This window comes from Taudactylus pleione, unplaced genomic scaffold (genome assembly GCF_031769625.1).
Source record: "Taudactylus pleione unplaced genomic scaffold, aTauple2 ptg000155l, whole genome shotgun sequence".
Taxonomy (NCBI): domain Eukaryota; kingdom Metazoa; phylum Chordata; class Amphibia; order Anura; family Myobatrachidae; genus Taudactylus; species Taudactylus pleione.
Genome location: NW_028284557.1, coordinates 6,578,722 through 6,650,810, shown reverse-complemented (window position 1 = coordinate 6,650,810; position 72,089 = coordinate 6,578,722). Strand labels below are relative to the sequence as shown.

Below are 72,089 nucleotides of genomic sequence, written 5' to 3'. Positions count from 1 at the left end.
CATGCACACGCAGTTAGGGCCACAAAGACAAACATGAAAACCACAGTCCCTAAAACTTACTTTCTGCGATCTGCATGCGAAAGCATGCCAGCAAGCGGGGCGTCCGCCGTTGCAGGTCCGACCACCTGCGCTCCAGCTGCCCGATCTGGCGGCGTGAGCCGAAGGAGCGCAGGCGGGCCTGTACCTCCGCATATGCGGAACGCTTTTCGCGGTTGGTGATGGGTGGAGGCTGGCTGGTGATCCGCCTATCCATCACCTCCGTTAGCACCAGCAGCTCGCGCCTGGTGAATGCGGAGGCTCTCATGATGGCAATGGTGTATTTGTGAAAAATCATTTTTAATAAAGTGCCCAAAAATTTTTTGATTGGCTAATGTATTTGGGAAATTAACAGGACCAATTCTATTGGTTAGTGTATGAGTCATGTTTTCGACAGGGCCAGAAATCTCTTGAGAGTTATGATAGGCTTGATGCAGTGACATGCGTAAGCAAATTTAAATAAAGAAATGAACTCCGGGAAATATGCGGGTAGAAAAACAAATAGAACAATTGTTTAATTGGGGCTAACATGTATTTTGACAATTAAAAGCGAATGTTTAAGCCGTACGTATTCCGCGGGTAAACACAAACACGGACAAGAATAAAGTTTATTGCATTGTGTTAAAAAAAACAAAAAAAAACAATTAAGCTAATTGATATATTGATTGGCATGATACAATTGAGGGAGGTAGGCAGAATAAACGAGCAGATAATCGAAATCTGACAGTCCCACTTCCGGGTAGTACTTGTGCGTGCGTTCCCTTCAAGCCACTTCGGGGATGTACGCTCGCTATTTGGCACGCTCGTTAGTTAGAGGAGGGGTCGCTTGAGTTTGGGGAGGATGTTTGGCTGCGATCGAAAATACGAGCGAGTGCTTGAATTTAAATATTTTTTTACGTACGCCGAACGTACGAACGGCCACTTGCGTCCGGGTCTGAATGAGCGCCTAAATCGGGCTCTCATCGCCAATCCTCAAGCACCACCAACAGGTCTAATTTATTGAATTTCTTTAGTCATGCACAGGCTAATCTATTTTGTTGTAATTATCCCCCAGTTTCTACAAACAGAAATCCTGAAAACATAATCTGCGTACTTGAGGAATGGAGTTGAGAACCCCTGGTCTAATTCATATTTGCCTACTCTCCCAGAAGAGGGCATAGTCATGATTAAGCAAATCGCATTGTCACACCTCTATACATGTCCTTTAGACCTCTCCTTCGTGATCTCCCAGAGGGGAGGGTCAAAAAATAGGTAAGTATGGTTTAAATGCACCTAGAAATGTGCTTCCTGTACACAGGGGTGCCGAGAGAGGGGAGGCGGTTGCTACCAGGGCCGCAACTAGGAAGGAGGGCTAAGGGGGTACGTGACCCAGGTGCCGGACTTGAGGGGGTGTTGGGGAGAGGCTCACAGGAGGCTAGGTTGCTGCTCTTGTGGGTTTGGAGCCGCATTCCGGCCTTGAGAGGCACAGAAACACCGTCATTCTAATGTGGTGTCGGTCGCAAGCCAAGCAGTGCTTGCAGGCCGGCAGCCAATTAGAAGAGGCTGCGTGTCCGTGAGCTTCAATTAGTTTGCGTGTCGGCGCCACATTACAATGACAGCAGTACTGACAGTTCCCCAGAGTGTGGCAGCTCCGTCCCACACCACCCAGAGCTCGCCCACTGCACGGCCCTGGCAGGTAAGAGAAGGGAGATGGGGCCTTACTGTGGCTTAATGTAAAAGAGACCTTACTGTGACATGTGTATGGGGCCTTACTGTGGCATAATGTAAAGTGGGCCTTAATGTGGCACAATGTATATGGGGCATTACTGTGACATAAATGTATAAGGGGCATTACTGTGGCATAATGTATAAGAGGCATTACTGTGGCTTAATGAATAAGGGGCATTACTGTGGTATAATGTATAAGGTGCATTACTGTGGCTTAATGAATAAGGGGCATCACTTTGGCTTAATGAATAAGGGGCATTACTGTAGCATAATGTGTTGTAAGGGGCATTACTGTGTGGCATAATGTGTTATAAGGGGCATAGCTGTGTCACAAAACCACACACCCTTTTCGTCCTCTGTATTGTATTTTTGGGTGGTGCGCCAAATTATGGACTTGCCCCAGGTGACAAAAGTCATAGTTTCGGCCCTGGTACTACTTACCCCTGCCCGAGCAGAGTGGAGGGCCCCGGGTCAGCGACCACCTCCACTGCTGTGCCCACTACTACTGGCCGCACCTGTACTGCCCAATGTGCCGCTGAGTCTGCTCTGCTATACAGACGTGGCCTGTGGTAGCGAGCAGAGAGAAGTGTTACAGGTGGGGGGTGGTCACACTGATCATCCCCCATCCCCTGGAGCTGCCTTGCTGTGCTGATTGGCGCCACGCATAATAGATCCTTACGTTTGTTAGGGAGAGGGTACATGGCCACGTCTCTCGGATTTGGCCACACCCTCACCCCAGTACCAAGGCCAGTCAGAGCTCTCAATTGCCCTGGTTGTACAAAGTGAACCTGAGGAGTGCAAAACTTATTACATTGAAAGTATAGGTCTATGTCAGGGTTCAGCCTAGGATCGGCCTCTCTCACCTCCTTGCCGGCTTCCCCTGACTTCCTTGCGGTCAGACGTCTGGTGCAGTGATGGATGTGGGGCTGAGTATTCTGCCTTAGGTGCTTTTTGCGAGCTTCCATGGTCGGCTGTGTGTGCTGGGGATCGGAGTTCCCATCATGGGTGCCGCCATGACAGTTCCTCTCATGTGACAGTACTCCTAACCTATGGTAGCATGATTTCAGCCAGCTGATGCTGTGCTCCAGTAATCTGCTACCCCTGGGTATAAATCCACCTCCAGAACTCCAGGAAGTTGCTGTTCAACTTCGTTATTCCAAGCGCCTGTGTTACTCCCACTGTTGCTCTCTGCTAAATCCTTCAGCGTGTTGCTTCAGCCTGCTCACAGTTTCCCAGTTTCCTGTATTAGCTTCCATGCTAAACCTTACTCTGAGACTTTAGCTTTCTCACAGTACTTCAGTGTTTCATGTCCCTTCCCTGTGTGTCTTTGTATATGTGCTGCTAATTCTATTGCAGCTTTCCTGTGGCTATTACCCTGTATCACTGAAGTGTCAGATTACATGCTGGTATTAATTAGCTCACAGATGGACCCCCCAGCACATGTCTGTGTCAATCTGCTCTGTGTCTTGTCAGTGCAAATCTGCACTTGCAGTTAGCACTCTCCCAGTGTATGCCTATCTTCTCTATATGTCTTGTCTGTGCAATCTGCACCTGCATATATAATTATTCCCAGTATTTGCCTTTGCCCAGTACCAGCATTTCTAGCTCTCCCAGTATTTGGCCTTTGTCCAGTACCACATTTCTAGCATTCCCAATATATTCCTTGAGTCCACTCTACTCTTGTATGTGCAATCCCCAGTATATGTTTGTGCTTTCCTGCATATTTAGCAAACTCCAGTACCTGCCTGTGTCCACATCTCCCTGAGCTGCTGAGCTAGTCAGCTCCTGGATTTCTTAGTGATTCTCAGTACATTCTCAGTAATCTCATGCAAGCCGGTGATCAGGATTTCTAATTGTGTTCCAATGTATCTCCAGTGTTCTAGCAATAACTTAACGTAATATAGTTTCCGGTCTTCTGCCATTCCCAGGTACCTGTCCAGAGGGCCGCGACCTGCTCACTTGGTGCAGCGGAAAACCAAATCCCAATTGGAGGGGTCACTGGAGAAAACCACCAAGTGAGTTAGACTCCGCGCCTCTGGGCAGGTCTAGCCAAACCTGGGTTCGGCCGCAAATAGGAGACCTAGCGACAGTCACTCCGATAGTCACCTGAACCCTCTGGCTCAGCGTCCTCCACAGAGGATCACTTTCACCGGATTGTGACAGTCTACTTCTAGTTTCCATCATATCGGAGTACAGTATGTGTATAATAAAGCCCCTTTTTATGAGAAAAATGCTATGTGCAGCTCTCTCCCAGCTTCACCTACTTGGATCCCGCTCCATTTCCTTGTTAAGTGGGCAAGACAGGGCATTGATAATGCCATCAGTGTCTGGCGTTTTGACAAATCATGGGATAATAACAGTGGCAGACACATGGGATGTAGTTATGAGACTGGCGACCGTGATGCCGCCGGTCTCAGTACTGACAGGGGAATCCCGACAAGGGGTTTAAGATAGGCGTTGAAATACCAACGCCTATCTTAATCCCACTGGGGGAGGTTAGGGATTGGCACTAAGGGGGGAGGGTTAAGTTTAGGCACGAAGGTGGGGGGACTTAGGTTTAGGCACTAACAGTGAGGGTTAGGGTTAGGGTGGGGAGGGTTAGGTTACAATAAGTAATGGTTAGGGTTAGGGGGAGAAGGGGGGAGAGTAAGTATACTTACCCTACCTCTGTCGCGATACCAACCATCGAAATGCTGCTGTCGGTATTCTGAGAGGAGGCATCCCGACAGCCGGCATTACATATCCATACCCAGACACATACAGTATGTGCCACTTTTTCTCAGTGTTTGGGGTGTCTTGATACTTCCTCTGTCCATCATTAGGGCTCAGGTGCTAGGTATGTACTCATCAATAATTTGAGTGCTTGACTCATTGATAACTGGAGCATTTATAAGGCTGTCAGAGGTATCTACTAGTTACCAGTAATAGCTTTTCATACTGTAGTCCACGATGTGGATTATTCTGCATTTGCAATCAGCAAGGAAAACTTCTGTATAGGGCTTTTTAATAATAGGTTAAAACAGGAGATATCACGGATCATGCTGTAACTAAACTGCCACTAAGTACCACCGTCTCAATAATTTTCTATGGGGATGGCAAACTGCAGTACTTTAATTGGCTTGGAAATTTTTACTTTTTTAGATGTGTCAGCCATTGTGCACAGCAGCCCGTCGGATCTGAATATGCAAATTTGTGCCATCAGGGCCTGCATCAGGATACTTTATGACATAACCTGCATCCATGAACAGTGGCAGCTGGCCTTACGGAATGGATATGAAATACCGCCGGCCGCATTCGATTCCCGTCAGCGCAGACATGAGCAGAGTTCGGAGCAGCGGAAGCCCAACAGCGCTGGAAATCCCGATCGTGGATAGGTGAGTATCTACTAACCTAACCTAACCCCCCTAACCCTCCTTAGGGGTGCCTAACCCTAACTTCCCCCCCAAGTGCCTAACCCTAATCCCCCCTCTAAGTGCCTAACCCTAACCACCCCCTTCCCCGCTGTCTATACCTAAGTCCCCCGGGGGGGTGCCTAACCCTAAGTCCCCCCCCCGCGGGTGCCTAACTCTAACCCTCCCTCCCCCTAGCCTGACCCTAACCCTCCCGGGGGGGTGCCTAACCCTAAGTCCCCCCCGGGAGCCCTAAACCTAACCCTCCCCCCCCCGGCTATCCGCTCGCGGCGCCCGACATCACTACGATCAGGATGCCGGGCGCCGGTCTCCCGGCGTCGGGGAAATGCGGGCGTCTACATCTAGATGCCCGGCATTTCACCCTTGTCGGGATATGACAGTCGGGAAGCCGGCTCCAGGTATTTAGGCAGTCGGCTTCCCGATTGCATACCGGCCTTACTATGATGTTTGCCACAAGTCTTCTAATAAACCTATAGAACATGTGTCTGTAAACTTACACGGTTTACATTCTTTTGTATGGCACTACAGAACCCTTGCGGTGACTTATAAGTAATAATTATAATAACATACTACTTGTCTTCTTTCCCTTTGGGCCTTCACCACAAAACATCTTGGATGGGTGCAGGGGCGTAGAGAGCCACGCGGGGCCCCGGTAAAGAGGGTGTGTGTGGCCTAATTGCAGAAGGCGTGGCCACGCCCCCTTGAAAAAAAGTTGTGTTTTGCAGTGCCACGAAGCGGCGGGGAGGGGGAGCTGTGAGCCCCTCAGCCCGGCGCAAAGCCAGTGGGGGGCGCGATCAGTGTGATCGCTCCCCTCTTCAGGCATAGGAGATTGCTGTGGCTGCTGCTTAGCAGCCGCAAGCAATCTCCCACTGCAGCCCAGCACACGCTGTGTGCTGGGCTGCTGCAGAGGGAGGGAGGAAGTGAGGGGGGGGCGGCGCCAGACCCGGGCCCCCGCCGGGCCCCTCTGGAAGCCCGGGTAAACTGTACCCGCTCCCCCCCCCTCTCGGCGCCCCTGGATGGGTGGTCCAAAAAGTAGGCAAGTAGCAAGATATCCTTGTCACAAATCTTCAAAACATTATTTATTGCAATTAGGTCATTCACGTGGATTTCCAGCTGTTCATCGTATCATTATGTATATTATTATAGATGATAGATGGAACTTCATAAGTATTTTATTGGTTGCCACCTTTACAATACAGGTTGAGACTCCCATATCCAAAATGCTTGGGACCAGGGTTATTTTGGATATCGGAATATTCCGTATTTTGGAATATGTGCATATCATAATGAGATATCTTGGGAACGGGACGCAAGTCTAAACACAGAATGTATTTGTTTTATATACACCTTATACACACAGCCTGAAGGTCATTTTATACAATATTTTTAATAATTGTGTGGATCAAACAAAGTTTGTGTACATAAATAAAAATTAGGTCATGTTTCATATACACCTTATACACGTAGCCTGAAGTTAATTTTATACAATATTTTTCATAATTTTATGCATAAACAAAGTTTGTGTACATTGAAGCATCAGAAATCAAAGGCGTCACTATCTTAGGCACGCTCAAAAAATTCCGTATTTCGGAATATTTGTACATGGGAGACTCAATCTATAATTCAAAATTGCTAATTAATGAGCGCTTGCATACATAAACTTAGCGTTGCTTTGTCTGAAATAGAGGTGCTGCTGTAGCAGCAAAATTCTGTGCAAATCAGTTTTTTTAATGGTGCAGGCAATTTTGCAGAGGTATTGTCTGATGAAGCGCGTCACTCTGAGAATTGGTCCCAGATCATTATAACCTGATAACTAGTGGACAACACTGCTCAATTTATTCCTGACGTTTGAAAGTGCATCTCATTTGAATGAATTTTTTAAGAAAATGTTCATGTGATCTATATCCCTATTTTCTCCTGTAGCACACCATACACAGTGGCAAACGCAGGATTTCTAGAGGGGGGTTTCCAAATGCTTGATTTTAGAGTGAGTGCGGCCAATCCAGAAAGAGGGCATAATTAGTACTTATCCAGCTTTGATATGCATCATACACAGTGTATTGTGTGTCATAATTCCATCATATACAGGACCAGCAATCACAGTAACCCATTATATGCCTCATACTTAGTGTATTGTGTGTCATAATTCCAGCATATACAGGACCAGTGATCACAGTAACCCATTATATGCCTCATACATAGTGTATTGTGTGTCATAATTCCAGCATATACAGGACCAGCGATCACAGTAACCCATTATATGCCTCATACATAGTGTATTGTGTGTCATAATTCCATCATATACAGGACCAGCAATCACAGTAACCCATTATATGCCTCATACATAGTGTATTGTGTGTCATAATTCCAGCATATACAGGACCAGTGATCACAGTAATCCATTATATGCCTCATACATAGTGTATTGTGTGTCATAATTCCAGCATATACAGGACCAGCAATCACAGTAACCCATTATATGCCTCATACTTAGTGTATTGTGTGTCATAATTCAAGCATATACAGGACAAGCGATCACAGTAACCCATTATATGCCTCATACATAGTGTATTGTGTGTCATAATTCCAGCATATACAGGACCAGTGATCACAGTAACCCATTATATGCCTCATACATAGTGTATTGTGTGTCATAATTCCAGCATATACAGGACCAGTGATCACAGTAATCCATTATATGCCTCATACATAGTGTATTGTGTGTCATAATTCCAGCATATACAGGACAAGCGATCACAGCAACCCATTATATGCCTCATACATAGTGTATTGTGTGTCATAATTCCAGCATATACAGGACCAGTGATCACAGTAACCCATTATATGCCTCATACACAGTGTATTGTGTGTCATAATTCCATCATATACAGGACCAGCGATCACAGTAATCCATTCTATGCCTCATACATAGTGTATTGTGTGTCATAATTCCAGCATATACAGGACCAGCGATCACAGTAACCCATTATATGCCTCATACATAGTGTATTGTGTGTCATAATTCCATCATATACAGGACAAGCGATCACAGTAACCCATTATATGCCTCATACATAGTGTATTGTGTGTCATAATTCCAGCATATACAGGACCAGCGATCACAGTTAGCCATTAGATTCGGCAGTAGGTCCATCCTGTCTAAGCTGAATGTTTTTATTTTAGCTGTGGGCACTGTTCCAAGAACATGCAGCACTAGTAAAATTGTATCATATTACTACTTCTATTGTGGTAATGGTGTGGGCTGGGGAGGGGAGTTTCCAGGCAGACGGAAACCCCCCCCGTGTTTGCCTATAATACACCCCTCTTATGCATACTTGTAACAAGACAGTGAACCAGTATTCAGCAAATTCTGTTCAGTGTGCCTCATGCCTCAGTGATGCCAGTAGTTCCTAGAGAATTTATAGGCAGCATTCTGGTAAGTGATGTTTTAGCCCACAAAATGGCTGCCTCATCGCCATGTCTAAAATAATGCAAATTCTATTCTCCTTTATGACTCAGCTTATCTATACATCATATCCATATTACCAATATACCTTACAGTGAAATGTGCTACTGCCAGCAGTGGAAGATAATAGAGCATATAATATTACACTATGAACTCTCACGTAACATAACATGCCCTGCTTTGAATACTGGTAGGCTGACTGTGAATACTAATGACTTAGTCATGTAGCCCACTAGCTGTAGACGGGAGTGAATTATCCCAAAGGAGGACAGAGGTCTTAGTAAGATGTGATCATGTACTTTAAATGAAGTGTCTATGAGCTCACACTGAGAGTGTCAGCTGTGATCACACATTGACACTCCCGCCCAGGACTGAAGCGAGTGTTTATTACATTGCCAATGGCTATTCCATACACTCACGAAAACTCCTAAAAGTACCATTTTACTGAAATCTTTTATGTGGACGTGACCTACATTTTATATTCCTGTAACAAATGTCACTCCTGCACACCATTACACAGTCTCCAGAATGTTACTATTACTAGGGTAATCTGTAGAGATGTGCGCCGACCCCCGTGGTTTGGTTTTGGATCTGGATCCCCCCTTGTTTTGAATCTGGATTGGTTTTGCCAAAACCTCACCTCCATGTTTTGTTTTCATGTTTTGGTTTTGGATCTGGATTTTTTCTTAAAAAATCATAAAAACAGCTAAAATCACATAAAATGGGCCTGTTTTTGTTCCTACAGTATAATTAACCTCAATAACATTTATTTCCAGTAATTTCCAATCAATTTTGACCACCTCAAAATATTATTTGCTTCATCTAGTTAAGGCCAAAAGGTTACATCCAGCTAGCTGGCTGACTAAGCTAAGTGACACAGTGGGCGGCACTAACATGTGGCAGTTCAGCTTCTAATTTCCAACACGGTGTGTTATACAGTGTGGTTTGGATACACCAATAGTGCACTTACTGTGACAGCAGTGTCGGCAGAGCGGGGTTGCTGACGTGTCCTCAGTACATGGAATGGCAGTGCTGCGTTGCTGGCAGTGTCCTCGATGAAGGGTACCGGTGATGTCGGCAGTGCGGGGGTGCTAGCAGTGTCTTTAGTGCAGGTTTGCTGGCTGTGTCGGCAGTGCGGGGTTACCAGCGGTGCTGGCAGTGTCCTCAATGAAGGGTACCGGTGATGTCGGCAGTGTGGGGGTGCTAGCAATGTCTTTAGTGCAGGTTTGCTGGCTGTGTCGGCAGTGCGGGGGTGCCAGCGGTGTCTTTAGTGCAGGTTTGCTGGCTGTGTCGGCAGTGTAGGGGTTGCTGGCGGTGTCCCCAGTACATGGAATGGCAGTGCTGCAGTGCTGGCAGTGTTCTCAGTGAAGGGTACTAGCAGTGTCCTCAGTGCAGGTTTGCTGACTGTGTCGGCAGTGCAGGGGTGTTCTCAATGCAGGGTGTCGGCAGTGTCAGCAGAGCGGGGGTGCCAGCGGTGTCCTCAGTGCATGTGTGCTGACAGTGTCGGCAGTGCAGGGGTGCTGGTGGTGTCCTTAGTGTGGGAGTGTTGGCAGTGTCGGCAGTGTGGGGGTCGCTGACGGTGTCCTCAGTACGTGTGGCAGCAGTACAGGGGTGCCGGGCAGTGTCAGATGCGGCACCATCTTCTTTTTCTTTTGTGTGCATTTTCAATGGTCTTAACGCTGATTGGCTGAGAGCCGTGACAGACGGCTCTCTCAGCCAATCAGCGTTAAGCCTGCTCAATACGGGTGAGGGATCCGGGGCAGGCAGGGAGATCCGAGCTTTGCTCGGATCACCCCAGATCCCCAAAATTCGGGTGGGTTCGGATCTCTGAGATCCAAACCCGCTCATCTCTAATCTATATAGCTTGCAAACTATTATTAAATGTAATCCATGTATCAAAGGACATAGGTGCTGATTCAGAGTTGTACACTATGCTGATGTTTTCGCAGTTGAACGATTATCAGTCGTCTGCACTTGCGTCTGAGTCGCACTGCTCATGCGTCATGGTACATTACCTTAGTCTCTCTCAACGGCTATTTATTTACAGTGTGATTGACAGTCAGGAATCGTTTGGGGGTGGTAATGCAGATGTCTCGCGATCGTTTCGGGGGTGTGTCACATCCTGCTTCTGCGATCCCATTTGCAACAAATATGGCTCCAGTGTCTCAGGGCCTGATTCAGAGCCGCTCGTAAGCGGCCGCTTGTTCGCTCCGAGCGACGTTCGCACATCTGCGCATGCGTATGGGTCGTAATGCGCATGCGCCAACCAGTCATTGTGGTCGGAAATCGAGCGCTCGCAAAATAGCGAGTGCCTGCTAATCTGAGTGACAGGATGAGGCATTTGTGGGTGGTAACAGGGGAAGGTGCTTGAAAACGGGGAGTGGTGATCCGAACACAGGCGTGCCAAAAGGTCAAAACGGGCGTTTTAAGGGTGTGCATAATTAACAAAGCAGCATCATCGACCACGTCACTTGGTTGTTTCTTAGCCTGAACTGTTCGCATGATTGCGGTAGGAAAATCCTACCACAAGCACTGCGAGCAGTTCAGATGCCTGTCGATGTACTCGATTAATCTAATAAATAGCGGAGATGACGTAGGATGCGAGCGGCCTGGGGGCGTCTTTACAAAATAGCGAGCGCATGTTTCGTTCGCTCGCTCAGACATAGAGGCGTCAACAGACCGCAAAGAATGAGCGCTCAATTGAAATAGCCGGCCCCTTTTTCTGAACGAGCGAGCGCAAATAGCGTCCGGCTCTGAATCAGGCCCTCAGTTCCCACAGCGATTCTGCATGACCATAGAGTTACTCAGGACTGCTTATCTTGAATGATCTGTAACCAGTGGAGGCTCCAGGGGTGCACTCCCCCGCGCTGGCTGATAAGATGTTAATACATCTGATCATTAGTGCTTCCTGCTTTGCCTTGGTAAAGAGCCAAAGTAGGAAGTGTTATAACGGCACGTTGAGTGCCGCTATAATACATCTCCCCCACTGTGTCTTTGTGTGCAGATGCTTGGATTTACAAAGATGCTGGTGGCTGTCTGAATACATCTTTCATACAGCAGCTGTGTACGGGATTGTAGCTGCTGGGGCAATAGCGTACAACTCTGAATCTGGACATAGGCATCATACACTCTGATCTTTATAAGAAGACTTATACATAATACTAGGGGTGTGCACCGGCCACTTTTCGTGTTTTGTGTTTTGGTTTTGGATCTGGATCTTTCTTCGTGTTTTGGATCTGGATTGGTTTTGCCAAAACCACCCTTCCGTGTTTTGGGTTCTGGGTTTTGTGTTTTGGATCTGTATTTTTTTGAAAAAAAGCATAAAAACAGCTAAAATCACAGAATTTGTAGGTTTTTCTGCTCCTATGCTATTATTAACCTCAATAACCTTAATTTCCACTCATTTCCAGTCTATTCTGAATACCTCACACCTCACAATAGTGTTTTTATGTCCAAAACGTTGCACCGAGGTGGCTGGATGACTATGCTAAGCGACACGAGTGGGCGGCACAAACACGTGACCCATCTAGGCGTGACACTGCAGTGGCAGACAGGATGGCAGTTTGAAAAACTAGGCCCCAAACTGTACATAATGCAAAGAAAAAAAAGAGGTGCAAGATGGAATTGTCCTTGGGCCCTCCCACCCACCCTTATGTTGTATAAACAGGACATGCACACTTTAACAAACCAATCATTTCAGCGCCAGGGTCTGCCACACAACTGTGGCTGAAATGATTGGTTCGTTTGGGCCCCCACAAAACAAGCTGGCAATTAATCTGTCCCTGCACAAACTGGCTCTACGGAGGCAAGAAGTCGTCCTCATCCTCCTCATCCACAGATTCCTCACCCTCTTCAGTGTTATGTACATCCTCATCCTCACAGAGTATTAATTCGTCCCTGCTGGAACCACAGGTCCCTCTGTACGTTCTGGAGGCTGGTCTCCCTGGAAGAGTTGATCATTCATTTTATGAACATCATCTTCTCCACATTTTGTGGAAGCAACCTCCTACGCCTTTCGCTAACAAGGTTCCCGGCTGCACTAAACACTCTTTCGGAGTACACACTGGAGGGGGGGCAACTCAGGTAAAATAGAGCCAGTTTGTACAGGGACCTCCAAATTGCTTCTTTTTCCTGCCAGTACAGGTACGGACTGTCTGACATGCCTACTTGGATGCTGTCACCGATGTAATCCTTTAACAGACAGACGCACGCTTGTCGCTGCTGCTTTGAGGATTCAAGTGCGGCTACAGCCCACACAATTCACAAAGACAGAAAAAAAAAAAGAATATTTTTATTGTTTGTGGAGCACACTTTGAGGGTTACACCACCCTCTAACAGACAGACGCACGCTTGTCGCTGCTGCTTTGAGGATGCAAGTGCGGCTACAGCCCACACAATTCACAAAGACAGAAAAAAGAAGAAGAATATTTTTATTCTTTGTGTAGCACACTTTGAGGGTGTCACCACCCTTTAACAGACAGACGCACGCTTGTCGCTGCTGCTTTAAGGATGCAGGTGCGGCTACAGCCCACACATTTCACAAAGACCGAAAAAAAAAGAACAATATTTTAATTGTTTGTGTAGCACACTTTGAGGGTGTCACCACCCTTTAACAGACAGATGCACGCTTGTCGCTGCTGCTTTAAGGATGCAGGTGCGGCTACAGCCCACACAATTCACAAAGACAGAAAAAAGAAGAATATTTTTATTGTTTGTGTAGCACACTTTGAGGGTGTCACCACCCTTTAACAGACAGACGCACGCTTGTCGCTGCTGCTTTAAGGATGCAAGTGCGGCTACATCGCACACAAGTCACAAACACATAAAAAAAATAGTTTTTTATTTTTTGGAGCACTTTGAGAGTTACACCACCCTTTACCAGACAGACGCACGCTTGTCGCTGCTGCTTTAAGGATGCAGGTGCGGCTACAGCCCACACATTTCACAAAGACAGAAAAAAAAAGAACAATATTTTAATTGTTTGTGTAGCACACTTTGAGGGTGTCACCACCCTTTAACAGACAGACGCACGCTTGTCGCTGCTGCTTTGAGGATGCAGGTGGAATCTAGACGGGATTTGGAACCGAGGACACACTACCTCCATCAATTGTCTAAATCCCACTGCACTATTGTCGGATACCGGACGCACGTCTAACACCAACATAGCAGTCAAGGCCTCAGTTATACGTTTTGCTTCAGGATGACTGCTGTCGTACTTCATCCTCATCGCTAGGGACTGTTGGAGGGTCAATTGTTTAGTAAAAGTAGTGATGTTCCTACTTCCTCTCTGGGATGATGAACAACTCCCAGCAGCAGCAACAGCACTAGTAGGAAGTGGTTCTTGATCTTTCCCTATTTTATTTTTATCAGAGAAAGTTTGGTCCTCCATTTATGTTATATTGATATATATACGTGCGGCTAAAGCGCACACAAACACAGAAAATATTTTTTTATTTTTGCTGGAGAGTAGTGCACTTTGTGGGTTACACCACCCTTTAAGAAATGAGCCAGCCGGCTCTTTACTTATGGGACACAGGCGCACGCTTGGCGCTGCTCCTTTGTTGATGCACGTGCAGCCACAGTGCACACAAGTCACAAACACAGAAAATATATATTTTTTTGGTTTGGAGTGTACTTTGGGGGTTACAGAACCCTTTAACGGTCAAGCCAGCCGGCCCTTTACTTATGACACAGGCGCACGCTTGGCACTACTTTGTTGATGCACGTGCGGCTACTGCGCACACAATTCACAAACACAGAAAATAATTTTTTTTTTGGTTTGGACTGGAGTGTACTTTCGGGGGTTACAGCACCCTTAACGGTCAAGCCAGCCGGCCCTTTACTTATGACACAGGCGCACTCTTGGCACTACTTTGTTGATGCACGTGCGGCTACTGCGCACACAATTCACAAACACAGAAAATAATTTTTTTTTGGTTAGGACTGGAGTGTACTTTCGGGGGTTACAGCACCCTTTAACGGTCAAGCCAGCCGGCCCTTTACTTATGACACAGGCGCACGCTTGGCACTACTTTGTTGATGCACGTGCGGCTACTGCGCACACAATTCACAAACACAGAAAATAATTTTTTTTTTGGTTTGGACTGGAGTGTACTTTGGGGGTTACAGCACCCTTTAACGGTCAAGCCAGCCGGCCCTTTACTTATGACACAGGCGCACGCTTGGCACTACTTTGTTGATGCACGTGCGACTACTGCGCACACAATTCACAAACACAGAAAATAATATTTTTTTTGGTTTGGACTGGAGTGTACTTTCGGGGGTTACAGCACCCTTAACGGTCAAGCCAGCCGGCCCTTTACTTATGACACAGGCGCACGCTTGGCACTACTTTGTTGATGCACGTGCGGCTACTGCGCACACAATTCACAAACACAGAAAATAATTTTTTTTTTGGTTTGGACTGGAGTGTACTTTCGGGGGTTACAGCACCCTTAACGGTCAAGCCAGCCGGCCCTTTACTTATGACACAGGCGCACGCTTGGCACTACTTTGTTGATGCACGTGCGGCTACTGCGCACACAATTCACAAACACAGAAAATAATTTTTTTTTGGTTTGGACTGGAGTGTACTTTCGGGGGTTACAGCACCCTTAACGGTCAAGCCAGCCGGCCCTTTACTTATGACACAGGCGCACGCTTGGCACTACTTTGTTGATGCACGTGCGGCTACTGCGCACACAATTCACAAACACAGAAAATAATTTTTTTTTTGGTTTGGACTAGAGTGTACTTTCGGGGGTTACAGCACCCTTAACGGTCAAGCCAGCCGGCCCTTTACTTATGACACAGGCGCACTCTTGGCACTACTTTGTTGATGCACGTGCGGCTACTGCGCACACAATTCACAAACACAGAAAATAATTTTTTTTTGGTTAGGACTGGAGTGTACTTTCGGGGGTTACAGCACCCTTTAACGGTCAAGCCAGCCGGCCCTTTACTTATGACACAGGCGCACGCTTGGCACTACTTTGTTGATGCACGTGCGGCTACTGCGCACACAATTCACAAACACAGAAAATAATTTTTTTTTTGGTTTGGACTGGAGTGTACTTTGGGGGTTACAGCACCCTTTAACGGTCAAGCCAGCCGGCCCTTTACTTATGACACAGGCGCACGCTTGGCACTACTTTGTTGATGCACGTGCGACTACTGCGCACACAATTCACAAACACAGAAAATAATATTTTTTTTGGTTTGGACTGGAGTGTACTTTCGGGGGTTACAGCACCCTTAACGGTCAAGCCAGCCGGCCCTTTACTTATGACACAGGCGCACGCTTGGCACTACTTTGTTGATGCACGTGCGGCTACTGCGCACACAATTCACAAACACAGAAAATAATTTTTTTTTTGGTTTGGACTGGAGTGTACTTTCGGGGGTTACAGCACCCTTAACGGTCAAGCCAGCCGGCCCTTTACTTATGACACAGGCGCACGCTTGGCACTACTTTGTTGATGCACGTGCGGCTACTGCGCACACAATTCACAAACACAGAAAATAATTTTTTTTTGGTTTGGACTGGAGTGTACTTTCGGGGGTTACAGCACCCTTAACGGTCAAGCCAGCCGGCCCTTTACTTATGACACAGGCGCACGCTTGGCACTACTTTGTTGATGCACGTGCGGCTACTGCGCACACAATTCACAAACACAGAAAATATATTATTTTTTTAGCACTTGGGGGGAGCACCCCTGATGGACAGAGCACCCCCTGGACAACACTACAGCACTCCTTTAGGACTGGGACACTGCACAGGACTTTGGAGTGGACACAGCCCCTATGGAGAACTGACTGCACAACACAGTCCAGCCAGCCCCTATGGACTTTGAAGTAGTGGACACAGCCCCTATTAACAACAGCAGCACAGCACAACACAGCCAGCCCCTATGGACTTTGAAGTAGTGGACAACAGCAGCACTACACTACACTACACTACACAGCCCTAACTCCCACCCTCCCTCTTCACTGTCCACAGCCGAGTGAGAAAATGGCGCCGACGTGTGTACCTTATATAGGATCCAAAACCCGCGAGACTCGGAAGGCGGGAAGATGACGTTTTGCCTCGATTTCAGATCCGAGTCAGGCGGGAAAAGTCGAGCCTGACTCGGATCGGACTCGGATCGGGGGGGCTCGGGGGGGTTCGGATTTCAGAAATCCGAACCCGCTCACCCCTACATAATACTTATAAGTATAACAGCTGTATGTAGTAGAGATCCGAGACGAGAACAGAGCTAGGCTTGGGTTTTCCCGCATGACTAGGATCTCAAAATGAGGCAAAACGTCATTCTCCCGCTGTCGGATTCTCGCAGGTTTTGGATTCTATAAAGGTCCCGGTGATCGGCGCCATTTTCACTCTGGGAGTCGATGGTGAACTGAACAGACGTGTTGCTATCACTGTCTGTGTCAGTGTATTGACCAACCTGTCTTGTCGGGGTCTGCGGCTGAAGGCCAGGGGCGTAGAGAGCCACGCGGGACCCCGGTAAAGAGGGGGTGTGGCCTAATTTCAGAAGGCGTGGCCACGCCCCCTTGAGAAAAAAAAGTGTTTTGCAGCGCCGTGTGCCGGGGAGGGGGCGCTGTGAGCCCCTCAGCCCGGCGCAAAGCCAGTGGGGGGCGCGATCAGTGTGATCGCTCCCCCCTTCAGGCATAGGAGATTGCTGTGGCTGCTACTTAGCAGCCACAAGCAATCTCCCGCTGCAGCTGCTGCAGAGGGAGGGAGGGAGAGAGGAAGTGAGGGGGGGCGGCGCCAGACCCGGGCCCCCGCCGGGCCCCTCTGGAAGCCCGGGCCCGGGTAAACTGTACCCGCTCCCCCCCTCTCGGCACCCCTGCTGAAGGCTGCTGCTGTGTTTTCCATAAAGGGGCTGCAGTATATAAAGGGGGGCTTCAGTGGGTGCTGCAGCTGCTGTGTCACTTGTCCTGTCAATCAAGGGGCTGCTGCTGTGTTATTATACATAAGGGCTGCTGTTGTTGTCCTGTCCATCAAGGGGCTAGGGCTGCAGTCCATAAAGGGGTGCTGTGTTGTCCAGGGGGGGGGTGCTCTGTCAATCAGGGGTGCTCTTCCCCAGTGTAACAAAAATAAGTGCTTTTTTTTTGTGCGTTAGCAACTTAGCTGCACTATTATTGTTTGGTGACACCGCAGTTTATTGTCCATGTATTTGTGACTCTGCAGGTGGTCTGTCCGCACTCGGTATGGGTGCTTTGCTGTCTATAAAAAAGGCGTGCTGTCTGTGTTGTTCATCAAAAATCGCTAAGGCACATGAACCAACTGCATGCTCAGAAAAGTAACAGATCCCCAAGGAGAATCCAAGTGTGTCCGCGGTTGCCATGTGTGAGCCTGACCTTTCTAATACTGTACTTGAAGGGGATCCTCCTTCCACCATATGTGTGTTCTCTGCAAATGTGGGGATGAGCAGCACAAGTCAACAAGCTGATGTAGAAATCAAGGATGCTTCTGTGGAATTGCACCAGGAGGATGAGGAGGATATTTATGTAGTTGGCACTAACAAGGATGCTGAGGATGAGGATGTTGATGCCGAGGATCTTGCTTTTGTAAATCAGGTAACAGTTGTTGCCCATGGTATGAAAAAGCCCATTGTTGTCATGCTGGGGCAAAAGACACAAAAAACCACTTCTCATGTGTGGAATTATTTCCACCCAAATCTGGACAACAGTTGTCAAGCCATCTGTAACATTTGCTAAGCAAGAATGAGTAGAGGTAAGGACCTTAACCATCTAGGAACTTCCTCCCTGTTATGTCACTTGCAGCGTATTCATCAAATTCCAAAGTGTTTGCAAAATTCTGAAACTTTGGCTAAAAACGTAACAATAAGTCTAGCGTCACCTAGCAGCTCCCTTCTCTCTGTTAGATCCAAGCGCCAGCAATCTCCACCACCAACACCTGCATCATCAACATCCTCAATCGTGATCGGAAGTAGTCTTGCTGCATCCAATTTCATAAGCATTACTGACTCTTCTCCTATCCATGATTCCTCAGAAGAATCCGTGAGTGCTACGCCTGTTGTTGTTGTTGCTGCTGCTACTGAGGGTGGATCTTCATCCCAGAAAGGGACCAAGAAGGCTACTACTAGCAGTAATTAAAAAAAAAAAACAATTGACTGTTAAACAAGCCTTTGATAGAGGAAGTAAGTATAACAGCTGTCACCCAGTTGCACAGAGGATCACTGGCGCCATGACGGCTGTGCTAGTATTAGATGGTGAAATAACAGAAAATCAGGATGATAGTGTGGAGGAAGTGCAAAAACAGTTGTGAAGGCATCTGCTCATTTGTAAAGCCAAAGTTAGCAGAGGAAGGGACGTTAACCATCTAGGCACCGTCTCCCTGTTACGTTACGTTCATGCAATTTGTTTAACAAAATTATAATTTGTAAATTAATTACAAGCAGTTCAGTATCAGCTACCAGCAGTTTGAACCAGCACATGCAATCTCTACCACCAACACCCTCATCATCATGGGCAGAACTATGGGAGACAATGGAGGCGCCTGCCGCCGGGCTCCAACTCTGAAGGGGCACCTCATCCATTGTTCACAACATATTCACCCCACTTAGGGGTGTAACTATGTACCCGGAGTGTACCATCACAGCCGCACAATACATGGCATCCCTTCCCAGCGGCTGTGACGGGTGGGTGGCACCAATTTATAACTTGCCTCCAGGCGTCTGGGATGAATACGCCACTGCTCATCATCAACCGCCTCCTTAATAATTGAAGGTAGTCCTTCTGAAAAATGTTTTGTGAAGGCCCAAACAAACCAAGTACTTCAGCCACAAAGTGTCAGTCCTTGTCGCTAAAGTGTTTGGTTTGTTAAACTGTGCATGGCCTTTTTAATATCCCACATAAGAGTGTGTGGGAGGGCCCAATGACAATTCCATCTTGCACCTCTTTTCTTTACATTTTGCACAATTTGGGGCATTGCGGATTGACATTATTATAGTTTATTAAACTGCCATCCTGTCTGCCACTGCTGTGTGGCAATGTTTCATAGATGTCCTATATTTTTCTAAGCTGCCTTGCGTTTGTGCCACTGCTCTGTCGCTTACTTTAGCCAGCCAGCTCGCTACAGCCTTTGGCCTGTATTGGTGAAAAATAGTGAATTCAATATTGTGACCTGTGAGGTGGTTAAAAATGCCTGGAAATGCCTGAAAATTATTGTTATTAAGGTTACTATTACTGTAGGAACAAAAACAGGCCCAACTTATATGGTTTTAGCTGTTTATATAATTTTTTAGAGAACAAAATATAGATCCAAAACCAAAACATGCACAGGTGGTTTTGTAAAACCCAATCCAGATCCAAAACCTTGAAGGAGATACAGATCCAAAACCAAAAACCGGTGGTCAGTGCACATCCCTAGTAATCTGTCAGAGTATGTATTATATTATTTTATTTCCACAAGGTTGCACAATTCAGTAACATAGGCACAAAAAGATCTTATTAAACCTCTTGAAGTGCATCAGTTGTCAATATGCAGTAGAGACAGTCATTTTGAGGACTAAAACGATATTCATGGGGGTATAGCTATAGCCTTCATCAATTCACATACTGTCTCATGCATCACTGATCAGTCAAATCTGTGTTACTCTATGACAAATATACCATACAGGACTACACAGCACAGAGGTGTCATAGCCAATCAAGGGACAAGCTCAGTCAGAAGAGGATGCACCATGGGAAACCTAGAGCCTACCTCTTTCCCATCGCAAATTGATCTCTATCCATCCAGACAGCGAATATCCTCCAAAGAAAATACAATCTAGAAATCAGAGACTGTGGGGCCTATTCATCAACACTAAAATAACGTTTTTAAGGACATTTTCCTTAAATAATGTTATTTTGGTTTTCATGAACAGACTTAGCACAGGAGATATCACAGATATCTCCTTGCTAAGTTCCCCTGCGTTCATTTCCACACATTAGTATGGGGATGTGGAAATTGTGGTATTCATCAAATTCCGAAAATTATAAATTTTCGGAATTTGATGCAGTTACTATTTGCCACTGTGAGGTGGCAAATAGCAGAATCCACTTACCTGTATCAGCGTGTGCAGGTCCCCCGACGAGTCCCTCCGGCGCTCTGCTCCGTCCTCAGGCTCCGGAGGCTGGTCTGTCATGTGTGCTCCCCGGCAGAGCACAAGAAAGTTTAGAATAAGAAAAAAAAATTTTTTTTTTTTGTCTAATCTGTCATGTGGTCTGCAGGGAAACCACATGACAGACCAGCAGGACGGAGCCAGAGGCTGCTGCGCGGACAGGTAAGTCGGGGGGGGGGAATGGGAGGTGAGCGGAGGGGGGAGGGGGGGTACGAAACTTAACGCATCTGTAGGCAGTGCTGCGCATGCGCTGGTTTTACAGATGTAACAGCACATGCGCAGCACTGTTTCCAGATGCGATAAGGTAGTGTAGGCAGGGAAAAGTATCTATCTCCCAAAAAGCTGTCATCGCAAAAATGACAGCTTTTCGGAATAGATACTTATGGAGAGGTGGAATGATGAATTCCACCTATAATTAGCTAGAACTCCATGAGAGTTCTAAAGCTAATTATCTCCATTGAATTTTTGCGTTTAATGAATAGGCCCCCGTATGTAGTCATTAACTCCCCGACTCACAAGCTAGACAGCACTAAAATACAGACACTGCATCAAAAGTAAGACACAAACACATACTGCACTGGACACATACACTGCACAAAAACACACACATCACTAAAACACAAACAGATACTGCACTACTAAATATATATTCTGCACTAAACCACGGTTAAAGAAGACACACTATGGTAAATAAACTATGGTAAATAAATACATATGTTGTACTAAAAAGCAAGGAGACAGTTTATGAAACTATTATTCTCTGATATTCATAAAGAACTCACAATTATGTAGGAGAGCTATTTAACACAGGACACAGTGGCAAACGCAGGATTTCTAGAGGGGGGTTTCCAAATGCTTGATTTTAAAGCAAGTGTGGCCAGTCCATGAAGAGGACATAATAAGCACTTAACCAGCTATAATATACATCATACGAAGTATAGTGTAAGTAATAATTCTGACATATACAGGACCAACAATCACAGTATTCCATTAGATGCGGAAGAAGGGCCATCCTGTCTGAGCTGAATGTTTTTATTTCAGATGTGGGCTCCATTCCAGATCATTTCAGCAAGTTCAGGAATCTCGGGGGCAGCAAAAGAACCTTGCACTGCCCTGGACATATACAGTATGTACAGATTGGTCTCAGGGGCGTATCTATAATGGGTGCAGGGTGTGCGGGGAACACGGGCCAACACTGCGCCCACAGAATTAATTACCTCTCTGGAGTCCCACGTCGGCGCAGGGGTCCAGCGCTGTAAAAACGAATGGAAAATGGCTGCCACGGCCATTTTCCCGGTGACCAGTGCATCCCTCTATAGACTCTGGGCGCACTCTAGTGCCCAGAGTCTATAACTCTGGCGCTGGCCGTGCACAGCTCAGTGCGCTGCCGGCCGCCGTACAGAGAGGAGGGGACCCATGTCAGAGACTGCACACGGGCCCCCTCCTCTCTAGAAACGCCCCTGATTGGTCTCCTTATGTACTGGCTACTTTATTATTATACATTACTACTAATTAACCCTATGGGTGGTCTATATCAGTGCACCCCTAACAGTGCATGTTTTCCAGATCTCCTAGTTGGTGCACAAGTGCATTCATTACTGGCTCACACATTTTAAAAGATCAACAGGTGGTGCTAATTATTTCATTTTTGACACTGAGGGGATCTTAAAAACATACAACTTTAGTATTATATGCTATTTCTATTGTGGTCATCATGGTGTGGGCTGGGGAGGGGGGTTTCCAGGCAAACGGAACCCCCTCCCCCCTGCATTTACCTATGAAAATATTGCATAATCATGATTTAAAGCCATGTACAACTGAATACCACAGTTCCCATAGTCCTGTATGGGCACAGCATTACTCTCCAATTCGAAAATCTCTGCTTGTCTCTGATAGCTAATGCCATCTTCAGATGTTAACAGCTCTTTAGATCCCTCTACTCTTTCTGAACTCTTTTGAGTGCATGCACAAGAACGCTGCTGGGAGAAGACACAGCAGTGTAATCTTTATAAGCTACCACCAGCAGCAAAAGAACAGATATTACCATTTTCCGGGCCAGGTGCACCTTGGAATCAGCTGTCCCAGCATGAAAAAACATGGTAAATATCCCCCGATACTACATCCCTTATCGCAGCAAATAGCAGCCAATTAAATTATATTTATTGGGCAAATTTCCAAAGGCTGTTGAATAGACCCCATAAAGAATTAATTAATTCACTGAACTAACAAACACACATTAGCTAAACATAGTGCCTTAATTACAAACAATGCACTAAATACAGCAATAATACAGTTAAACATACCAAAATACAAACAAAACATCACAATTATTTTATTATCTCACAACGAATTTGCACCTGTGCAGAAAGAATAGAGCTAATTCCAAACTTTATTGTTATCAACAATTCACATGCATGAACAACAAAATTACATGTGCAGTCAACAGAATCATAAAAAAACATAAGAAAATTATCACCTACAAACCTCCTCAAGTACCAAGAGTACAATTTAACATATTTATCGTTGTCATGAAAAAACTAGTTGACTAGTACGACAGAAAATAGATCTGCATAGTTTATTTAATAGCAACATAGCAAACACTCCTTGATTCGGATGAGACAAGTCTGCAAATTTTTTTGGTCTATTTATAAAGCAGTGAGAAGTCCCGTTTAGCTGAAAACAGGGCTTTTCACTGCTTTCGGCGATTCATAGAGGGGGTTACCGTGAAGAAGGGTATTCCTTCTCCAGCGGCGCACCCACTTCGTGTATGAAACACATCACAATACTTTGGTATGGTGAGTGCAATTCATAAAGGATGGCATAGGGCCACATTCAATTTGAGGCGAAAAGTCAGAGGTCGGACTTTTCGCCATCATCACCGTTTTTGGAGGGGATAAAGTATCGGGCGCGTGCCCGCTTATCCCCGTATTCAATTAGGAATCAGCGAAACGGGACCCGGCGGAAAGGTAAATATTGTAAAGTCCTGTCACTTTAGGGGAAATCAGCCTGTCATCCCTCAAAAGATGGTCTGACATTGGGGATTACTATGTGTACCCCCGATTTGGTAATCAGGGTTTTTAAGTAGCCACGGCAGGTGCATAAATGCGCCTGTGAAGAAGTGGTGAAGAATAGCATTTCTCTTTTTTTTTTTTGTTTAAAAACTAGTCCCATCAAATTTGGGGTACATGAAAATGGGTGCAATTATATTTTTAAGTCCCTAAAGTGATTTTTTAAAATGCTTCAAAAATCTACCAGCCACATTCTAGAAAACTCCTGCCGCATACTTGGGAACCCCCCCGGAGTCGATTTAGCTAGTTTAGAAGTTTGTCCCCCAATATTTATTTTTTTTGCCCCCAAAAAGAAAGTACCTTTTTTGGGGTGTCCTGAGAAATTTTTTACATTTATTTTTACACAGATTAATTTAAGGGGACATTACAAAGGCTGCAGGCTATTTTTTTATTATTCTGCACCCCAAAACCCCAATTCTGCACTTTTTTTCGCCACCTAAACAGTGGTGAAAACTTATCCCCATTTTTTTTACAAAGACTTTCCGCACCTGTGAAAAGTCTTTGTAATTGAATATGGGGATAAGTGAAACTGGCGATAATGACATCATCGGCAATAAATTATCGCCGATAACGGACTTTTAGCCTCTAATTGAATATAGCCCATAGTCTGTACCGCACGCTGAACAGAGCAGGGAAGCTGCATATTTTCCAAGGACAGTGCAAGGTTTTTCAGCACCCTATTCAACCTAGCGCCTCCTACCCCCAGTCCTCTCACCCTCAGTAAAATTACCAGCTATAGACTATAGTATTGGTTCAATTTTTTTTAATGTCCTGCAGAGTGCTGCAGCATACACCAGCAGACTCCTCTACTGGTGGTATATAGTGGTCTTGTTGTGTGCAACAATAATTATTTACACTTGTTGTCAATATATATAATATACAGTTTATTATATATATATATATGTATACATATATATATATATATAATAACAAGCAATGTATGTTGTGTTGTGTGTCAGTAAGTGTAATGGTGCTGTAGACAGTATATAATACACTTACACATTACACTTACTGACACACATACACAACATACATTGCTTGTTAATAAATATAAAATATACTACATGCATCCTGATTATAGACAGTCCACGGCAGGCAGCCCTCACTGAGGTACCGCTCCTTCACTCTCAGAGAACAAAAGGGGAAGTAGTATACAGAATTAGGGGGTGGGCGATTGGCTGGCTTGCTTTCACAAACAAGTGAAAGCAACCACTGCGGCCACAGGTGGCACGTTATGTCAGCGGCATCGCTGATGACCGCTGACACTACTGTGACAAAGCAGGCAGCCTGTCCTGAACCCGAAAGATGCTGCGGGGGCCGGGGAGTGAGGAGACAGTGCACTGACGCTACAGTCACACTGTCTCAGTCACTGACATAGTGGTGGCCACGGTTGGCTTTACAAGTGCCGCGGTCACTGCTCGTATTTTACACACGGGCCATTATAGTTAGTGCACTGTCACTAACACAACAGGGCAGCGAGCGGCGCCCTCCAGGGGCCGGCACCCCTAGGCAGCTGCCTAATGGTGGCGCCGGCCCTGATACTTCTCTGCTCTCTGCCCGACACTGGCTCCGCCCCCTTTTCCTTGCATCCATTGCAGCAGGTCTGACATGACCTGCTGCTCTCAAACGCTGGTGCATGTGCAGTGAGGATCAGGCATATCAAGCTCCCAATATGCCTGTATTGTCACTGCATCCAGGGATCGAGGAGAGACCAGACTCCACCCGTAGACGTCAGACAGGTAAGTGTAAATCAATGTGATGCGATATATAGTGATATTTTTCAGTAGCCACTTCATGTTCTACATGAATAGACCCCATATTTTGTACGTTATAAAAAAGCCTTTTCTCATATACTTCCTATATACAAGGTAAGTATAAGCTAATAACTTTACCCACTGACTTACACTGAACTGCTGTGCAGTTACCAAACCACACAACCACACAACAATTCCATAAGTTAAAACACTTTCAATAATACAGGAATAAAAATTCACAAACATTTCCCTACACATTCCTGAGACACACATTTTCCTTACAGAAACAACTGCTGCTGGGCCTTTTAACTACAACTTGAGTATGAACACTCCAGGACAAATCCTTTGTAATATTAATACCTGGAAATTTTAAAGAATTCACCACCTGCACATTCTGGGTCTCATTCAGACCCGGTCGCAAGCGCTGAGCGCTCGCAACCGGGTCGATGTTGACCCACTGGGCATGCGCACGTCAGAGCCGGCTCCGACGTGTGCATGTGCGAGACCCGACTAGCGACGGGCGCTCCGTCACTACGGCTTTGCAACCAAAGGGGGCAAGCTGTCGATGTTGAATGACAGCTAGCACCGTTTGGGAGGCGGGCAGCCGGCCAAACGGAGGCGTTCCCGATGGAACGCTTGCCATTTGGGGGCGGCCCTACTGACATCTGCAATGATGTCAGTGGGGAGCTTCCTGCTCGATCAGAGCAGGGAGCTCCCTGGGGCTTGCGCTTGCGCTTGCCGAGACCCAACCTTAGGGTCTCGTCGCAAGCCCCGATGGTCACCCTGGTCGGTCGCTAAGCTGTGGGTGGTAACCCACAGCTTAGCTAGCGACCAGGAGGCTGCACTTCAAGATGCAAGCGGCTGCCCTCATTCAGAGCGACCGCTTGCATCTTAAGACCGACTCTGAATGAGGGTCTCATTCCTTTCAGACTAACAGGCAATGTACCTGCTTGTTCAATTTCCTAAAATGTACTATCATTTCTTTATTTTATTTTCAATTTCAAAATTAATTGACTGCCATAGCTCCATTTTTCCAACCTAGAAACCTCAAATCTATATTAAGTCTTATCATTATTCCTAATTTTACCAATAACAGCTAGGAATGAATGTGAGGCATTCAGTCATCGTGGCGACATTTAGAATATTAATATTTAGAATGTCGACAGAATGTCAACATGATCTGAATGTCAACATTCAGACTACTGACATATTCAGAATGTCAACATTTACATAATGATGACATTGCCAGAGTGTCTACACATGATTTAAGAGTTAGGATTAGGCTGCAATTAGTGTTAGATTTACATTTAAAACCCATTGTCTGCATTCTAACTGTCGACGTTCACAATATCGACATTATGTCAGTGTCAACATTTTGAATATTGACATATTAAATGAAACATTGTGAATGCGGATATAACATACCACACCCGGACACGTGCTTCCTTCAGTACTTGATGGCTAAGAGTAAAGTGGCTGAGACAGATGGTTTGCTTAAGGAAGTGACTTGTGTTAGCAAATTTGACGGCTACAAAAAAACATGCTGTAAATGGAATATTAGCAAACATTAATGGTCATTAAACTGCAATTTAATGTGATTTAAATCAGTAATGGATAACCTTCAGTACCATAGCTATCTGCTGGGCTACATATCTCGTGCTGCTTGGCCTGCAGTTAAAATTTGAGATGGTCAATCTTTGGCTGACTAAGCATATGGGGTGATGTAGATCAGCAATAACTGAGTATTGAGTCAAGTCAGTTACAGTATGTCATACAAAGTCCCTTATGGCTTTATATTCTCAAATAATATACTGTATAGTTACTAAAACCAGTGACATACTTTAAATTAGCTCTTGCCTTGCATGCCTCTAATATCTCTTCTTGTACACATCTATCCAGTCACTTTTGTTTCATCTCTCGCCTAGAACATCTTTTTTCTATCTCTCTTCACCTTTCTGTTCTCCTTCCCCCATACTCCTATCCAGTGTCTCCTGTCTTCTCTCCTTATCCACCTCTCTCCCTCCCTCCTTCCTTCTCTCACATCAGGCGGAGTTTCCAATCCCCAGCTGAGAGACCTCATTCTCATGCAGGAAAACACACACAGAGCTTGTTAGGAAGAGGTGAGGATGGTCCACAGCTGAGAGATCTGTGACTTCCCCTCAGCACTTTAATAATCCCAGCAGGACCTGGGAGAAACAGGCAAGCTTCTGTTCTCATGCCATCTCCATGACTAAGCCTGACGGATGCTCCCTTATCGTTACACCAACTTTCTGTCTGTTGGAGGCTTGTACCTTATAAGACGCCTGTTGCCTATGAATGAATTGTATCTCTGGGTGATCTGTTTTGAGGACCCTCAGTTTAAATCTGCCTCACAAGTCTGTCGTGATTATACAAAGCAGGATCAAAATCACAAGAAAAGATGCAGGTAATGTTTATTTTCCTAGTGTGTTCTTATTGTTCCTTGTATAAAATAGGATTTTGTATAATTAGTATATTAAATGTTGCTATGGACAGTTTTCATTGTTTTTCTAATGCTTCCCATGAAGCAGGTTTCCTTTTCTCTGCTGAACCCTTTATGGACACTCCTAATAAGTGATCCTAGAAGAGGGAACTCCCTTAGGGATTGCTCCAATACTCCTGAGTCGTGACTTGCCTTTGAGAGGTTAAACTGACTCCCAGTATTATAGCTGAATGTGATAGTAATTTCTCCCTCTGTACTGACACAAACTATTTTTCCTCAAGTCTTGTTGTACAGTCAGGGTGTGCCCTCCAGCCTGTGAATATACACATTTTCCATCCTTTGTAAAAGAAACACAAGCAAATTAATGAGGGTTCTTTCTATGGACATTTAAATCAGTCTGCTTTACTACAGTATGTATGTAGTACGTACAGCACTGGACCGATGGCATAAAGGACAGACAGGGTTAATCCTAAATCCTAGTCAAGAAAACAGCAGCCATCAAACCACTAAATATCCAATTATACATTAATGAATATCCATCAATCTGTCAGTGTCTCATGACTATTACAAATCACAACTATGGACTATAGCAGTAAGATTATTCTCTGATATAAAAAGAAAATATCCAAACATATGAAAGTATGATTTAACCCTTATTTCTGGTATTCCTCCCCAAACTGCTGAATAGAATACCTCCACCAACTGTTTATTATAATTCCTCCCCAAACTGCAAAATAGAACACCTCCACTAACTATTCATTATAACCCCCCCAAAACTGCTCAAAAGAATACCTCCACTAACTGTTCATTATAACCCCCCCAAAACTGCTCAATAGAATACCTCCACTAACTGTTCATTATAATTCCTCCCCAAACTGCAAAATAGAATACCTCCACCAACTGTTCATTATAATTCCTCCCCAAACTGCTGAATAGAATACCTCCACCAACTGTTTATTATAATTCCTCCCCAAACTGCAAAATAGAACACCTCCACTAACTATTCATTATAACCCCCCCAAAACTGCTCAATAGAATACCTCCACTAACTATTCATTATAACCCCCCCAAAACTGCTCAATAGAATACCTCCACTAACTGTTCATTATAATTCCTCCCCAAACTGCTCAATAGAACACCTCCACTAACTGTTCATTATAATTCCTCCCCAAACTGCTGAATAGAACACCTCCACCAACTGTTTATTATAATTCCTCCCCAAACTGCAAAATAGAACACCTCCACTAACTATTCATTATAACCCCCCCAAAACTGCTCAATAGAATACCTCCACTAACTATTCATTATAACCCCCCCAAAACTGCTCAATAGAATACCTCCACTAACTGTTCATTATAATTCCTCCCCAAACTGCACAATAGAACACCTCCACTACTTGTTCATTTTAATTCCTCCCCAAACTGCTCAATAGAATACATCCACTAACTGTCCATTATAATTCCCCCCAAAACTGCTCAATAGAACACCTCCACTAACTGTTCATTATAATTCCCCCCAAAACTGCTCAATAGAACACCTCCACTAACTGTTCATTATAATTCATCCCCAAACTGCTCACAAGAACACCTCCACTAACTGTTCATTATAATTCATCCCCAAACTGCTCACAAGAATACATCCACTAACTGTCCATTATAAGTCCTCCCCAAATTGCTCAACAGAACACCTCCACTAACTGTCCATTATAAGTCCTCCCAATACAAAGAATCCACTCACTGAACCTTACAATTCCTTCCCAAACTGCTCAGTACAGCACCTCCTCTAACTGAACCCTACAATAACTCCCCAATCTGCTCAGTACACCTCCACTAACTGAACCCTACAATTCCTTCCCAACCTGCTCAGTACAACACCTCCTCTAACTGAACCCGACAATACCTCCCCAACCTGCTCAGTACAACACCTCCTCTAACTGAACCCGACAATACCTCCCCAACCTGCTCAGTACACCTCCACTAACTGAACCCTACAATTCCTTCCCAACCGCTCAGTACACCTCCACTAACTGAACCTTACAATTCCTCCGTGAACTGCTTAAAAGAACGCTTCAACTCATTAAACTTTACAATTCCTCCCTAAACTACTCAATACAACACCTATACTAATAAAACTATGCAATTCCTCCATAAACTGCTATTACAACATCTCCACTTACTGTTCCTAACAAGCTCATCCCAGACTGCTCAGTGCTATGCTTCCAATAACAGGATCAGGAACCAATGTAGTTACACACGTGGCCGTATGGACTATGATAGTAAATTACTAATTATTAATAATTCAGTATAGTAAGAAATGTAATGTGCTTTTTCATATAACATGTATTTCATTGAATGAATTGTAACACATTTAATTTAGTGAAAGTTAGTTGTCAATATAGAATTAAACTTTTAGTAAGTAGCTTGACTACAAGTGATATTGGCAGAATGGATAGAATAGCTTGCAAGCTAATTACTAGTGAATGGCTAAACACCCGTGTTAGTGAACAGATGGTCTATTACTATGTATGGATGGAACAGAGAACTACAACATTTATATCTCATATTTGTAAATATGTTGATTCAAATCTCATGTGAAGAGAATTATTTGAATTGTGTGAAGACTTATTGCAGTGCTACAGATGTGTCCTCTTACATCCTTGCTGATCACGCTACAAACGTGCGCACGCATAGTTCCATGTGATTACACGCAGTAGCGTATGCTACGCTACGCTATGGGGCGCACTGCGATCGCTCCATGCAATCCTATGGAGTCGTGGGTGCGAATGCAGTGCACGTATCCGCTCGCGGGCGCACACTTCACACCATGCGTGGCGCGATTTGCCGCATACACAGAAAAGATGTAGCAGGACACATCTGAACATATAGGAATAATTTGTCCTTTTTACCAAGAGGTTAAGGGGCTGATTCTGAGATGGGAGTAAAACAAAAAAGCAAGTAACTTTGCGTCTCGAACAAGCCATGCTGCAATGCAAGGGGTTTTAAATATATTTAATTATTTGGGTAAATACTGGCTGCTTTTGCATGTAGCCCACAAATACTGGACAGCTTTATTTTTAAACTGCGATTTGAGATTGTACACGTCCCTCTCAAATCAAATCTCCCTGCACATTTTAAATCTGCCCCCCCCCCCTGCACTGCAACATGGTTTTACCAAGGTGCAAAATTGCTTGCTCTTTTTTCTTTGTTCCCAGTCAGCCCCTATGTGTCATGTACAATATATGTTTTGCCTCTACATGTGGATGAATTACCATTCTTTATACATCGATGAGCCATAACACTGAAACCACCTGGCTAATGTTGTGTAAGTCCCCCTCGTACTCCCAAAACAGCTGTGACCCGGTGAGGAATGGAATCCACAAGACCTGTGGTATCTGGCACCAAGACGTTAGCAGCAGGTCCTTTAAGTCCTGTCAGTTGTGAGGTGGGGTCTCCATGGCTCGGACCTTTTTTTCTAGCACATCGAACAGATACTCAATTGGATTGAGATTTTGGGAATCTGGAGGCCAAGTTAGCACCTTGAATTCTTTGTCATGTTCCTCAAACCATTTCTGAACAATTTTTGCAGTGTGGCCTGCATTATTCCTGCTGAATGAGTCCACTGCCATCAGTGACTACCATTGCAATGAAGGGGTGTACTTGGTCTGAAAAAATGTTTAGGTAGTTGGTACGTGCCAGTGCAACATCCACATAAATGGCAGGGCCCAAGGTTTCCCAGCAGTACATTACCCAGAGCATCACTTTGCCTTCACTGCCTTGCCTTCTTCCCACAGTGCATCCTGGTGCCATCTCTTCCCCAGGTAAACAACGCATGTGCACCCAGCCATCCACATGAAGTAAAAGAAAACGTGATGCCACCATCTTTCATTGCTCCATGGTCCAGTTCTGAAGATCACATGCCCATGATAGGCCCTTTCGACTGAGGGCAGGGGTCAGCAGGGGTACTCTGACTAGTCTGCGGGTACGCAGTAAGATGCAATGTACTGTACTTGCTGACACCTTTCTGTCATACGGGGAAGAAAAGAAAAGAAAAAGGACTCTTTTTGGGGGGGGCACACTTGTAGGTTTACAAGAATTAGCTAATTTAGTTTGCCATAAAACTTAACTTTTTATATTTTTAATAAAGAAGGGGGCGAGCAAAATAAAAACAAATATACACACATATTTATTCAAAAATTATTTTGCTAAATTGAAAAAAAAAAGCTATGCAAAATATTATCAATCAATTTGGGGTAATAGTGTACATATACCACCAATTATAACAATCGCCGACTCATTGGCAGTCAAAGCATCATATGTTATTTGATTTTTTTATCACCAGAGAGAGCACATTTTAACACCATTGACTTATTTATCAATAAAAATAATATACAAATGACATGAACCACACTTATGATAAAGAATATATATTCTCACATCTCTCAGTTGTTACTATTGTAATAATTCACTAGGTGCTGATAACAGCAATTTAGCATGAGTGTCTTGTGCTAATCAAACAAATGAAAGAGATGTGTAAGAAAATAAATATCAATTTCCCTTTACCAGAAATGGTTTTCCTGCTTCTAATGTTGCCAGTAAAGCACTATGTTTATAGGCTAAAAGTGAGAGCATGGAGCCAACAATGGAACATAATGATAGAAAGGGAATGTATCAAGCTGTAAGGGTTCGTGGCCGTCTGCCCTGGTGCGCTAGGCAGTGCAGGGGGTATGTACCACTTACCTGTTCCAGTGATACGAATCCGAAGTTGGAGATAAGTGTGGCAGTCAGTGTAGTGGGTGTATGCTGCTGCGTGATGCCTGAGAGTCTGGGTCACGTGTGCACATCACATGACCCAGATACATCTGACGTGTGTTTCGCAGATAAGGGCTTGTTCACAGTCCCAGGGGTCTATTTACTAAGCAGTGTTAGGAGACAGAGTTAAAAGTGATAAGAAAGTGATAAGGTGCCAGCCAATCAGCTCCCAACTGTCATTTTTCAAACACAGCCTGTGAGATGACAGTTAGGAGCTGATTGGCTGGCACCTTATCACTTTCTTATCACTTTTAACTCTGTCTCCTAACACTGCTTAGTAAATAGACCCCCACAGCCTGATAGGCCCATGTTAGGCCCTTTTGGCTGAGGGCAGGGGTCAGCAGGGGTACTCTGAATAGTCTGCTGGTACGCAGCCCCATATGCAGCAAGATGCAATGCACTGTATTCACTGACACCTTTCTATCATGGCCAGCATTAACATTTTCATCAAATTCTGATACAGTAGCTCTTCTGTGGGATAGGGCCAGACGGGCTAGCCTTCGCTTACCATGCACATCAATGAGCCTTGCGAGCACATGACCCTGTCGCCGAATCACCGCTTGTCGTTCCTTTGTACTAACCACTGCATATTGGGAACACCCCACAAGACCTGCCGTATTGGGGATGCTCTGACCAGTCGTCTAGCCCTTACAATTTGGCCTTTGTCAAAGTCACTGAGATCCTTACATTTCCCCATTTTTCCTGCTTCCAGCACATTAACTTCAGTAACTGAGTCTTCATTTGCTGCCTAATATATCCCACCACATCACAGGTGCCATTGTAAAAGGATATTCAATGTAACAAAATAATCACTTCGCCTGTCAGTGGTATTAATGTTATGGCTGATTGGTGTAAGATTCAATGATACTGAAACTGTATAAACAAACTGTTAAGAAAAAATAAACCAGATTTGGGGGAGTTGTACTCAGCTCTGGAAAGTGATAAATTGGAGAGTGATAAACTACCAGTCACTCAGCTCCTAACAGTCATGTTACAGGCTGTGTTTGAAAAATGACAGTTAAGAGCTGATTGGTTGGTAGTTTATCACTCTCCAATGTATCACTTTCCAGAGCTTAGTACAGCCGCCCCTAAGATTCCATTCTAAGCCTGTACATTACATTATTCCACAACTTTGCTGTCAACTGACTGTAAGGAAATGCTAAAAGGGATAACATCATGTTTTCCAATCACTTCATTGGAGACGATACATTGGGGTCCAGGTTTCCAACAGATGACATTTAGCCATTTTACCTGTTAGGTTAAGAGGCCAGATCACTTTTGGCAATACCATAAACTGTTAATGTAAGATTAACATACTGCATATGTATAGTAGTCATTGTTCAGCTTAATTTACCAACTTGTTTAATAATGTAATTTCAGCATACAGCTTGATTAATTGTTCCTTATAATTCCTTCCCAAACTGCTCAATACTATGCTCACCCTAAGAGTCCCTTGATCCTTCCCCAAACTACTATTTACAGCCCCAAACCAAGCTGTTGCTTTTTAACCTTTCCCAACCTTAACCGTTCCTTACAGGTTCAATAAAACTATGCTTATAACTACTCCTCAAACTGCTAATTAAAAAACCACCATTAAATGCTCCCTGCTTCCCTAAGTCTTCCCTATAACATTGCCACCAGTAGTTAATTACAACTCCTCCCCTAACTACTTCTGAAATGATCAGCACTTCCCCCAAACAGCTTCTTGCTCCACTAGATGTTCGCTACTATGCCTCCCCTAACTGCTCCTTACAACCCCCCCCCCACCCTTACACTTACATTTCTCCCACTGGTCTTTACAACACATCCATTTATGTCATCAAATTCTATTACATTATATAACACAGTCATTGCTTTAACTATGTTTGACTTTTGTGTATCTGATATTTATCTGATTGAACTTCTACTTATTTATGTAGTAATTATTGTAGTCTCAAAACCAAACTCTACATATATATGCATCCTTATACTGTAACTCTTCCTTATCAGCTCTAAAACCATTTTGTAGACCTTTTAATCTCCTTGTTGCCTGTGAATGCAGCTCCCCTGTCTGCCCTATATTGCCCTCATGTTGTTATGCCTCCATTCTGCCCACTTCTTTCATAGATTACTCCATTTGCCAGATGCCAGTTACGTATACAGCTTCTCTGCTCCGCCACGTGATGCCTAAATGAAAGAAAGCTGCGATTGTATAAGTCAAACTAATTTCATGTCACGTACAGTAGATATCTCGGTTTTCTGTCTCAGACATCAGAGCAGTATATTAGATGTTTGTTAATAGGCGACATTAAGATTTCTCTTTGGATATGTGCTTAATTCTAGGTGTCTTGAAAGTAAACTTTTTTAAACTTCTGGATTATACCACTTGAAGATCCTGTTATCCATGTGACAAGAGCACAGGTTAGTGTTAATATGTGTGTCCTGCTGCATTTCTGTGACATGAGTGTGACATGTCTGCAGGGCTGAGATAGATACTGACATATCTGTTGCTTCATTACAAGTGTGACCACAGAAACCGGAGACTAATTATTTTGTGAACAAGGGTGTCTAATTATCTTTCTAGCATTGTTTCAGGTGCATCATACTTGCCTACTTTTGAAAACTAGTTTCCGTCGTAGTGCCGCACTGTGCGCCGCGCGCTGTGCTGCTGAGAGGTGTGCCATGCTCCACCCAAAGGAGTGTCTAGCTGCAATAAGGTGTGCACCGCTGGAGGGGCGTGTCTAGCACCTCCTATAGGTGTCTTGTAACACCCATGGCATGTCTTTAATCCCCGTTCTCATAATGTTCCACCCAATAAATTTAGGGGTCTATTACCACTCTGTGTTAGGAGATAGAGTGAACGGTGATAAAGTACCAGCCAATCAGCTCCTAACTGCCGTATTTCAAATACAGCCTGTGACATGGCAGTTAGGAGCTGATTGGCTGGTACCTTATTACCGTTCACTTTATCTCCTAACACAGCTTAGTAAATAGATGACTAAGTATCCTTCAAAAGTTTACCCAATCTATCCAGATATCATCATATCCCCAATCCCCAGGGGCGCCGAGAGGGAGGGGGGAGCGGGCTTGCTGCAGGGGCCCGGTGAGGGCCCGGGTCCGGCACCGCTCCCCCTCCTTCTTAAGTCACAGCAGCCCAGCACACGCTGCTGTGTGCTGGGCTGCACTGGAAGACTGCTCGTGGCTGCTAAAAGAGCAGTCTCCTATGCCTATGGGGGGATTGATCATGCTGATCGCGCCCCCCAGTGGCTGTGCGCCAGGCTGAGGGGCACACAGTGCCCCCCTCCCCAGCGTGAAATAATGATTTAAAAAAAATGTTTTTTCTAACGGGGCGTGGCCACACCTCCCGTGATTAGGCCACGCCCCCTGTCACCTGGGCCCGTCGCAGCTCCCATCGGCCCTGCACATCCCATGTAGAGTACAAACTACAAAGCTGCCTGGAGGCCAGAGTGTAGAAAATCTAGATATATATGGCTTTCATACCTGGAGGGTACAATTCTAATGCAATTACTAACTAGTGAAGGTTGGGGAGGTTTTATGCATGTTTATGCGAGACGGCCACTGCTATACACAACTATGCAGTGGCCAGCAGATAGTATCCAGATGTCAGGCATCCTCTCATCCAGCAGCTATCCTATCTTGACTTGCACATTCGCAGACCGAATACCCTACGGGACAGTGGGGAATCCAGGGCTTTGTTAAACATTTTGGGGTAGCGGATGCAGGAGGGTAGGGGTGCTACCCCAGACTCTGGGTATACCACCTGTACTAGTGTGCCCTTGAATATGTGTAAATACAGAGGAGTAGTGTGTAGCCAAGACGCCTGGAGCATGTGTGCGCTATGGCGACCCCCCTCAAGAGTTCCAAGAAGGGGGCGGGTATTTCATACAGAAATACTACTGGCAATACCCCAGGCTTCTCCAGGCAGAGGTTTAGGTTTAGGCTGCAGGGAGGGAGGGTTAGATTTAGGGATAGGACACTTATCGACAGGTGTCTGTCCATATCCTAACATTGTCGGGATGCCGGCATTGAGATTCAGATCACCGGGATCCTGAGCGCTGGCATCTCGTACCCAACCCCTTAGAGCAGTGGTTCTCAAACTCACTCCTCACTGACCCCACACAGGTCACGTTTTCCTGGGTGCTAATGCCTGGGTACTATTGCACTCTGTCTGCAAAGCAAGAGCTAACACAAATCCCGGCAAATTTGCTAAGCACTTGCCTAAGGACCTCTGACATAGGCCCCAAAGGAGGAGGAGAAGACAACTCGATAACTGGAACACCAAACATGACACCGCAATCCACATCTGAAAAAGAGGAACAAAAGAGTGCCCCCCAGGAGAGGGTGCAGCACTAGGAGATGGCGCAGCGACAGAGGAGAAAAAGCAGTAGAGGTAACAACACATATAAACTAGGAACCCAACCAAAACTTGCCTGTACAACCCATCAACTTATTACTGCCCACATGAAAAAAGCCAGGATGCCCACCATGGAAGCAAGGAGGCCAGCGATGGAACCCAGAGAAGGAGCCAGGGCTGAGCCACAGTCAACTGTTAAGACATCCATGATGGTGACCATGAACATGAGCCACTAGTGAAAGGAGTGAAAGGAACAGGGGACATTTGGATACATCCTGCCCCCCACCCCCCAATTTAAATGGACTCATGCATGTAACAGGCACACAGGCATGTCCATGGAGTAGAAACCGCCCCTAGACAGTGGCCCAGGTCAAATAAACATTAAACAGCAGAGGCAGGAGACAATAACGCAAATAAAACTGGAAGAAACAGCTGGAATCTCGCAATGTGGCTTAGACATAGAACACCAGAGAGTGGCAATGCACAGAAGAAAGGGTTAGAGAGGACAGACATGAAAGCATATAGCTGGGTTATCAGTTCACAAAAAAAAGAAAATTTGACATAGCAAAGGCACTACACACACAATGGCCCAGACCCCCACAACATCAGCAGTTCCAGCATGCAGACATGCCATTCTGATATGACTATTGGGCTATGACATTTACGCCAGCAATGTGATCAGCGGGAGGGGACATGTGAAAGGTGATAAAATCAGTACAGCCACAGTCGAAAATGGCCTCTGACCTTAGAGCGGGATGTAGTTTATTTCCCGGCTGTCGGGATGCCGTCGTTTAGAATGCCGGTGCCGGAATTCTGACTCCAGTCAGAATCCCAGTCCAGTATCCCGACCGCTGGCATCCCAATGCTAGGTAGTTGGGCACTGCACATGTGTGTATTCCAATGAGCACACAATTCTATGAATTAGCAGCTCCACCATTTTGTGAGTGACAGCAGTTCTGAATCTGCAGGGTGTGATGACGCACCATATCTATATTGTGCAAGGAACACGTCCATTGAGTGGCACAAATTCAGTAGGTGTTGTGAAATTTCAGATCATGTCTAAGAAGCCTTAATGGGACATAGGAAACCGTAAGGTTTGTTATTTATGGAATTTCATTGCTTTTTTATAATTTATTAACCATCAGGGTTTTGATGAGCAAACCTGTCCACCTGCTGGGCAGAAGGACAACAAATAGGTACACTAGCACGGGTGGAGGAGCGGACAGCACACGGGAGGTGTTTTGAGAGTGCAGAGAGAGAGAGATGGCTGCGGGGGCAGACTGCAGGTGTGTGGAGCAGTGACAGCAACAGGGCATGCCCTGGAGAGTGGGACCCCTTTATTGGGGGGGTCCCCAGGGATCCCAGCCTGGGCTGACTAGTGGTTAAGGTTGGGGGGCCCGGTGAAAGGGCTCCCCTGGCTGTAGCATCACCCCCTACTAGAAAAAGTCAGGTGCTGGTTCTGGAAAATACAGGGGAACCCTACAAATTTTTTCCCCCTGTATTGCAGAACCAGGACTGGCTCAGAGCCCAGTGCTGGTTGCGCTGAGTACTGGGGACTCCTACATCATTTGTCCTCTGTATTTTGGCAACCAGGACTGGTTCTGATTGTGATGTTTGTGCTTAATACGGGGGACCCCTACATTATTTGTCTTCTGTATTTTGCACAACCAGCACTGGGTCCCTAAAAGCCCGTTGCTGGTAGCTCTTTTCGGGGGGGCCGTGCCGTTTTTTTTTCACTACCTCCCCGAGGTCCTACTGCCAATGCCTGTCCCGCTTAGGCCGCTAACAGCCGCAACGCCACATGCTTTCTCCCCCAGGTCTCAGCCGCAGCTAATGCCCGCTACCTCCCCTTGGGTCCCACAGCAAACACCGACTTCCTTTTCCCCGGTCCCAGCCCCCGCTACCACCCACAGAGGACAGCCACCCAAGTGAAGCCACAATGAGTACACTTGCTGAAGGCACCTACTGAGGCTGCGCAAGGAATTGAAACTTCCTATCTCTATAATGGCGGATTTGTGAGGTAATAGTTTAAAAACTGTAACTTTCTCAATTACCTGAACCCCAAAAGGCCCTACCCTGGAACAATAGTTACCTGATAAAATAAACCCCAAGTCTAAATTTGCCCCCTACCATGAGTTATGCCTTCCCAAAAAAAACCCATAGAGAACAGCAGAAAAGTGGTCCTAACTGAGAGTGTTAGAAAAAACTGACAGTTGGAACTATAGATTGTTCCCAAATCCTAATTTTTTTTCCCCTGAAATTCGGCATGCAGCACCGAGCGACGGTTCTATCCGCCCTTTCCAAATTTCTACCCGCCCTTGCCAAACCCTGCCACTCTGTCTCCCCCCCATGTGCACCACTGTTTTCCACCAATCTGCATCAGTTTGGTTCGCTCCCATCTATACTGCTTAACACTTCCCCTCTCCACGCCTCTCTCCTTTCTGTCTGCCCTATCCACACTGCTCTGTCTTCTCCCCCCATCCACCATACTCTTATCCCATCTGCACAGCTCTATGTTCTGCTCAGACCTCAGTTGCATAGACTGCATGTGTGAATTCCAATGAGCACACAATTCTGTGAATTAGCAGCTCCACCATTTTGTGAGTGACAGCAATCTCACTCTGTGAGATTGCTGAATCTGCAGTTAACCACATGGTATCTTGGCATACCATATCTTTATTACGCAAGGAACATGTCCATTAAGGCATTAAGGCGTCAGCCTTAATGATAGTAATTTCACTGCTTTTTGAAGCTTGAGTGGCAGAAATTCAATAGGTTTTGTGAAATTTCAGATAATGTCTAAGAAGCCTTAATGGGACATGTGAAACCGTAAGGTTTTTTGTCTATGGACTATATATATATATATATATATATAAAATCATGTACTGTATTTGGCCGCGTTAAAGAAAGAGCTCAGCTCTGAAATGTTGGCCAAATACACATTTTACTTGCTGACTAAACTGGAGTGCTGCAGTCCTCTGTACCATTTGTCTATACTTTTTTACTGAGGGCACCCATTCTTTCATCAACCATGGCATACAGAGTGCCAGTCCAACTCTGCATTTTGTGTGTGTGTGTGTATATATATATATATATATATAACACATGTGTATAAATCTATATATATATATATATATATATACATATATAGCTGTGTGTGTGTGTGTATATATATATATATATATATATATATATATAATGTATGTATGCAGTATATGTTAATGACTGTGGGCATGCACTGCTGAGTGCAGATTCCCGACTATCGGGAATCTGCGAATACGCAGGACCCATTCTGCGAGTGTTCAGAATGGGTCCTGCGTAGTCGCACGCAAACCCTTGAATGCCTCTGCCTAATTGACAGGCAAATGCATTTAAGGGGCGGTGCAGGGGCAGGAGTGGCTAGCCCAGGATCTGCGTTGATCAACGCAGTGTCCTGGGCTCACTGAAATAAAAATGTTCTCTGGGGCAATTGTAAATGTTATATGTAAAACAGACAAATCTGTTGACTTTTTAGGGAGGGATGAATACTTTTGCAAGTCACTTTACATATCTGTTGTTTTTGAAGCTTTACATTGGTCGTAGAGTGTGATTACAAATGCATTTTTCTGCAAAAATGTAACTGTATGGTGCAAAGTCTGTTCTGTCAGTCCAATAACAGGGCGCTGCTGAAGCACTAACCTCCCTTTGTGGCTCTCAAGGCATCATAACTAAGTGCCACAGTAGGAGGAGAATTGTAGCACTCGCCTGCTGCTTGGAGCATCCTGGAGAAGCTCCAAGCAGTAGAACAGATCTGACTGCACTGTGGGAGAAGACATCATGTCTCTCCCCGCACAATGTGGGAGCTGTGACCCAGAGCAAGGACCTGTATCCTGCTATTAGTACAGGGACAAGGCCCTAAGTGGAATTTAATTTCTCCTGCAGGTAGAAAATCGCTTTACCCGTATAAATCCACCTATCTGCCCTTTAAGTTATTTATCTTTTCACTAAATTACAATTTGTTTCTAGTTGAAGTTGAGTAAAAGTAGGAACATATAGTTACTAAACAGCATTTGCTCTATGGTTTTATACTTTTGCAGTTCCTCAATGACCCTATATGCTCCCATTGATCATACCTAGTTACCATTTACGTATTGGTCTGTTTAATGTTCTTCTTTATTAGAAAAGCTCTAATTCTGCAAGAAAGATGATTCATGCCTTTGTGGTTACGTAATACAAATCCTACCCCTGCAAAATCATGTTGGCATTTTGCCCTTGGTGCTACAATAACATCATAACAAGAGAAAGGGCAGATGTTTTGCTTCTATGTATTAGGATGAGGTGAGAATAAAATGAGGTCTATGTATTAGGAGGAGGCATGTTTTGATGTCAGTGTTATAGAAAGAGATCCTGGTGTCTGTGTGTTAGGAAGAGGGGAGAGGTAGAGAAGTCCTGATTTAGGAGGAGGAGAGTGGTTAGCGTCCTGATTTCTGTGTCTGGTTAGGTCGTGAAAGGTGCATGTGTTAGCTCTGTGTATTATAGTGGTACATGGGCTGGTGTCTGTGTATTAGAAGGAAGATGTATGTTTCTGTATTAGGAGGGAAAAGGTGAGTGCCTTGATGTCGGTCTATTAGGAGAAAATTAATGGAACGTGTGTTAGGTCTGCATATTATGAAGAGGTGATAGGTGCATGTCCTGAGGTGAGGTCTGACTGTTAGGAGTTAATGAGATGCATTAGCAGAGGTGGGAACAATAACAAAACTGTCTGGTTTGTGTGCTTGACAATAGTTATACTATCATACAATTGCTTGTTTTGTTTTTGTTTTTCAGATAAAATGTAAACACACATTATATCCCAAGTCCAGAGCCTCATCATTACAACCCCCTCCCTCCTGAGTATGCTGCTGGCCGGCCATGCCTTTCTTGGACTGGTACCTCCGGCGCTCACTGGCAACGTGGCTGCTTTTACACAGCTTGGTCCTCATGACTCTCTGCTTCCAGTCTGCTACAACTTTACCCAAAGGCTGTCATTCCTCTCAGGAGGATGGCTACAAGACTCTACGGTGCAGCAATGCCCAGCTCACAGAAGTACCCAGAGACATTCCCAATGACACTAATCGTCTATACTTAGACTTTAACCAAATCACCTACCTCCCTTCTGATGCTTTCCGCAACCTCCCAGTTCTTATGGAGCTAGACCTATCACACAATTCCTTGGGTCGGTTAGATGTTACAGCTTTCAGGGGCTTGAGTGACCACTTACATTCACTAGACCTGTCTTCAAACAAATTAGTGTCCGTCAATAAGGAAGTCTTTGCTAACCTGAAGGCCAGAACAAACCTCTCTGGCAACCCATGGATGTGCGACTGTGATCTTCAAGAACTTATTCGAATGGTGGAGTTGGACCCAAGTTCATCCAGTGGGATTGTTTGTGCTAGTTCTGTGCTAGAGGAGCACGCTGGCAAGCCCTTCTTGCAGGTAGTGAAAGATATTGACCTATGCAATGCCTATAAAAGAACCACTGACGTAGCCATGCTTATCACAATGTTTGGTTGGTTTGCCATGGTGATTTCCTACTTGGTATATTATGTTCGTCAGAACCAGGAGGATGCTCGACGTCACCTTGAGTACCTCAAATCCCTGCCAAGCAAGCAGAACCACACTGAGGAGCCTTCTACACTCAGCACTGTGGTTTGACTCAGTGAGTGGAGTGAACAGAAGAGGACGTCATTTGTTACACTCCTATTGCGGGTATCACACCCCTAGATACTATCAAGAAATTCCCACATCCTTACATTTTCAGATCATTTTTCAAATGTCCTAGATTGTTGCCAGTTAAGTTGTTTAGGACTAATTATCATTTTATTTTTTTTGTAAAATGTATAAAACAAAATAATAGCTACATCTAGAGTACTTACAGTGAGTGGAACAAAAATACAAATTCTTGGTCTGACCTAATATTTAGGTTAACTTGTCCAAGTCTCTTTTTATATCTTCATAAAGGGTTACATTTTAGTTGATTTAATGTTAGGTGCTTTATTAGGCATTATTCATCCCCAACAACTAGACATAAAAAAGACATTGCATATGCAGCCTGGCTTTGGTTTGTAGCTCCGGTTTCACGTCTATGAAGTTTCAGTTATTAAACATTTTTAAATACCAATTAACAATTAAGCAATATTGTCTCTTTAATAAAATTTAAAATATTGCTTTATTGATTAAATGATACAATAATTTTACCCGTAATATATTAATAAAATAGTATTTTCCCCATAAGATAATTATCAAGGGCCTGATTCAGAGTGGTACGCTAATGTCATCACAGCTGCGAATTTGTACGCAGCTGCGATGTGAAAATAAGCAAATGTCACAGCCGACAGGAGATGTATTGAGATGCCCACAGCCGACAGGAGATGTATTGAGATGCCCACCTGCGGATTTGCAAATCCAAGCATCTGCGTAAAACGGGTGAGAAATGCCAGTGCTCTTTGTAGCCACTCTCCATTACCTCCCCCCAAACGTTCCCTGCCTGTAAATCATACTGCGAGTAAATAGTTGTTGCAGATCGCAACGGTAATGTTCCTTGACACATGCGCTGTTTGCTAATTATCGCTGTTCTGCAAAAACATCTGCATAGCGTACAAAAAGTCATGCCCAATGTGATTTGCATCCTTATTCAATTCATAACAATTGCCCTCACTTTAAGGGGTCTATTTACTAAGCTTTGGATAGAGATAAAGTGAACGGAGATAAAGTACCAGCCAATCAGCTTCTAACTGCCATGTCGCAGACTGTGTTTGAAAATTAACAGTTAGGAGCTGGTTGGTTGGTACTTTATCTCTATTAACTTTATCTCCATCCAAGGCTTAGTAAATAGACCGCTAAGTGTATTGTGACTTCACATTCTATTTGGACAGATAGATGGGTAGGTTTTGTGGCAGTTTTGTGAAAACCACAGGAAAAAACCACCACTAAACCTCCATAAAACAAATGAACATCCACAGTGGGTAACAAAACTCCATCAAATCCGCTCAATAGTGAATTCAGTGGTCTGCCAGCAATTTTGCAGGGGTTTCAAAACTCCAGCAAAACTGCCACTTAGTAAATTGACCCCTTAGTCTGTCAGGGGAAATGCTATATTATATATATAATGCTTTTTTTTGTTATCAGATAAGACTTTTTAATCAAGCATATTAAAATAATTATTTTTATGTTTTGTCCAGCACTCTTCCTAAAGATTCTTTTAGCCAAAAAGAGTAACCCAAAAACTGTACACCAAAGCTGCAGCTGCTAGTTATCCCAAGTACTAGGATGCCAAATATTGTATGTGTACTTTGTACATGGGCTAATGGCATTATATGGGCCACATTTTTTTTTTGCCCTATAAATGTATTTTCCAACTAAACATAGTTTATTTGCACAAATTGGTTGGGAATAGGTGCACATAGGACAAAAAATAGAGCAAAGGTGCCTCTTGTAGATTTGGAACTGCATGGATTATGTGTGACACTGCAAAATGTTTGAACCACTGAGCATGGGTAACAACATGTTAAGGCAAAGTAAATGAATCTTTGTTTCGGTTTTATTTTTTTAAGTCTTATTTACAGTACTTTACGTTTTTGTTTTTAAACATTTACATTTATCAATTGTATTTGCAATCTAATGCCAGCTAGTCATAGATCAGTATTATGAGTAATCTATTGACGCAGAGATGCAGATCAAGCTGGATTAGACTTTGCCCACCATTATATGGCCACCACAGATGCTATGCATATTTTGCTGTTTCCAGGCATAGCTAGGGAAATTCTTTACTATATATTACATTTGATATGTTCTATGCAGGGCCGGTGCTAGGTTTCTCTGCACCCTAGGCAACATTTTAGCCTACCACCCCTCTTCCCTAAAAAACGTTCTTTTCCGTAGCTCACATGTGACCTTAGGAATATAAAAATAATAATTCTCACCTGCTGCTGGCTGACGAGGTTGCAGTCCAGATACATGTTTGTCTGATTAAAATTATGTCTAGACTCCACCACTACTGCATGATTTCTAGATGGGAGAGACTGAAGGTGGGTACACATTAGACGATATGTCGGCCCAATCCGGCGGATCGGGCCGACATATTGTCCACATTGGGAGATGTGTACCTACTATGGACAACCATGAGCGCTAAGACAGGTCATCCATCGGGGTCGTTCCATCGGCCTGCATGTAGGGCCGATGGAATGACGCAGCTGCCAGCGCCATGTAGGTGAATGGAGTCAGTACCCGACATATCGGCCGGCCGAGTACCGGATCGTGTAATGTGGACCAGCTGCCCAATATGCCGGCCCGTCTGGCGTCTCATAGCTCATAGCTGGGTGCACATATATCGGTAAGTGTGTACCCAGCTTAACTGTTAGTAGCAGGCAGCACTTTGACTTACCAAATTGCTGTTCAGTTGTGGACATTCTGCACATGTGTGACCCAGTATTGTTGATTTATTGGAATTAATATCAATATATATATGTGTATATGTATGTGTATATATATATATATATATATATTCTATATTGCTATTTTATTTAGAAGGAATAAAATGCTTTATTTTACTAATGAAGTATTTTCCTCATACATCAATCTTCACTATCGCCATCCTGGTAGTGTTGCCTGGGTGACACACACAGAGAGAAAGAGAGAGATTAGCTCAGCAGTACTCTCCTTACACCATGAAATATTCGGTGCCTACCAAAGCTCTCATGCTGTAACTGAGTAAAGTACAAATCCAAAACGGCGGCACTCATGGTAAAATAAACCAAACAGGCAAAGTAGCTTCTGCAACATTTAAATGTTACGAGAACATTTAATATATATAAATATATACAGCGTGTGTGTGTGTATATATATATATATATATATATATATATATATATAAAGAGAGAGAGATCAGAGAAGGTAGCACTCATTCATAATAGGCAAGAGGGTGCACGGTCCTAAACATCGTTTCAACTGTAATGTCAGTGCTGATTTTTACACTTTGCTGCTTCAGGAGGTGTTAGTGTTATATATATATATATATATATATATATATAGTATGCAGCTATCTTCGCACACACCAAATTCTTCAAAAATATCACATGTGCACTGTCATAAACTTTAAAACATATTACATTCCAGTATTATCACCAGAGAACAGCAAACAAGAAAAGCAGTAGAAACGTTTATTGAAATATGCATAACAAAAACAGAGGTACTTATCAGTGAGGCCATCACTTTCAATGTACAATTATACAGCAGTAGTAGTCCTCACATGGCATGACTGCTTGACGATGGTCATTTCGGTGCTACAACAGAACCTCTCTCAAGGGCACCTATTTTTTTCTTATGTATATTTCAATACATTTTTCTACTGCTTTTCTGAAAATTTTACAATTTCCAAGTGCTCTGTATTTGCATAAGCATCAATACATCCCTTCATTAGCTCCCACAAATCATTAATACACCCCTCAACACATACACACACAAAACATTGTAACACACCCAAATAACTCCAGAATATCCCATTGCAAAATTAGTACATAACTTCATAATGCTAATACACCCCCCCATCCCACACAATATTACTAAACAATCCAACTCCACAGATAACATGAATACATCCCCATATAATGTCATTATACACCCCAAACCCGCCTAAAACCACTAAGCAACACCGACCACTCCACAGATACTTACCTATGCTCGCATGTGGTTCTGTGTTCTCATCTTATTCTGGCTCACACCAGGGGGCTGCAGGCCATGTGCAGGGGAGGACAGCCACAGTCACTGACCGTCAGGAGTAGAGAAATAAAATAGGGATGGCCTTGGAGAGCAGGAATGGAGCCTCGGATAGGGGAGGGAGAAAGTACTTAAAGAAAGGAGCATATTGGAGGCTGGCCCGGGTGGAGGCCACAGCCACCATGCAAAGAGGGAAGTAGGCGGGCACTGCTGCTGATGCTGGCTGCGCTGTATCAGACATGTCAGACTGTGACATGTCTGCAGTCTTAGCCAGACAGCAGCTGAAAAGTGCAGTAGCGGCAGCCACGGCTTACAGGATCTGTGGTAGCCGCCATTATCAAGTAAAATAAGGATATCTTTTTCAGAGACATTCTTATTAATGTGCTGGAAACCTCAGTGCCGCCCCCTTAGGTGCCAGCGCCCTAGGCAGCTGCCTGATGGTAGCGCCGGCCCTGCTTCTATGGCCTAACCTGAGGTCTATTTCACACCTGCCGGTTTTGGGCGGCTGGCAAAAAAACTGACGTTTTTTTGCCGGGTGTAAAATGTAATTAAACAGGGAACCTGGGGGGTCATTTCACACAGCACGGTCGCCGTATAACAGCCAGGTGTATCCACTGAGCAGGACGGCTACCGTGCCGTGTCCGTGCCATCCAAGCAAGGCAGTGGAGTATAGGAAACAATGTTTCCCTACACACACACAGGCCGGTTTGTACTACAGCAGCTGCTGCTGTGGATGCCCAGTAGAAGAAGAGAAAAAAAACCACATTAAAAACGTCTCAAAGCCGCTGCATGTGAAAGGCACTGAGTGCCTGAAAAAAAACGTCCGGCTTCTGTTTTAGTGGCTGGCTGGCCGGCCAAAGCCGGCAAGTGTGAACTAGACCTGACCGTCTATTATTTTGATATTATCCTGAAAAATTATGTTTGTGCCTTTGAAGTTACCATCTTTACATAAAGGCGCACAGACACCATAACCATAAAAAAGCTGAATTTGCACTAAAGTGCTGGAAATAATCCCCAATAATTCACTGTCATTTGCCGACTTCCCTTCATATGCAGTACACTCAGCAAACACCAGGGGTCAACACTGTAACTTATTTTATTTCATGTTAATAAATAATTTCTCTTTCTGCTCTAACAAATTTTATATACTAACCATAACCAATAGATTTACATAGCATTTACATAATATTTACATATGAAAATCTGAATTGCATATTGTTTGTGAATGGTGATACAAGCCTAAGCCTATAAACATGAATGATAATGGACATATCTGGGTTAGAGGAAATGTACCCTACCCAATACAGTTTTCTACTGAATTTTGGACATCAGTGATTTTTTTTAAGCAGATTTATGATCAGGGGAACATTGATATTGACCAAAAACTGTGACTTTGTAGTTTCCAGAGATACAATAATGGCTGGTAGTACCAGGCCCAAGGAATATGGGGTTAAATTAGTTTATCATTGCCGTACATATACCCAGTACCAGTATCTGATCCTGTGATTCTCTGCAATTGGGAGATCACTTGACAGTATGTTGAAACCCAGTACGTCTGATCCTGTCCTGTGATCTGCAGCCAGGAGACATCTGTACATTATATAGAAACACAGCTCTATCTTACTGTATCCTAATGATCTGCAGTCAGGAGATCACTTCACTGTACATTATATAAAAAACCCAGCACTGTCTGATCAGGAGAACACTGGACATTATGTTGAAACCCAGCACTTTCTGGGCTTTTCCCTTGTGGGATATTTATTTCATGTTTTAGTTTCTGATACTGTGGTAATAGATACCAGACCCCTCCCTTGTACTAAGGTGAGGCTGTGCTTTCCGTGTAGAAAATGTGTGAAACGAGATAATGAAGAAAGTTTTTTTGCCTTAATTACTAGATATTATATGAATAAAAATAGTTTTTTATTTAAAAAGACGTATACTGTTCTTTGTATTTATTTAAATATGTACCTCAAATATGTTGTAATAATTAAGTGCTAATATGTGAAGAGGTTTTTCTTGGTTGGCTGGACATTTAACAGAAGCCATCAGTGGGAAAAATTGATTTATACCACTTTTAGATAGAAAAAGGCAGAAAACCCGTCTTTCATCCGGCATTTGTGTGCCCTGTTGTTTTGCTGGTCCCTGCCTGTACCCCCCTTCAGACAGAAGAGCAAATTACCGGGTCATACATTTCTACCCGGTAATTTGCTTATTAACACGGGTATTTCTTCTGTCTGAAAGGGTCAACCCGGGTATAAATTCCCGGGTCTCTGACCGTGGTAAATTCCTGGGTCAGCAAATTAAAGGGTAGAAATGTATGACCCGGTAATTTGGTTCTCTCTCTGAAAGGGGTATAAGATAAGTTTAACCGGGTGTGGCATGATTGACCACCGGACGTGAGCCCGGCAGTTCAAATCCCGACACCAGTATGCTGAAGAGCGCAGATCCCGGCGGAGGTAAGTAAGCTATCTAACCCTGCCCTCTTCCCTCCCCTAACCCTCCTTTAGGGATGCCTAACCCTAACCTCCCCCCTAGTGCCTAACCCTAACCTCTCCTAGGCGTGCCTAAACCTAACCCGCCCCCTTCCCGCACCCTAAACCTAACCCTCTCGGGGGGTGCCTAACCCTATCCTCCCCCCTGGGGGTGCCTAACCCTAACCCCCCCTTCCCCTAGCCTGACCCTAACCCTCGGGGGCTACCTAGCCCTAAGGCCCCCCAGGAGTCCATAACCCTCCCCCCATGGCTGTGTGCTTGCGACGCCCGGCTTACCTTCATTCGGTATGCCAGGCGTCGGGATATCGGCGGGTTGATAATGATAGGTGTGGGGATTTCGACGCCTATCATTAGTCCCCTGCCGGGATTGCACAGTGGGGAAGCCGGCGGTTGGCATTTCGACTGTCGGCTTCTTGACTACCTCTCGTTTAACCTAATTAACAAAAACAGCAGGTGATATATCTGACAACTGCTGCACGAATCAACGTTACAGCAACCCATATCAACTATCAGATGGGTACTTACAATTTCTGAGCTGTATTAATTAAAACAACACTTGCAATCTGGATACTATAGTTTATAATACTTTTACTATTTTTGTTTGATCAGTTAATTATGTACCAGTTTCTGAAATGCCACCCCCGCCCCAAACTTGGGGTTTTCCACAAAGTAAAATATTACTTATTCTCCAAAAGACCTTGAACACACATACTGTATATAAAAGAAATATATCTTGGTTACACGTTTCAGTGTATCTCTTATTTAATAGCTGGACATATTGCTTTTAAGATAGTATAATTACTAGCCAATAACTCATATGCTATGGGGAAGTTTGTCTGACCTTAAATAAAGAAAAAAGTAAACTAACTAAGGGGTTTATTTATGTAGCGTTGGGTCGTAAAACCCAGCGCTTCTGTTCGTGTTTATACCCAATATTTAAAGGGCCAATGCTTTTACTTGCAAGACACGGCTAGCAAAAGCATTGCCCTTTAAATATTGTCCATAAACACAATCAGAAGTGCTGGGTTTTACAACCCAACACTACATAAATAAGCCCACAAGACAGCAGAAATTGTCATATTGGAGGTAATTGCATTGTTATTGCATTTGTCTGCATGAGCACAGCCATTAAGTGGCATCTATAAGGTAGTATTCCAATTCAATAAAATAAATAAATACATTACAGTATGTCATGGTCTTTATATGTAAATTGGGAGTTGGACTATTTCTCTCTCAGCTGCTTGCATCCTCTGCACTGGAAACTGAGCTGTGTGTTAGTATGATCTCCATTGCCACAGTCACTTCTTTATCACTGGGCTGTCACAGCAGGTAATATGGCCAGTGCTGAGATAAAGGAATGCTGATCACACACAGTAAAAATGAAATACATGAAGCTAGAGATGCCATCTACAGTACATATGATATGAAGCAGTGCTCGAAGTGGGAATGTAGAAGTGGGATAATAGGAATTTGAATACAATGGCCAGGGGCCGCCTCAGGTCCTCAGGAGCTTTCAGGATTTTGATAATGATATTAATCCCTTGGTCCCCAGGGATTAATATCATTATAGGTAAGTGTCTTGCTTACCTAAAGTATATATCAGTGGTTCTCAAACTCGGTCCTCAGGACCCCACACAGTTCATGTTATCCAGGGCATCTAGTAGGTGCACAGGTGGATTCATTACTCACTGACACATTTTAAAAGATCCACAGGTGGAGCAAATTATTTCACTTGTGATTCTGTGAGGAGACATGGAAAACATGCACTGTTTGGGGTCCTGAGGATCGAGTTTGAGAACCTGTGCTTTATGCAGTACTGTATCTCTGCAACGGGGAACCTCTGGAGAAAGTGTTCCTCCATGGGCAGAAGGTGACTTCAGTTGATATTGACTATTCACGTAGGAGATCACATGGCCCAGAAAAATGCCTTTTTTGCATAGAAATATAACCAATGTCAGTATCATATACTGTAGCATAGGTTCAACCAGAGCCCTGTTTTGTCTCTCCAATCCCCTTTTGTCTCTACAGTACCCCAGTGTCTCTCCAGCTGCAGCTATCCAGTGACTCTTTAGACCCCCTTCTGTCTCTACAGCTCCAGCCCCCTTATGTCTCTCTAGCAAAGCACCCCATTGACTCTCCAACTGCAGCTCCCCAGGTCTCTCCAGACCCCAGTGTCTCTCTAGCTTTAGTCCCCTCTGTCTCTGCAGCAAAGCCACCCAGTATCTCTCCAGCAAAGTCCCCAGTGTCTCATCAGACCCTAGTGTCTCTCCAGCTCCCTTTTGTCTCTATAGTTAAAACCCCTGGTGTCTCTCCAGCTACAGCCAACCCCATTCTATCTCTCCAATAAAGCCCCCCAGTGTCTCCAGCTCCAGCCAGCCCCTTTTGTCTCTCCAGCAGCTGCCTCCAGTATCTCTCCAGGTGCAGCCCCAAGTGTCTCTCCAGATCCCCAGTGTCTCTAGCTCCAGCCAGCCCTTATGTTTCTCCAGCTCCACAGTGTCTCTCCAGTTGCAGCCCCCAGTATCTCCAGCTGCACGCATCCATTGTCTCTCTAGACCTCATTCTCTCTACAGCTCCAGCCCCTTTATGTCTCTCTAGCAAACTCCCCTAGTGTCTCTCTAACTGCAGCCTCCCAGTGTCTCTCCATGCCCTCAATGTCTCTCTAGCTTTAGTTCCCTTTGGTCTCCAGCAAAGCCACCCAGTATCTCTCCAGCAAAGACCTCCAGTGTCTCTCTAGTTCCAGTCCCCTTCTATCTCTAGAAAAACAACCCAGTGTCTCTGCTGCTACAACCAGCCCATTTCTCCAGTAAAGACCCCCAGTGTCTCTCCAGCCAACCCCCTTCATTGTCTCATCAGCTGCATCCCTCCAGCATCTCTCCAAACCCCCAGAGTTTCTCCAGCTCCAGTCCCTTTCTATAGCAAGCCTCCCAGTATCTCTCCAGCTGCAGCCCAGTGTCTCTCTAGATCCCCAGTGTGTCTCCAGCTCCAGCCAGCCCCCCTCTGTTTCTCCAGCCCTGCAGTTTCTCTCCAGACTCCAAGGTCTCTCCAGCTCCAACCCCCACATTCCTCCAGCTCCAGCCCACATACAATTACTTTCTTCTGTGTCTTCTGCCTGCTCCTCTTCCTGCCGTGGCTCCTCTGTCTGTCAGCAGTGAGGTGAGGAAATAATTGGAAAAAAACTTTTATTGCAGTGGCCACCAGTGCAAGTAAGATACAGCAGCTACCAGGCTCCTTAGATCCTGTACATGCCTGCACCCTGCTGATCACTTCAGCGACACAAGCAGAAGTGCCTGAAAGTGGTGGTATGAGAATAGTGCCATATACCAACCACTTTGAGCCCTAATATGAAGTATATTAATCAACCTATCCCGATTTAATAATCATGTAGAAGCAGGTTTTAGCCATGTTGTTTCCAAGTCCGGCAACATTAAGCAAAAGTAAAATCCAAGCATATTCTATCTATCTATCTATCTATCTATCTATCTATCTATCTATCTATCTATCTATCTATCTATTCCTCTATCTCATATACTGAATACATTTCATATCTAACCATCAAACTATCATGATATCTATGTCATATATTGCATATATATCATCTATATCAATCATCTTATATACTATATCATACTCTGGGGTAGATGTACGAAGCCTAGAAGTGGAATCAGCGCATGTTATGTGTGCTGATACTGCTTCTCACCGATGTATGATCAGGGGTCTGGGCGGTAAATGATAGCAGCGCAGAGCGGCAGGGCCATGTACGAATGGTCATACCGCATTATTGACAGCTACAGCCTGGCACAGCCTGGCGCTAGCCTATTCCCACAGCAGGGACAGTGCGGGCTGCTGCCAGCTCCAGGGCTGCACGCAGGGATCTCGCGATACTTGCGAGATCCCGCGCATGCTCAGTGGAGCTGGCCGGGACAGAGACACATGGCATCAGCATTAGGCTGATGCGCTGTGGTCTCCAGCGGGTAGTGCCGGAGGGGGGAGTTAACGCTCCCCCTCTCTGGCCAATGAGATGTTCTTACATCTCACCGGTAGTGCTTCCTGCTTCACCTCGGTAAAGAGGCAAAGCGGGAAGTGGTATAGCGGCACGTTAAGTGCCGCTATCATACATCTACCCCTCTATCTCATATGTATCTCATATCTAGCTATCTATCAATAAATTATCTAGCACATAGATAGATAGATAGATGACTGTTATATCTATCTATCTATCTATCTATCTATCTATCTATCTATCTATCTATCTATCTATCTATCTATCTATCTATCTATCTATTATTCTGAAAATAACGCATATCTAACTATCAAACAGTAATTCCTATATCTTATATATAAAATTCATCTTCAACTTGAAAAAGGTATCAGGAGTGACTGAAACACGTAGTTGCTTCCGAAATCTTGAAGGTCTTCCTCCAATATATGCGGCCAAAGATGTCCCGAACCCAGCGGCGGCGGTATTGTTACTGCACTGACCCCCGCCTGCAAGAAAGACTTGAGCCAGCTGATGCGGACAGGCACACCTTAATAACTGGGTGCACACCGGTAAGTAACACATAAAGGAGGACATCTGATAGCGCCGATTGAGACCCCCTACATAAAGCGGGGATTCTCTGCACCTGTGCCCTGGGCGAACTAATAGCCTTACACACCAGAGGTAACTATTGTTGTTAACAGCTCCGGTAAAGATCTAACAAATCCAACGCTGTAAGAGCGGGCTGTATAATTTCAAACATTTTGCGTGCAATTGACTTTACATACAGCTATGTTTTCCTTCTGATTGAGCATCTAATAAGGAAAAAGTATCAATTGAATTCAAACTGCTACAGCAACAAAGTATCATCAATATATAGCTGTCGACAATTCTGATGTTGCCATCTAATATGTTACATTCAATTATATCTGTTACATGTTGATTTACAGTAGATGTACATGAGTGAGCTTTTACAAGTTGGCTTTAAAGCTATCTGTACTTTTTTCTGTTTTATATACATATATTTTTTATTTTAAATTTTTTTATGTGTACCAAATAAATGCATTGATTTTTATGCTCCAGCACAGAATTGTGTTATATAATTCTGATATAAAATTCAAAGGCCTGTTTGTTTGTTTGTTTGTTTGTTTTTCTGTCCGGTTATGCATTCGGACACCCCTGCACTGATTGGGATGAAACCAATGCAAGGTGGTCCAGTTGGATTCTGGACAGGTTTTAGGGGGTTAAGTTCCTGGTTGGACTTCCCGTTGGTGTACGCTGGGCAGAACTCTGACCCGGGGAGCCTGTTCTGAGTCTTCCACTGGATTTATTTGTACGAAAACTGCACAGAGTGGTAACATTGGATCCCAGAAGAAATACTAGGGGGTTGAGGTCCTGGTCAGTTCTCCCGTTGGTGTACGCTGGGCAGAACTTTGACCCGGGGACGCTGGGCAGAACTTTGACCCGGGAATGCTGGGCAGAACTTTGACCCAGAGAGCCTGTTCTGTGACTTTAACTGGATGGATTTGGATGAAAACTTCACAGAGGGGTGGCAATTGGTCTGGGATTCCTAACTGAGTCATTGGGGTCCTGGTCAGATTCCATGGTGGAGTGCGCCGGGCAGAACTTTGACACAGGGAGCCTGTTCGGACCCAGGAAGCATGTTCTGAGCCTTCCATTGAATGGATTTGGATGAAAACTTCACAGACTAGTGTCGAAGCTGAATAATTGGCTGAGACAAGTTCAGTTTAAGATTTAATCGCGATGACGCCATCTTGCAATTGGCCGCAAGATGCCATCTTGAAAATGAGATCGCAAGACGCCATTTTGCGAATGGCCGCCTAAGCGCCATTTTAGATAAACTCACATTTTAGTACATGTGGCGATAATACCATAAGCAACATGCGATTGCATCTTTCACCATTTCTCATACACACATTAATACGCACAATTGCGCTGTTATGCATATTAGCGAATGCATAGGACTTTGTATGAAACCGCTGTTTTATTAGCTTTATGCGCATGCTTCTGCCCCAAGTTAACTAGTGTCCTTATATCAAACCCCGAATACTCACACATTACATATTCACACATAAGGTTTAATAAGCTCTAAAGTATATGATTTAAGTTGGTTCAGTTAGTTTAAATGCTGAGAAATAAAGATATTTGATAACTAAGGTATTATATATGCTAAACAAGTCGTGTTTGGTTTCGTACTGATGCGTACTCTTTCCACAGTATTCCGGTGTTATCGGTGGGGAGATCGCATCATGCATTCTCGAGTTATGGATCGCAGAGACTACAAGCAAGAAAATGTATATTTCATGAACAACTGTTAGGATGTTGCAGGGGGCGGGAAGGGAAAGATCCCCAGCTGTTAGAGGCAGGGAGAGTCTATTTGAACCAGCCTGTTAAATGCTCTGTAACAGATGATTCTCCCCTGTGAACCAATGACATCAGCAACAAACTTCTCTATTGTCCTGTCTATTCTGGGGGGGGTATAAATATGTGTGCTCAAACGCTGGGTTCTTAGTCTTCGTGCTGAATGCTGAATGACGAGGAGTCTCTTGCTGATGCCTAGCTTTGGGTCCGGAAGCGCTGCCTATGTATACTGTACTTGGGTCTGTATAATTCCTTTTGTGCCTAACTTGTGTCTGGATCAATTGCGTGTAACTGTCTGAACTTTAACTTGAATAACACTTGTGCTTTGGAACCACGGATTCCAGGTCTGTCTTTATTTACTGTATGACTGCGTACGCAAATTAGCGTCATTCTTAGAGGATTATAGGAAGGATTTTAGAAGGTACAGGCAGGGGTATATAGAGGTTAATTTTAATATAGTTAGTTGGGGGCTCGTAGTGAAGTCACTTACCTGCTCACACGGTACATGCGGCTATTGACATTTCAGCAAAGGGTGGAGTGGCCACATGCAGGGTTTGCATGCAACCGCTTTGTGCTGAAAGATCGCTATCCATCTCCATGTGAATCAAGGAAGCTGACTAGAATCCAGGGACAAGAGAGGAAAAATTTTGTTTTCCTCTATTGATAGAACCTTACGTTTAAAGGGGTGCCGCAGTACTGAGTATGCGGCTAAGTCGCAGGTTTGCACATAGCAAAGATGCACTTTTGTGTACGCAGCTAAAAAGTCATTATACGGTTGTGTGGTAGTCGCATTAGTGTGTATGCGGCTGATCGCACAATAGCGTATACGCTCTTCAGTTTCTGCTGCCACGTGTTTTAACAAAGCCGTTGAGGTTTACCTATTTCAATTGTTATCAATATCTGGGTTAACGTTTATTTTTCTGTGCAGGAAAAAAGTGTGTAACAGTGAATATTTGTTGAACAAAGTTAAGGGTATCGTATGATCTTTAAGGACTAGGTGCAAGGGTTAGTCTAGCCGCTCGGTAAGTAGCTTTACCGTTCTATACACAGTAGCAGGTGTACATGTTGTCTCTGTTGTAGAGAGGTGCGTGGGAGTAGCCGACATATAAACTCTCATAGGTGTGGAAGTTGCCTTACTAAATTTTATCAGGGTGTGGAAGTTGCCTTTTTCAAATCTTATCCAGGTTTGTGGGCGCCGCCGACTTAAATCATCCACAGGTAAGTGAAAGTATCTTGATTGTCTTTCACCAGTTTAAATCTTTATTGAAAAGCGTAGGAGGTGTCTCAGAATGGGAGCCGCGCAAACAGTAGAGATGTTAGACAATGATGTGCTGCTAATGGAGGCGCCAGATCGGATCGGCCCGTCGTATCATGCATATTAAGTACAGTACTTATGCAATAAGGTATTGTGATTTATGGTTTAATATGACGAGGAAGAGTGTTAGACCGTTTCCCAGAATTGGTAGTTTTGATAAAAATGTGTTAGACAATGTCCGGGATCACATCAGTTTGATGCGCTCCCGAGAGAAAAAGGTTAAATATTTTGAATGTTTAAAACTGTGGCAGCATGAAGGGGATGCGTGGCTTAAAAATGTGCAAACGACGCAAACTAGCGTTGTGAGCACATTGCCAGAAAATACATCCGCGGCGGTGCATTGCAATACGGACGAGCCACAAAATGGCGTGGCCGTGTGGCAAGGTAGCATCATGGAGAGTATTGCCAGCAGTTCACGCACACCTCCCCCACCTTATGTGGATGGAGGTGCAAGTACAGTTACCAAAAATACCCATAAAAATGTAACAAGAAACTTGTACCCTCTCTTAAGCAACTATAAAGAACATGTTCATGATGTGGATGATGAGCCTATTGTAATGTCTGCCATTTCCCATGCTGTACAAATGATAGATGTGGCATCACCAGAATCACGAGTGGTGCCTCCATCTCCATCAGTAACAGCAAGGGAAGTGTTAATGTCCTCTGCACCCGTAGAGGAAGTTGTTCATACCATATGTAGCAGCAGCAGACTAAACCCCCAACCAGGTAATCAGATCAAAGGTAGCAGCGCTACCGGTCTGCATCCCATTTGGACAATAACTGTTCCAAATGGAAATGCAGATGCAAACGGTATAGTGCCCACGAGGGAAGTAGTAATGCATTGTCCTTGGACAAGAGCAGAACTAAATTCCATCATAACTGATTTCCCCGATCCCAAAAAGGAATTAGCCAAATGTCAAAGATTTTTGAGAAATTTGGGTAGTTCACATGAACCCACTAATAAAGATTGGCGTGTGGTGTTAAGGGCCTGTCTACCACGCAATACTGATGTGACAAAATTTATCACGGATTGTGTATTGGATGGTGACGTTCCCTTAACAGACCAAGTAAACCAAGGTAACATTTCCCGCATTGTAACTCAATTAGGTATATATTTTCCAGTAGTAGTTAACTGGAACAAAATTTTCACCATTAAGCAGAAGGAGAGTGAAACTGCAGAAGATTATTGTGATCGGGCTCTGCAGGCTATCACCCAGTACACTGGGATAGAGGATATTAAAGATAGCACTCACCACCGGGGAATGATAGTCACGGTACTTGTGGACGGTCTGAAAGACAGTTTAAAAACTCAGGTTCAGACCTCACAGCCTGGCTGGCGGGGACTCACAATAGATACCCTCATAGAAACTGCCATTGAACATGATAAAAACATCTCCAAGAAGAGAGAAGCCCAGAGTGAAAAACTAATGGCTGTCAGTATACAAGCTCTGGGGGGAATGACGGTAACATCACAGCCAACAGACACACTTGCACTTGCACACACACTCACTTCTGAACAAGTATGTGCTCTCACTAACCCCATGCAACAACAAACACAACTCTATCCCACTAACCCGATGCAACCACAGGTCCCAGGCTACCCACCAACTTCCTATCCCCCACAATACCCTTACCCTCCCTATCCTTACCCATATCCACCACCTTTACCCTCTGCGCAAACCTCACAACACCACATGTCTTCACCCGATACACGAACATGTTTTAACTGTAAACAACCAGGACACTTAAGTAGAAACTGTACAGTAAAACGAGTAGGAACCCCACATCAGGGAAGACCTGGATATCCCCATAAGGGATATGCACAAAGGCCAGCAAATGTTCAGTAGGTACCAGCTCCAATTGTAGCCGTAAATGCTTTATTGGAGAATGGTTGCCAACGCTAGGGGTCAGGTCATACCTGTAGTCTACAGATAGTCAGGTTAACAGGAAGTACTAGGGAAGAACCGGTCATGATGGTTGATGTAGCTGGTACTGAATATCCTTTTTCTTGTAGACACAGGGGCAACCAGGTCAGTGATAAAATCTCCCGTTAATTTGCAGGTGACCAACGAGACAGTACCAACAATGGGTGTAACAGGTAAAGTGGAACATTATCCTTTAACAAAGTCCACAGAGGTTACTATTGGGCCGTTACATACCAGGCATTCTTTTCTCCTGGCTGCTGCGGCTCCGACTAACCTACTGGGCAGAGACTTGTTATGTAAAATGGGATGTGTTATATATTGCACCCCTGATGGTGTATTTTTAGATATCCCAGAGAGAATGGTATACGAGGTGCGGTATATGTTAGACACTCCTCAAAGGATAATGTATCACTCTACAGTTTTAAATGAAACTCCATCACAGGTAGATGAAATGTTGTCCCTAATTCCAGATTCCCTTTGGACGAAAGATGGACAGGATACTGGATTAGTGGCAAATGTAAGCCCCGTAATGGTAAATTTAAAAAGCGGTAGGCAAGCTCCAAAAATTCCCCAGTACCCACTAAAACAGGAGGTAGAATTAGGGGTTTTTCCAATAATTGAGCGATTATTGCAACAGGGAATGTTAGTTCATACAGCTAGTGTAGCCAACAGTCCCACCTTCCCTGTGAAGAAGAGTGGTGGGAGGGGTTATAGGCTGGTGCAAGACCTTAGAGGTGTTAATAAGGTAGTAGAGAGCCAATTCCCGGTAGTGCCAAATCCTGCTGTCATTTTGATGCAGATCCCACCAAATGCAACCCATTTCACTGTCATTGACCTCTGTTCTGCTTTCTTCTCTGTGCCTCTCCATCCTGACTGTCAGTATCTATTCGCATTTACATACAGAGGTTTACAATACACATGGACACGATTACCCCAAGGTTTCATAGACAGCCCCAGTATCTTCTCCCAGGCATTGCACGACTGTTTACAATCTTTTCAACCTGCCAATGGATCTGTTCTAATTCAATATGTGGACGATTTATTGCTATGTTCTGACTCGTTTATGTCATGTTTGAATGATACTAAACTTTAGTTACTTCATCTCTCACAAACAGGACACAAGGTGGCTAAGGACAAACTACAGCCGTGCCAATCCAGAGTAAAATATTTGGGACACTGCCTAACCCAGGGGTTACGACATCTTACAACAGATAGAATCCAGGCCATACAAAACATGACACTGCTGCAGAATCAACAGCAAATTCATACCTTCTTGGGAATGTGTGGATACTGTAGAATGTGGATCCCATGTTTTTCTATTTTGGCCTTACCTTTACAGGAATTAGTCTCTTCCGCAAAGCCCATTCGTGTCATAGACACAGAGGAATCAGAGCAGGCTTTCCTTAATCTTAAGGATAGTCTGACGAAAGCTCCTGCATTGGGAATTCCCGATTATGAAAAACCTTTTGATTTGTATTGTACGGAAGCCAATGGTTGTGCTGCAGGTGTCCTTACACAAAAACATGGCGATGCCAGTAGGCCCGTAGCATACTACAGTGCCCAATTGGACACTGTGGCAAGATCACTCCCCACCTGTTTGAGAAGTGTAGCAGCTACCGCTCTATTGGTGAGTAAAAGTGAGGCCATGATATGATTGTCTACACTCCCCATGCTGTACCTACTCTGTTGAACTCAGCTCAAACCAGACACGTCTCCTCGGCTAGGTTCACCAAATGGGAACTAGCTCTAATCGCTCCTGCAAATATTACTGTTAAATGTTGCAGTACGCTGAATCCAGCAACATACCTACTATGTGTACAACATGATGTACAAAGGGTGGAAGGAGAGGAGTTGCTGGCGGGAGGTGAGTTTGGCAGACATAATGATACGCACGATTGTATGACATATCTGAATCAGACCTTTACTGCTAGACCTGACATACATGACACACCTTTAGAGAATGTGGATGTAACTCTTTATACGGATGGGAGTTGTCATAGACAAACAGACACAGGTGAATTATGTACAGGTTATGCTGTTGTAAATGACACAGACATCATAGAAGCTAAACCTCTCGGTCCTCCTCACTCAGCCCAGGTGGCAGAGTTAGTAGCACTAACTAGAGCATGTGAACTGGCAGCAGGCAAATCTGCTAACATTTACACTGACTCGAGGTACGTGTTTGGGGTGGTGCACGAGTTTGGGGCTCTATGGCGTCTGAGAAATTTTATGACAGCAGCAGGCACACCAGTTGCACATTCCCCACACATAAAACATCTTTTAGAAGCAATCCAACTGCCCAAAGCGGTGGCAGTAATTAAATGCAAAGCCCATACATGTGAGGATGACCCGGTGTCACTGGGCAACAACAGAGCTGATGAGGCTGCAAAATGGGCAGCAGGGTTAAAAATGTTTTCTCCAACTGAAACAATTATGCCATTTCAAACAATTGATATGCTGAAATTAATTGAGATGCAAAATTTGTGTTCAATTCAGGAAAAATCCATTTGGAAGTCCAAGGGATGTGGGCAAGAGTCCTCTGGGCTCTGGAGGGACGGACATGGTAAGCCAGTAGCCCCCAAGGCATATTACCCCAGCCTGGCTGAGGCAGCACACAGCCTGACTCATCTGGATAAACAGGGTATGTGCAAGTTGGTGAGGGCATACTGGTGCACACCAGGTTTTTCTTCACAAGCAGAAAAGATAGCAATGTCCTGTCTGACCTGCTTGAGAAAGAACATAGGGAAAGCGATCCCTACTGAACAGTCCCACATTCCACCGACTGATGGACCTTTCCAGGTGATACAAATTGATTTCATCCAATTACCACCCTGCAGGAACCTTAAGTATGTATTAGTGTGCACAGACATATTTTCTAACTGGGTTGAGGCCTACCCTGCGGCCACTAATACTGCTGCATTTACTGCCCAAAAAGTAGTTCAGGAATTTGTATGCAGGTACGGTATCCCTAAAATCATCGAGAGTTATAGGGGGTACCCATTTCACAGGTGATGTTTTTCAAAATATGTGTAAGCTGATGGGTATTGATAGCCGACTTCATACCCCCTACCGACCGCAAGCCAGTGTCAAGGTAGAGAGGATGAACGGGACTATTAAAAATAAGTTAAGTAAAATCATGGCAGAGACTGGACTAGGCTGGCCAGAAGCGTTACCTTTGGTCCTACATAGCATAAGGACCACTCCTAGACCTCCTCTGAATCTGTCCCCATTTGAAATACTTTTTGGTAGACAACCTCTTTTGATTAGAAGTCCACAGGAAGACCTGAAGGGTAACAACGAGGTATCTTATATCAATGAGTAAGCAGTTAAAGCAACAGCAGCAGAAACTGAAATTGTTGTCTAATGATATGCCTGAAACTAACTGTCATGATGTTGAACCAGGAGAATATGTAATGATCAGAAATTTCTTACGTTCAGGTTGTTTGACTGATCGGTGGGAGGGTCCATACCAGGTGCTGCTGACGAGTACTACATCTTTGAAGTTTGTCGAGAGAGATACCTGGGTCCATTCAACTCATTGCAAAAAGGTCAATCAACCGGTGGAGAAACAAGTCGGAGACAAAGCTGATAGCGTGGACCTGTTGATCGCGAGCTTGTTCCGGGAGGATTGAACAGGTTGTAGTGAGATACCTGAACTGAGAGAAATTTGCAGATCTTGTTGTGACAATGGACAGGCTTGCTGTGTTCATTTTCATATTCTCTTTTAGAGTGTTCATCATCCTGGTCAGTTCGGGGATATCCAGTGTCTGTGATGGGGGACCGATTGAGGAAATGGGAGCTGATGGCAGTGCTGATGGAGCGGAGTCAGAGGAGTGCAATGCCAATCAGGGGAGTGTCTGACCAATCTTAGTACTGTTATTGTTAAGAGAGCTGTCATTCCGGATACTCGGGGACGGTGTGGAGGTTTATCGTCTGAAGATTCCTGTATTTGTGAGCTTTGTGGGTCCCTAGTTGATGAGAACTGTAGCCAACGGTGCCAACCTAAATATAATCCGTACTGCAGTGGGTATCCTCTAGAGGATTATCATGGCATGGTAGGCAAAGTGTTCAATCAAACTGATTGCTGGGTGTATTCACATGTGCAACAGGGACAGCATAATGTAGAGTTGGTGCCATTTCCGCTAAATACCACAGACATTTTAGAATTGCAAAAAGGGAAAACCTTGGATGGAAAATTTCTCTCATCCAATCCACCTCATTTCAAACTCCATCAATTCCAAGTAGATAGATCACTTTTGTACTTAAACATAACCAACCCCAATAGACCCGGGAGTTGGGAAGTGACGGGGAATAATCAGACGATGACTTTCTCACAAAGAGCTGATAATGAGTCCATAAACCATGATCTGTTACGCTCCATTAAGTCTTGTGGGAAACATTTTAGGTATCGGTATACATTGAGTTCCACCAAAGAAATTATTGGTAAGGTGCCAAATGGTTATTGTGCTAAAATAATACAGCCAGAAACTTGCATATACCAGATGGAAGAACCAGAAATAGGATTGTTTGCAAGGGAAATGTGTTTAATGATAATGATGCATATCACTCCTTATGTTCTCCCTGATAATGTATATTTCATCTGTGGAAGAAAAGCGTATAAATGGCTCTCCCCGAGTTCTGAAGGTTTGTGTTACCTGGGAAGAGTAGTCCCAGAAGTTATGACCCTCACACATGTTGAAATGCTGGGTATGCATAAAAACACACCATCATCATATCTTCACACACAATATGAACACAGAGGCAAAAGAAATATGATACCTGGTGACATACATAAAGCCACTCAGTTAATCAGTGAGACAACTGGCTTTCAAGTTTTAGACGCATTGGATCCCACCAGGATCACTCGGGGTACATTAAATTTTAGATATATTCAGGAACTTGCTAAATTGATAGATAATATCACCGATATGTACGATGACACATTCAGGTATACAGGGAGAGAATTGCAAGCGTACAAGAAAGAACTGGTGCAACACAGGCTAGTGTTGAATTATTTAACTGCTGTTACTGGAGGGTATTGCATAACGTTAGCCACCCAATTTGGCGTAAAATGTTGCACCTATGTCACCAATGATACCAGGGACCCCAAGGAGGTGATAGACCGGAAGATGGATGAATTTCTGCAGCTAAAGTGGGAATTTCGTAAGAACCATAACACTTCAGTTGCTGAAGTATGGGAGAAGATAGGATGGGTTTCATGGCTGATCCCAGTGAAATGGTTCTCAGGTCTAGGGGAATGGGTCCAAGAAGTGATCGCCAGCATAGGCAAATTCTTAATCCTTATACTGATTGCCATCATAATAATTGGCATATGCGTCCGGTGTGTTCCTATTGTATTGAAGTGTGGAAAATGTAAAAACAGAGTAAAACATAAGAATGAAACTATGATGGTGGTCAGTAATGACAATATGTATACTGAGGTAAATAAAGAACTGCATTACAACCCTGAACTCCGAAATACTATCGTTTGATGTATTAAATTTAGACATGCATAGAAGGTATTATTGAGATGTTATCTATAAAACACCTCAGATAATGTAAAGTCTCAATTCCCCTTCAAGACTGCTGTTATAAGACTGGTGCATTCCCACACCTTTCACATGATCTTCCAAGATCTGTGGTGTGCGTATAATAGTAGTTTTATGTCCCCACCCAGAGACACATTATTGATGGATTAAGAACCACCTTGTGCCATCCCATAATAACACTAAATAATATGTAAATGTAAGCCTAAATTAAATTCTAATAGCAGATTGTGATAGCATGTTGTTTGCTATCAAAGGGTGGACTGTCAAAGCTGAATAATTGGCTGAGACAAGTTCAGTTTAAGATTTAATCGCGATGATGCCATCTTGCGATTGGCCGCAAGATGCCATCTTGAAAATGAGATCGCAAGACGCCAGTTTGCGAATGGCCGCCTAAGCGCCATTTTAGATAAACTCACATTTTAGTGCATGTGGCGATAATACCATAAGCAACATGCGATTGCATCATTCACCATTTCTCATACACATTAATATGCACAATTGCGCTCTTAACTAGTCGCAAATTAGCGAATGCATAGGACTTTGTATGAAACCACTGTTTTATTAGCTTTATGTGCATGCTTCTGCCCCAAGTTAACTAGTGTCCTTATATCAAACCCCGAATACTCACACATTACATATTCACACATAAGGTTTAATAAGCTCTAAAGTATATGATTTAAGTTGGTTCAGTTAGTTTAAATGCTGAGAAATAAAGATATTTGATAACTAAGGTATTATATATGCTAAACAAGTCGTGTTTGGTTTCGTACTGATGCGTACTCTTTCCACAGTATTTTGGTGTTATCGGTGGGAAGATCGCATCATGCATTCTCGAGTTATGGATCGCAGAGACTACAAGCAAGAAAATGTATATTTCATGAACAACTGTTAGGATGTTGCAGGGGGCGGGAAGGGAAAGATCCCCAGCTGTTAGAGGCAGGGAGAGTCTATTTGAACCAGCCTGTTAAATGCTCTGTAACAGATGCTTCTCCCCTGGGAACCAATGACATTAGCAACAAACTTCTCTATTGTCCTGTCTATTCTGGGGGGGTATAAATATGTGTGCTCAAATGCTGGGTTCTTAGGGTCTGATTCAGAGCCGGCCGCAAGTGGCTGCTCGTTCGCTCCGAGCGATGTTTGCCCAACTGCGCATGCGTACGGATCGTAATACGCATGCGCGAACCAGTCAGTGCGGCCGAAAATCGTGTGCTCGCAAAATAGCGAATGCCTGCTATTTTGAGTGACAGAATGAGGCGTATGTGGGAAGGTGCTTGAAAACGGGGAGTGGAGATCCGATCGCAGGCGTGCTTAAAGGTCAAAACGGGCGTTTTATGGGTGTGCATATTTAAAACATCAGCGTCATTGACAACGTCACTGGGTTTTTTTTAGCCAGAACTGCTCGCAAGATTGTGGTAGCAAAAACCAACCACAAGAATAGCGAGCAGCTCATACCCTGTTCGATGTACTCCATTAATCTAATAAATAGCGGACATGACATAGGATGCGAGCGGCCAGGGGGTGTAGTTTCCCAAAAAACGAACGCAAGTTTTTTTCGCTCGTTCAGACCTAGAGGCATGAACAGACCGCAAACAGCGAACGGTTCATTTGAATAGCCACCCCTATTTTCAGGACGAGCGAGCGCAAATAGCGACCGGCTCTGAATCAGGCCCTTAGTCTTTGTGCTGAATGCTGAATGACGAGGGGTCTCTTGCTGATGCCTATCTCCGGGTCCAGAAGTGCTGCGTATGTATACTGTACTTGGGTCTGTATAATTCCTTTTGCGCCTAACTTGTGTCTGGATCAATTGCGTGTAACTTTTACTTGAATAACACTTGTGCTTTGGAACCACGGATTCCAGGTCAAAGTCTTTATTTACTGTATGACTCCATACGCAAATTAGCGTCATCCTTAGAGGTTTATAGGAAGGATTTTAGAAGGAACAGGCAGGGGTATATAGAGGTTCATTTTAATATCATTACTAGTAACATTGGATCCCAGAAGACATATCAGGGGGATAAGGTCTCAGTCGGACATCCTGTTGGTGTACGCTGGGCAGAACTTTGACCCAGGGAAAATAAATTTGCAGTGTGCTTATCTGGAACACTAGGGCCTAAATGGAAGCTGCTAATGTTAGAGAGGTCACCATTCTCCCATAGAAACCAAGTAGGAATATATATTAGCTTGCGCTCACCTTTTGAAAATATTGTGACTGGGTGATATGTGTACAATTGTTAAAATGATAACAATGATAGGTTAAAAATGTAAATGATTTTTATTGAGCCCATGTAAATCTAAATATGAATGAGGACAAACAGACTAACATAAATACAATAGGAAGGGATGGTGGGAGGAGGGGGAATATAAGAAAAAAGTAAAACTCGGCACGAATACCCTGCACACCATCAGACTCCCCTATAGCCACGACCTAAGGGACAGCTACATACACAGCCTGCCACCACAGTTTTGTTTAAGCAGTGGTGGTGGTGAAGGTAAGTAACCAGTGGCAATACTAAACAAAATATGCCGCTGGTATTTAGGTACGTTAATTAATGGGGTCCATTGTTTTATATATTCCCTGTACCAATGATATTGCAACACGGAGGGCTGCAGTAAGTGAGATGGGTACTATTTACTGAGCACATGAGAGACCCTTGCCTTTCTGCTGTGGTAAAGAAGGGAAAGAAAGAGTGCTGCCAAAGACAGAGCAGAAAGCCCAATCCCTGCTTACATGCTGCTGACAGGTAACATTAGGGCCTGTGAAATCCATTCCACGATAACATCATTATTCAGAGTACCAGATTATCTATCTATCTATCTATCTATCTATCCTCATTTATCTACCAGAAATTCTCATCTACAATCATCTACAATAGTTGCTTTACCACATGGCCAGCAGAGCGTTAACAACCTTGGCACAGTTGGTGCACAGCAGGAAGCTAATAAGATTCCGGCGGGTATAAATAATATATGTGGACAACATCGGGCTGAGAGATAAGGTGGCATATCTCCACAATGCACAAAACCTTCAGGTAACTAAATCTTATCTGCAATGTTGTGTTTCAGACATCCCTGCACTGTGAGGTCACTGTTGCTGTGCAGCCGGATATATCCATGTCACACACTCGGGGATCCCAATTCTCCAAAAGGATTCATTTTATTAACAGTTCTTGATGGTGTTGAATAGATGCTCTGTAAGCTGTTATATGTTCCTCCAGTTTTTACAGTCCCCAAGGTACACTGTTAAAACTATGTTTGCTACAGCTTTGCCTAAGAAAGAGGACTGTACTTATTTGTGTGTTTATATTGTATTGTTAGACATGTCACAACCTTGCAGTTTCTTGTATCGATTCTGTATTCACTTTTATTTGGATTTAAAACTTAACTTTTATTCCTGCTTACCAATAAATAATGCTCATAATACAAAACATATAAGATACATTAGAAAACAGTAATGTGCTAAAGTGTGAAATGGTAAATATTAAGATTTACACGTTCAGGACTGTTTTGTGGTCTAGACATACAAAAGTACGACAAAAGTAGACAAGAAAAAATATAAACATACAGTATAAACATCACAAAAACATTTTAAAATACACCAGATATCATATAGAGGTATATTCCTCAATATTATTGCTGAGTAGTAATCACAGATAATTCCTCATAATTTTAACAGCATAGAGATACGTATAGCACATAGTCAGGGTTGTCTTAACAGCAGTGTGGGCCTTGGGCAAAGCAAAGCACTGGGGCCCCTACCCACCGATTCATCAGAAAAAAATGTAAATGGTAAAAAAATTAAGCCCTCCTGCATGCCCATCAGACCTCCCACACATGCAGAGAATGACTCTGGGCCTGATTCAGAGCCGGACGCTCTGAACGAGCGCTCGCTCTGAATCAGGGCGTTTTTTTTTTTTTTATGCGGCCTCCTCGCCGCTCGCATAGCTGTGGGCGACCACCCACAGCTATTGCGAGCGGCCAGGTTGATGGTCACGATGGTCAAGACCATCGTGACCATCGGGCTTGTGACGAGACCCTTGTGGTAGTAAGCCCCAGAGAGCTTCTGGCTCTAATAGAGCCGGAAGCTCTCCCACTGACATCACTGTTGATATCAGTGGGGCCGCCCCCAAAACGGCTGGCGTTCCTTCGGGAACACCTCCGTTTGGCCAGCCACCCCCCCTGCCCGCCTACCAAATGGAGCGAGCTGTCAATCACCATCGACAGCTCGCCCCCTTTGGTGCGAGACCTGGAGCGACAGAGCACCCGTCGCTAGCCAGGTCTCGTGCATGCGCATGACGGAGCTGGCTCCATCATGCGCATGCCCAATGGGCAAACATCGACCCGGTTGCGAGCGCTCAGCGCTTGTGAACGGGTCTGAATCAGGCCCTCTGTCTGACTGGTCTGAAGCCAGAGGTGAGTACTAGTCATGGGGGTGGGGGAGGTTAAATCAGAATACAGTGCACCAGCGGCCAGCTTATAAAAATATCACAAATTTACCAACAGGCCGCAGCTGCAGGGGAGCGGGTTGGTGGGCCCCTACAAGCTTTGGGCCCTTGGGCAACTGCCCAACAAGCCCAATGGAAGAGATGGCCCTGCACAAAGTTGAGTGTTTATTGCAGCAAGGAGAATTAGTAGGATAGTGTAAGGCTGTTTTCCAAAACACAGGACCTCATTCAGAGTTGGTCGTAAGCGGCCGCTCGGTCGTATGCATCCGATGTTTCCAAACCACGCATGCGCACGGTTAGTTGTGCGCATGTGCGTACGAGGCTTTGTGATCCAAAATGCTGTAGATCATACGGCTCACGAGCAGGAAGTGGCTTCCGAGAGTTGATTGACATGAAAGGCCGTTTGTGGGTGTTGATGGGGATGGTGGTCTGAAAACGTAGGCTTGTCTCAGCGTTTTGAGGGCATTTTAGGGGCGTACATAATTTACCTGCTACGGCTGACATAGAAGGCCGGAAGTAGTAAAACGTCACTCTGCGAGCAGGTTCAAGGCCTGGCTGATCGGACAGCTTGAGGTTGGGTACGTGCTCTCGCAATCCCCAAAGTACAATCGATACTATCAAATGTTATTGATGTTAGGATTGATGTTTCTATTTTGAGCCACACAATGCAACAGCTAATAATCGTTTGTTGAAGCTAATAACACTGCTAATTGGCTTGTAATTGATTCAGCTGCGTTAGCATTAGCGAATAATAAGAATAAATCAATTTCATGGGGATGGTTTATTCTATGCGTTTTTTTGTAAATTTTAAAATGCATTTAACAACAACACAACATTGTTATTCCAAAATTTGGGTGTAAAATCTTTTTATTTACAAATGCACTACTAGTAAAACATCAGCATGAACTAAATGACATTTGAACAATACAACACAAGAGGCCGCAACCATCAGAAGACTGACAACGATTGACTCGATCGCTAGGAGATGCATTGTTCACGTATGGGCGTCACTTTGGTTGCGACTGACCGGCCGTGAGATTGCTTCCTTTTTCAGTTTCTTGGTCGTTAGGCGTATGACCGAGAGGCCGCTTACGACCGACTCTGAATGAGGTCCACAGTCCTGAACATGAGTATTTTATTACTTACCACTTCACTTATGTTATATGTTGTCATACATTGATGTTCCAGGCCCCATTACCTGACTCGGTGGTGCCGCCTCACTGCCACGGGTACTCCAGTGGGCTGCTGAAGACATTGCTAAGTTCAATGGTTGCCAACCAGTTGGTTGGTTGGCGTCCCACCAGAGTCTTCTCCCACACCAGCAGAGCATTAACACCGCCATCTGGTTGAAATCACATGACAGACTAAACTACCTACCAGAGGCTGCTATCCAATCATCTGATCTGTACAGCCTATGAGGGAACAGGGCGCCCTATTTAAACCTGTTCTGGCAGTTAGCCCCATGCCAGAACAAGGACCTGCTTCCTGGCTCAGTGTGTCTGTATCTGTTCCAGTCTGACTCTGTTTGCTGCTGCTGACTCTGGGCCTGATTCAGACCCTCTCGCGAGCGCTCGTAATCGGTTCGATGTTGGCCAAGTGCGCATGTGCACGACGGAGGCGGCTCCGTCGTGCGCATGCGCGAGACCCGAATAACGACGGCCAAGCCGTCATTATGGGTCTCGCGCCAAAGGGGGCGTGTTGTCGATGGTGATTGACAGCACGCCCCCTTTGGTGGGCATGCCGGTGGCGTGGCTGCTCAGATGGAGGCGTTCCCATGGGAATGCCTACCGTCTGGGGCCGGCCCCACTGACATCACTAGTGATGTCAGCGGGAGTGCTTTTGGCTCTGATAGAGCCAAAAGCACTCCAGGGCTTGCGGCAGACGAGACCCTACCACAAGGGTCTCGTCACAAGCCCGATGGTCGTGATGGTCTTGACTATCGCAACCATCATTTTGGCCATTCGCTATAGCTGTGGGTGGTCACCCACAGCTATGCGAGCGGCCAGGAGGCCACTCTTAAATTCAGAGGGACGTCCCAGATTCAGAGCGAGCGCTCTGTCAGAGCGTCCGGCTCTGAATCAGGGCCTCTGTTCTACTCCAGGCTGTGTGCTACACATTACAAGTGCCAGAATCCAATTTGATCCAATCCGATTGGATCCCTCTTTAGCACAATGGGAAAAAAAGCTAATAGGCCTCTATTAGGCAATGTCATCTATAGATGGCATTGTCCACTGGGACCAAGCTCCGGAAAGTAACGCATCCCGGAGCTTGGTACATTTCCCTTAGTACAGCCCACCCAATATATTAACTGACATCCAGTGGCATAGCTAAGGGGGTCGAGCAGTGCGTGTGCCCTGGGCGCCGTAGGACTGGTGGCGTGGGGGTCGCCACCGGCCACGGTCCAGCCCATCCTAGTTAGGCAGTGTAGCGCCAACCGCAGTGTGTGTGGTCAGCGCTACACATCTACACAGGACCGGCGCTAGGCTTCCCTGGGTGCAGCGCTGGTCCTGTGCTGCACAGCTGAGCCCCTTCCCTCTCCCTGAGCGTTTACCCAATAGCGCTAGGAGGAGGGTGGGAGGCGGGCGCAGGCTGTACAGTTTAACACACACATCGTCGCCAGCATGGTAGCAATGTGTGAGTTAACCAGCAGCCAATCAATGAGAGTCAGACAGACTCTCATTGGCTACTGCTGCTACTGCACACACATTACCGCCATGCGGCAGCAATGTGTGTGCTAACCAGCAGCCAATGAGAGTCAGACAGACTCTCATTGACTGCTGCAGTGCCCACTGCAAGAGCCAGGCTGGAGCTCACTCATGAGCTCCGCCTTCCAGCTCTTGCAGTGGGTAATGGTAGAGACATCATGACGTCTCTCCCATAATGCAGAGCGCGCCGGCCCAGGAGGACTGATGTGCGGCGGCGGTGGCGACGAGAGCAGTGGCCGGCTCTGGAGCGTGGATTCAGGTAAGTGCATTTTTTTACATTTTTTTCGTAACTTGTGTGTCTACACTACGGGGGGGGGGGCTACTACTGGGGGCACCATTACTGGGGGGATCTCTACTGGGGGTGGGGCACTACTGGGGA

At 44.6% G+C, this 72,089-nt stretch overlaps 1 protein-coding gene across 4 annotated transcripts; it reads left to right on the top strand.

Annotated features, from left to right (window-relative positions):
- Positions 1 to 27,895: 27,895 nt before the first annotated feature.
- LRRC3C (leucine rich repeat containing 3C) lies at positions 27,896 to 62,528 on the top strand. Of its 4 annotated transcripts, XR_015878800.1 has the most exons (4): positions 27,896 to 27,994; positions 35,161 to 35,238; positions 41,999 to 42,919; positions 62,453 to 62,528. XR_015878800.1 is itself a non-coding variant. In XM_088474729.1 (3 exons), exon 3 carries the CDS (start codon positions 42,083 to 42,085, stop codon positions 42,863 to 42,865), a length of 783 nt encoding a protein of 260 aa, XP_088330855.1. In that variant the 5' UTR covers positions 27,896 to 27,994; positions 35,161 to 35,238; positions 41,999 to 42,082; the 3' UTR covers positions 42,866 to 42,956. The 4 variants fall into 4 exon arrangements, 3 of the variants coding, with proteins under 3 accessions (XP_088330855.1, XP_088330856.1, XP_088330857.1); XM_088474729.1 differs by lacking the exon at positions 62,453 to 62,528 and having other exon boundaries at positions 41,999 to 42,956; XM_088474730.1 differs by lacking the exons at positions 35,161 to 35,238; positions 62,453 to 62,528 and having other exon boundaries at positions 41,999 to 42,956.
- The last annotated feature ends 9,561 nt before the right edge of the window (positions 62,529 to 72,089 follow it).

What these genes read in the sequence shown, in the direction of transcription:
- LRRC3C (XM_088474730.1), top strand. Translation starts at nt 42,083, where the DNA reads ATGCCTTTCTTGGACTGGTACCTCCGGCGCTCACTGGCAACGTGGCTG.